General features: G+C 39.6%; 1 protein-coding gene across 1 annotated transcript; it reads left to right on the top strand.

The window, feature by feature from the left end:
- Window positions 1–23,706: 23,706 nt before the first annotated feature.
- On the top strand, window positions 23,707–58,163 carry LOC149024161 (BTB/POZ domain-containing protein FBL11-like). The gene is made up of 7 exons (XM_089144484.1): window positions 23,707–23,974; window positions 24,063–24,113; window positions 24,740–24,860; window positions 28,830–28,971; window positions 29,127–29,176; window positions 56,612–56,700; window positions 56,773–58,163. Exons 1-7 carry the CDS (start codon window positions 23,802–23,804, stop codon window positions 56,912–56,914), a joined length of 768 nt encoding a protein of 255 aa, XP_089000610.1. The 5' UTR covers window positions 23,707–23,801; the 3' UTR covers window positions 56,915–58,163.
- Window positions 58,164–72,089: the final 13,926 nt, after the last annotated feature.

Raw genomic sequence — 72,089 nt, 5'->3', positions numbered from 1 at the left:
TTGGTTACCGGTCTTGAGCGCCCGTGAGCCCAAGTCTAGCCATTTGCAACCCTACCAATAAATGGCCCCTTTCGGGTATCCGTAGCATGGTTTATGTTCCCTACCGGATTGGTTACCAGCCTAGAGCGCCCATCCAACCATACACTACCACGGGTTGTTCAGTCTCAATGCCCTTCCGATTCGGGTCTGACACGACAAGGATAAACCTAGCCAGCCAACTAGACAGTCCTATGTATGTCATCCAATAACCCGGGAAAGTGTCTATAGGCACCATCGAAGAACATCCCATACTGTTCCCTCCGATGCCTAAGGACAGAAGTGTCAATAGAACACTCCCCAATCCCAAGTCATACGTAAGCAATCACATATTCAGGTTCATCATCTTTCATGCATCCAATGCATCTTATCATAAAATTTAAATCATGATATTGAAATGAATCATCATAGACATAAGTAAACAAGAACAGTAAGGTAACATGACAAATGTATGAAGATGTCAATACTACTGTTCTAACACATATATAACAGTCTTATAAAGATTTAAAAGTAATCAAAAGGTTTTATTCATAAATAAGAACATAAATCATAAGTTGGTGATCTATATGTTTATGGAGATAACCATCCTTACCTTGGGTTGAACTGATGATGAATTGAGAGTACCAAGAAATAGTCCAAAATAATTGTTAAGGCCCTAAACAAACATCAATAATAAGTTAGGGAAGAAATTAGGAAGATTGGATATTAATTAGATCAAAACTGGCCAAGGTTGCTATCAGCAACAACTTTGGTCGGTGGTTTTGGTTGATGGTATCTACCAAAAGGATCGACCAAAATTTCTTCAAGACAGAATGATGGATTTTGGGGGTTTTCATCCAAAATTGGTTTTCCGGTGTTCGGATCAATCTTAAACTTGGAGGAACACTTAACAACAGTAGTAGAACACTATGAGTCAAGAAATTTACCCAATCCAATGGTCCAAACAAAAAGCCCCAAATTGAGCTAACAAGTTCAAGTGACAAACATCATGGCATGAGTTGGGATTGATTGCACTGTCATGGAAATGGCATGTAATAGCTAGGGGAACTAATAGAATTTCGATTGGAATCATATAGAAGTGATAAACATGAACATAGCATGCCCTACAACTCAGTTTGGTACAAAATGACATGATGTTAATAGAAAAATAGAGAAATACATATGCTAGGCATGAGGTGGAGGCATAGCATCAATGGATGGCTAAGAAACTCATAGGTTAATCATGTGTAGACACTTGGAGTGGTGGTTGCAAGGTTGCAACACCATTTCCAATGTCTCACCAGCAAGAAAGGAATAGAAAAGAATAGAAAATGGTAGGATAGAGAGTGGAATGGTGATTCATACCTTGGTGTGGAAGATGTAGACAAGAATCAATAGTAAACAATGAGTTTTTGATGAGGTGCCCTTCACATTAGCCAAGGAGATGCCTTGGGAAGCTCTCCCCACGATTTCAGGTGAGAAAATGATTGCACAAGGGCTCAAGGCTCGAGGTCATAATAAATAGAATAGGAATATTCCATGGAATCTTTAACTTGGCAGACTGGGAAACTTTGGTCGATGGTTTTGGTCGATGGCATCGACCAAAAGGATTGACCAAAATGTTTCTCAGCAGAAAAACCAGTTTAGTTCAGCAACTTCAAGTAGGGATTTGAAAGGCTATACAAGGTCAATTTGAGTGAGGTTTTCTTCCACAATTCAATCAAGAAGTCTAGTTTCAGGGAATACCTTCGGATTGTGCATAGGAGATCATTAGGTACATCAACTAGATTAATCTTCTCCGATGCGCAGACTTTCCTTAAACACTGATAATGCATTTAAGCAAGGGGTATCATCATCAAGTCCATAGGCTCAGTCTCCGAATCATGATCATCAATCAGAATGGTCCATAGGTCTCTTCTACCACCGCTTTGAGTCTTCGGACCTGAATACAACAGTGGATCCGGGTTAGGGTCAAGGTTAGAATAGGGCTGGAAATTACACTAAGTAGACACTGGACTAGCATGTTCAAGTCTATTCATAATGTCACATCCCCCCAGCTGTTACCCTAACTGGCATACCCGGAGTGTGATCCACAGCCCCGAAGATCAAGTATCGAGGAAATCATCCTCCCACATATACAATAACATAATCATAAACAAGAAATAATCAAGGTTTAAACCTTATAAACAAAATATTTAACTCAAGAAAGAATACACGATATAATCAGAGAGCGGAAAAGATACCAGATATCCGAAGATATCAAGATAAGTAAAGTGAGGCGGAAACTCACTTCACAAACATAGCGGAACGTAGAATGAAAGCTTAGAATGAAATACAACTGAAACCAATGTACTAATAAATAAACTAAGAATATGAGTCTTCAAGTTTATAGATGACGTCTTCATAAGTGTGGACTTCATCAATCCAACGGATCTATTCTAACTCTATGCTGCCTTCAAAAGTAGTACGCAGCTTGATCTGTCGGGGGATCATCAGAGTAAGCTTGATCATCGCCAGCACCTTGCGTGAAATACGCTTCATCGGCTTGCGCTTCACTATACTGCTCGTCATAATACTCTGTACCTACAGGATAATCTAACAAGAAAATGTACAAAAAGGAATGAGTTTCGAAGAATCTCAATAAGGCAAGTTAATCCATAACATCATAGATAACATGTGGCAAAACATAACATGATGCAATGCAATATGGAACAGATAAAGTATGAATGCATCTAAACTCTATGTATGCTGGTCTCTATGGTAGACATGCTTTAAGTCATAGCACCGTACTACTCTGGGTAGGTCAGTCACTCGGCTCCAGTAGGCAGTGGGTCCGGGCATCCCTCAGGGCAAACCATGGTAAGGGGTTAAGTCAACACACTCTCTCACAAGAATTTGGCATAAGTACCAGCGCATGTCAGGGAAAAGCCTAGCCCAATGCAAGTCATCTAGTCAGTTATATCATGTCAGATCCGAATACTTTCCCTATGGCACCGACCAACTCGGTTCCGTATCCTTCACACTAGAGTCAGCGTATCCTATGGCACCAACCAACTCGGACTACGAACTCATCAACCCTATTGGTTATCCACATATGGTAAACGGGAAGCTCTCATGTCCTCTCACGGGTTGGTTACCGGTCTTGAGCGCCCATGAGCCCAAGTCTAGCCATATGCAACCCTCCAATAAATGGTCCCCACAATAAGATTCCCGTCCTCTCACGGGTTGGTTACCGGTCTTGAGCGCCCGTGAATCACATTCACTACCACGGGTCGTTCGGTCTCAATACCCTTCCGATTCGGGTCTGATATAACAGGGGTAAATCCTAGCCAAACACTACTAGACATCCCTAGGTATGACAACCAATGATTCGGGAAAGCGTCGATGGGCATCTTCGGAGCACATCCCATACTATTCCCTCCGATGTCCAAGGACAGAAGCGTCAAAAGGACACTCCCCAATCCCAAACCATACCTAGGCAAACACATTCTCAGATCAGTCATGACATACACAACCAACAGTTCATCATATACAAGAGAATGTAAAAGCAAAATCAGATTAAGCAGTAATAATTAACTCATATAACATGAATAATAAAAAGGATAACATAAACAAGTGCTACTGTTCTCAGTAGGAGATCAGAATTAAAATACAATAACAGTATGTAAAATCATAGTTTCGCAAAGTAGAAACCAGAGAACAAGCAACCTATGTAGTTAAGGAATCAACTGTTCTTACCTGATTATTGAAGAATATGATCCAAAAATCAAAGAGAGCAACTCCAAACTTAGCAAATAGACTCCTAACACAACATTAGGAAAGATGCCTAAAAGATCAGAGAGCAAACGAATCAAATCGGGCGAAAAACGAAGCTACTGACTCCTTTGGTTGAGTGCTTGGTTGAGCGCCCCACTCGACCAAGGAGTCGACCAAGCAAGTCAGTACGGAATTGTACAGACTGCTTTGGCCATAACTTCCTCGTTTGAAGTTGGATTGATCCGAAATTCGAAGGGGAACTTCCTAAGGTATATTAGGATCATATAGTAAGATAAAAACATCAACTCAAGGGGAAAATTTGGGTTCTTGATTACCCAGAAACCTTCCCTTGATCAGATCAGCCCTTCTCACGAAAGCAGGGTTTCGTTTTCGGATCTGATCTAACCAAGATCATCAAAAGAATAGACAATGCAATGGAAGGATCAAGAACAACCAAATATTAATACTAATTTACTTTAATCATAGCAAGTGGTGAAACATAAGTGAACAGGGAATCACTTACCTCCACCAGATCAACTATGGAAGTCAAGAGAACCTTCTGGGACTCCAACAGCACTTCAGATCTGCTTTCAACACTTCTCCGCAGCCGTCTAACCTCCAAAAACGGTAACCATGAATAAAATATTCGTAAATTAGGCGAGGGTTACTATTTATAGAGGTCAGGGGGCAAAATAGGGCAAAACCCTGCAACTAGAACCAGGCAGTCACTTGGTTCAATTGACCGCCACTAGCAACCGCCCCCATGTATTTTGCTATACAAGGGTGCTTTTGCCAGGGGGTTGATGTCCAAGTACAACCTAGCCCTAAAGAAGAGATGGGGGATATCTTACCTTCATTCTGGACATCTCCAGACATCACTTGCCTTCCAGAAGTCCAACTACCGTGAGTTCAGGGTATGGATCATGGACTTCTATCCGGACACTCCACAAATTTACTCGACTAGACCTTCGGGTTCTCAGACCTACAATACGGATCCCAGGTTAGAAATGCGGGGGTTGTTACATCCCTCCCTCCTAAAAAGAAATTTCGTCCCCGAAATTACAACATACCTGAAGGTCCAAAAAAGTGAGGATACTTAGGCTGCATCTCATCTTCTTTCTCCCAAGATGCTTCCTCAAAAGAATTATTCTTCCATCTAATCTTCACCAAAGGTATAGTCCGGTTTCTCAACTGATTATCCTTCTGATCCAATATCTCAGCCAGTTCTTCATCATATGTCAAATCCGCACTCAAACCTTCCGGTTCATGCTGGAGCAACTGCTCTGCGCATGCCAAGCATTGCCTTAGCATAGACACATGGAAAACATCATACACACCAGCAAGAGACGGGGCGAGCCAACCGATAAGCTACTGGTCCAACTTTTTCAATGATGTCAAAGGGACCAATATACCTAGGGCTGAGCTTTCCTTTGATATTAAAACACATGACTCCTTTCATCGGCGAAACTTTCAAAAACGCACGCTCACCAACTTGAAACTCAAGGTCTGTTCTTCTTTTATCCGCATAAGACTTCTGTCGAGACTGGGCAGTTTTGATCCTTTCTCTAATCATATCCACCATGGTACTGGTGGTTTCAATTAGATCAGGGCCAAGAACACGCCTTTCCCCAATTTCATCCCAATACAGAGGAGTTCTACAAGTCTTTCCATACAAAGCTTTAAACGGGGCCATTCCAATAGTAGACTGATAACTGTTATTATAAGCAAACTCCACCAAGGCTAGGTGGTCATCCCAGTTACCACTCATATCTATGTCGCACGCTCTAAGCATAACTTCCAAAATTTGTATGGTCCTTTCCGATTGGCCATCGGTCTGAGGATGATGAGCAGTACTCAAATTCAGCTGAGTACCCAGAGCTTTCTGCAGACTATTCTAGAAACGCAAGGTAAACCTCGGGTCTCTATCTGACACAATGCTATTAGGAACACCATGCAGTCTCACCACATTATCAACATAAAGTCGGGCCAACTTATCAATAGTATAGGTGATCTTCATCGAAATGAAGTGTGCTGATTTGGTTAATCGATCCACTACCACCACACTGAGTTGTTCCCTTTGCTAGTTCGGGGTAGACCTGTGACAAAGTCCATAGCAATGTCTTCCCACTTCCAACTAGGTACTGGAAGAGGTTGCGAAGGCCGGATTTAAGGCCGCCGGACAGCTTTCACACGTTGACAAGTTCCACACTTAGCAATGAAGTCTTCTACATCATTCTTCATGCCAGACCACCAAAAATACCCTTTCATATAATGGTACATCTTTACACTTCCAGGATGAATAGTAAAGATGGACTGATGACCATCAGTCAAGATTTCATTTTTGATCTTCAACAGGATAAACACAAACTCCTTCTCTAAGAACAAGAACACCATCAAAGGCTAGGGAGAAATCTTCCACGTCCTTAGTCTTTGAAGCGATCAGGTCAATCTTCTTCTTCAACTCTGGATCAGTCGACTGCAGAGCAACAATTCGGTCCCTAAAACTCAGTCAAACTGACACAGCTGCCAAAATAGCACCGGAACATTCTGACAAAATCTCAAGTCCAAATCTAATAATGGAGAACAATAAGGGCTTACTGAGATGTCAGATCTACACTTTCTCGATTACTCTTTCTACTCAAAGCATCAACAACCACATTAGCTTTTCCTGGATGATACTGAATATCACAATCATAGTCCTTCACCAGTTCTAGCCATCTTCTCTGTCTCATATTCAACTCCTTTTGAGTAAAGAAATACTTGAGACTCTTGTGGTCAGTGAAAATTGATATCTTTTCACCATAAAGATAATGATGCCAGATCTTCAGAGCAAAAACCATAGCTGCCAATTCCAAATCATGAGTAGGATAGTTATGCTTGTAGTTCTTCAACTGCCTAGAAGCATAAGCTACAACCTTCCCATGCTGCATCAAAATGCAACCCAAACCAACTTTAAAGGCATCAGTATACACTGTCAAACCTCCAGAGTCATCTGGTATAGTCAACATCGGAGCATTAGTCAACCTTTTCTTGAGTTCTTGGAAACTCTTTTCACAGGCTTCATTCCACTCAAACTTGATTCCTTTTCTGGTAAGCTTTGTCATAGGAGCTAAGAGTCTAGAGAAATTCTCAATGAAGCGCCTATAATATCCCGCCATACCAAGAAAACTTCGAATCTCAGTGACTGACTTAGGTCGGTCCCAATCGGCAACAGCTTGAACCTTTCCAGGGTCAACCTTAATACCGTCAGGAGAAACAATGTGACCTAAGAACATAACTTTAGGTAACCAAAAGTCACATTTACTGAACTTGGCAAACAACTTCTTCTCTCTCAAACGCTGCAGAGCAAAACTCAAGTGCACAACATGCTATTATTCGCTCTTCGAATAAATCAGAATGTCGTCTATAAACACAATGATAAACTTATCCAAAACATCCTGAAATACTCGGTTCATCAGGTCCATGAATGCTGCCGGTGCATTAGTAAGACCAAAAGGCATGACTCGGAATTCGTAATGCCCATATCTAGTCCTAATTGCAGTCCTGCAGACATCACTGGACTTCACTCTTAACTGATGATACCCAAATCTCAAATCGATCTTCTAGAACACAGCGGCACCCTTCAACTGATCAAACAAGTCGTTGATCCTAGGAAGAGGATATTTATTTTTAATCGTCAACTTGTTCAATTCCCGATAGTCTATGCACATCCGCATACTACCGTCCTTCTTCACGAACAACACCGGGGCTCCCCAAGGCGAAACACTGGGTTAGATAAACCCTTTGGTTCATTTAAATGAGTCTGAAGTTCTTTCAACTCAGTTGGAGCCATCCGGTACAGAGCTTTCGAAATAGGTGCTGCTCCAGGAATTAGATCAATTGAAAACTCTAACTCCCTCTCTGGAGGCAAACCAGACAAATCATCAGGGAAAACATCAGGAAAGTCCCTGACAACTTCAATATCAAGCAATTGTTTCACACCTTCCAAGACATCCACAAAAGAGGAAAGAAGTCCAACATCTTTGGGCCACTGCCTGACTTTCACAGTCGCAGCCACTATCTTCTTGCTCAACTTCCCTTGACTACCTTAATACTCAAATGGACTATCATCCTTAGGATGAAATAGTACCTTCCTTTCAGAACAAAGGATAACTGCGTCGTACTTAGATAACCAATCCATTCCAAGTATCACATCGAAATCAGACATATCCAACTTGATCAAACGGGCTTCTATGGTTCTACCAGCAATATCAACTGGACATGACTCGATCACTTCATCTAATCTAACAACAGATTTTGTAGGAGTACTAATAACTAGTCCTCTTTCTAACTTCGCAAGTGTAACAGGAATACGACTCACAAATGAAGATGCTATGAATGAATGAGATGCACCAGTATCAAATAGTACGAAAGCAGAGGTAGATGATACTGAAATAATACCTATCACAACATCATGATCTGTCTCAGATTCTGAACCAATCATACTGAACACTTTCCCAGAGGGGACATTCAAAGCAGGCTTCATAGCTGACACCTGAGGATTCGACTTCTGAGTGCAGTTACGAGAGTAATGACCTGGCTTTCCATAATTAAAGCAAGTCAAATCCCTACTACCCATAGGAGCTGCTGAAGAAGGATATGCAGGTCTCTGGTTATTAACCACTGGACAGGGGTTAGCATAGATCGGCCCAGTACCCTGACTACCTGCAACAGGATGCACCGATGCACTTCTAGAATCATAACTCGAGGTAGAGCTAAAACTGGGACTAGCTCCCTTAGGCTGAAATGAAGGGGCTGAATAATGAGCAGGCCTATAGAATCTCCGGTTACAGCCAACCAAATGATTCCTGTTCGTAACAGAACGTTGGAGCAGATAATTCTCTCTCTCATTATCCTCTACCTTCTTCACATTCTGAACCATCTTAGCATAGTCCACAATCAGATGAATCGCCAGATAAGTCTTCAGTGACAGCCTCAAACCTTCGAAGAATTTCTTTGCCTTTTCACAATCACCCTTGAATGTTGTAGGGGCAAAGTAAAACAATTCTTCAAACTTCTTCTAGTACTCCAAAATAGAACTAGGTCCTTGTGTGAGTGCCATAAACTCAGCTTCTTTAGCATCTCTCACAAACTCAGGAAAATAATTCTTGCAAAATGCATCCTTGAAAATTTCCCTAGTAAGAACCGGATGCGAAGCTTCCAAGATAGGTCTGGTAGCATTCCACCACTCATCAGCTTCATGCTGCAGTCTCTGTTTCGCACACAGAATCTTCTAAGCTTTATTGCAACGGAGGTTGCGAAAAGCTTTTTCCATCTCTCGGATCCACTTGTTAGGAAACAATGTATCTGACGAAATACCAGTAAAAGTAGGGATCTAAAGCTTCAAGAAATGCTCCATCAACCTTGCATGAGGTCCAGGGGCAAAACCGTCCACAAAAGTACCAGCAGCAGAAGTACCAACTCCATTAGGATTAAGAGCTGCTTGGGCATTCTACTGCGTAGTCACGAAACCTTGCATCATAGTGGTAAATTGATTCTGCTGTTGATGCAACATGTTTCCCAGAATGTTCATCACATCCTGAATAGAGACTACTTGCGGCGCTTGTGGAGGATTTCCGCTAGGAAGAGGAATTTCAACTCTCAGGGGCTCAATTCCAGTGTTTCCGACAGGTATCTCAACACAGTTTTGATCTTCTTCACCTTCTTGACCATTAAGTATAACACGATTCCTTAATTGAACCATTCTGCGAAAAGAACTCCAAAAATTAGCAACACTATATGACCAAGTCCAGAAAAAGATTCTTCAAATCAAAACAAACTCCACAACATGGTCAACATTCATAAACAGAGGCAACAACAAGCACAAAGTCCAAAAAGAATCAAAACAGAGCCAAAATCCAAAAATCTGGGCAACAACAACTGGGCCGGTCGCTTAAGCCGGTCCCTTAAGTCAATCGACCTCCAGTAGCGACCGCCCCAAAATTCGTGCAACAGAAACGCTACAAATTCGGTTTTGGGTCTCATTTCACTTCTACACTTCTCAAAACAGACTTTGGGCTCTAGGGATTTCGTGCTTAGGCCTAGGAAAGTATTTTGGAGACTTCGTTGGCTTCGGATCTACTTCCCACACAACTTCTACACGCTACACAGGTAATCTTCTCACAAAACCCTTCATTTCCATGGTTTGCATGTAAGAAACTACAATGTGCAACTATTTCTAGGTTTTCTTTGATGCAAAATGTTTCTTTTACTTCCCAAAACATGTCTAGGCATAGATCTACTGTTCACTATGCATTTTTACATTAACAGGTAATTACTGGACATGTCCTAACTCTCATTTTGCATCCTTTTTACCCAAAAACAGATTTTTCACACTAGATGGCTGCTCGCGGAGGAAGGAGAGTACCCATTCGCAGCTGAGGTCGTGGTCCAGGTAGAGGTGATGCACATGACCCCGTCCATCCAGACTACTTCAGGTCACCAGAGGCACAGGAGTTGTACTTTGGCCACTTTAGTCAGCGTCCGATCAAGTATGGTCGACCAATAGTGACTTCAGAGGTAGAGCAGTTCCAGATCGAGGACAGGTTTGCGGCAGTGGGCTGGAGAGGTACCTTGTTCTTGAATAAGGATGCCTATCCAAAGCTAGTTAGGTTATTCTACAGCAACCTGACCTTCCACAGAGAGAGAGTGGGAGAGCATGACACCAGGCTGGTGATAGAGAGCCGGGTGAAGACTACAGACATACGCTTCACCACTGAGGAGTGGGCTCACATCCTTGACGTGCCATACATCCACAGTGACAGGAGATGGTTCGAGCCGAGGGCCGAGTCCGATGATGTCATCCACTGGGAGGAGAGGGCTCTCATCTACTCAGGCATTTGCATGCGGGAGTGCAGCTGGGTAGAGTCAATGGCCGAGCTGCTTCCCTCATGCCGGCTCATCTCATGGATCACAGCACAGAACCTGTTGCCTAAGGCAGGTCATCAGAGTGAGATTTCACTCATGTAGGCTATGATGACTTTCTCCGTGTACACCCGCTACCAGATAGACTTGGCATACATCATCCAGAAAGCCATGATCTATCGAGTGGCATATCCGAGGGGAGCGAACCTTGGATACGGGCGAGTTCTAACACGGATCTTCGAGCACTTCGGAGTCGACTTCGAGGGAGAGGAGGCTATTCCGGTGGGTCATGGCGGCACGATAGGTCACAGATTGGTTGCTTAGATGCACTTACTGGGCGGACCAAACTCACCAGAGATGCCAGCCCAGCCGGAGGACATGGATGTAGAGGCTGATGATGCTAATCATGCAGACTCACCACCACCTTCTCAGTTCGAGACAGGGGGCACATTCGGGGCTCAGGACACTTCGGAGGTCACACCACCTTGGGCTAGAGGTCTGTTCACTCGGATGGACCAGTTTGAGCAGGGGCAGGCAGAGATGAGGGGCCAGATAGCAGAGTGACTTGATATACTCCGCCAGATGAGACTAGCACCTCCACCACCACCACCACCACCACAGCAGTAGTAGACTTAGGCTTTTATCCTTTTTGATTCAGTACAGACTAACTTTAGGATTTAGATATGTTTATTGTAGTTTTATTCAGCACATGTTCATTCCCTATCATTTTGTAAAGCGTAGAGTACGCTCCAAATAATGTAAAGCATTATCTTTTTAATGAAGTACAGTTAAGCTTGTTGCATTTATATTATTGTCTCTTATGCACTTTCTTGGTAATTATAATGTGAGGATGTGTTTCACTTGACTTATAGTAAGTTATGTAAAAGAAAGATTCACTTACTTTCTTAGTTTGTTTCTAATGAAAGATTTTCTATTATTCATTCTAGTTCTTTTGAGTCACTTCTGGATCTATGACTCAGATTGCTCATCTAACACTTGTATTAAGTATTAATGACTTCGTAAACCCTTGGCGCTCGAATACCACTCTGTCACACCCCACCCGCCGGTCTCGGTTACCCACCCGACAACCCGTGGGAGTGATCCGTCACAGGATCCACGATTTTAGTCTATCAACAATAATAAATACAAATAAAGACAATCAAGAGCAAAAATAGTTCAATTAATGAATTAAAGGATTACAGGAATCCAAATACTCCAATAAAATAATCAATGAAAGAATAACAAATCAAAATGAATACGAGTTCAACGGAAAAAATTCAAAAAGAGTTAAATTATTTCTTTCCAGTTTCTTTTTCTGAAGCTAAGTAATGTTTTTCATGAATTTCTAAAAAGGGGGTCCTCCAATTCTTCTCCATTCGTTGAGCGAACTGCTTGGCAACTTGTCTCCTTTGCCCATAAATGGGTGCGATAAGCGCATTCCATGCACTCGCAAGAGCTCCCGCACAGGCTATCTCCATTTCCCATTGTCGGTGCCACATCTTCTTCATACGGGAATGTTCCTTCATGGGAAACCAGTCCATCTTCCAACACATTTCCTCCATCTGCGCAGACTAATAAAACATATACAAATAAAGGAGTGAGTTCTGGAGAACTTAGTAAGAACAATAACAATTCCCATCCATATGACCAACAAATCAGAAATGCATATATGATATGTATGAGTGCAAAGTATGAATGCTACTAGATCTAATTATGCAAGTCTCTAATAGCTGACATGCTTTAAGATATAACACCATCCCTCCTCTGGGTAGGTCTAGTCACTCTGATCCGACAAGGACTGGTTTCCTATGAAGGAACCTTCCTGTATGAAGAAGATGTGGCACCAACAATGGGAAATGGAGATAGCCTACGGGGGAGCTCCTGCGAGTGCATGGAATGCGCTTATTGCACCCATTGATGGGCAGAGGAGACAAGTTGCCAGGCAGTTCGCTCAACGAATGGAGAAGAACTGGAGGACCCCCTTTTTAGAAATTCATGAAAAACATTACTTAGCTTTAGAAAAAGAAACTGGAAAGAAAATAATTTAACTCTTTTTGAATTGCTTCCGCTGAACTCGTATTCATTTTGATTTGTTATTCTTTCATTGATTATTTTATTGGAGTATTTGGACTTCTGTAATCCTTTAATTCATTAATTGAACTATTTTTGCTCTTGATTGTCTTTATTTGTATTTATTATTGTTGATAGACTAAAACCGTGGATCCTATGAAGGATCCCTCCCACGGGTTGTCAGGCGGGTAACCGAGACCGACTGGTGGGGTGTGACACATACATTACCCAAGGTACTGGCTATGGTGACTATCACGGTGATGACTACCAGTACGAAGATGGAGCTTATCAGGATTAGTCCGACCTTAGTACTTGTGTGTTAGCGATGGGACATCATCTCTTTTTCTTATAGACATATTGTTTATAGATTTGAGGAAACATTTGTTTAGATTAGTTTACTTATTTCTTTCCATTTTGGGAATCGGTTGTATTCTTTCTTTTAGCTTCGATCTACATTTCCGCTGTTATTGTAAGGTGATTTTCCACTACACTCTACATTTGATTATACTATTGGTATCATTCTTTTCCGCACTCTGATTATGTTATTTATTCTTTTGAATCTTATCTTGATCTTTAACTTAATGTAGTTTAACATTGATTTAGTCTTCTTCTTGATTATATTATTATAAATGTGGGAGGTTGATTTCCTCGATACTAATCTTTGGGGCTGTGGATCACACACTCGGGTATGCTAGATAGGGTACCGGCTAGGTGGATGTGACCCATATACTTCCATATTTCTCTCGATCTGGTCTTTAAAGATTTTGTTTACGGCTCTCTGGTAGGTTGCCCTGGCATTTTTCAACCCGAATGACATTACCCAGTAGAAGTAGCTCTCCTGATCTGTCATGAATGAAGTGTGCTTCTCATCATCCCGGTCCATTAGTATTTGGTTGTATCTAGAATATGTGTCCATGAAGTTGAGAACTTCATGGCCAGCAGTTGTGTCGATGAGCAAGTCTATTCGAGGTAACGTGTAGCAGTCTTTCAGGCAAGCATTACTGAGGCCTATGTAATCGACGCACATCCTCCACTTCCCGTTTGCCTTCTTGACCATTGCCACATTCGCTAGCCAGGTCGGGCACTCAATCGGCTCATTGAAACCCGATCGCTCTAGTTTCTCCACTTCTACTCTGATTGCCTCATGTTTTACCAATGAAAAATTCTTTCTTTTTTGGATGATCAGGATTGCATCCTTCTGAATCCATAACTTGTTTTCAGCTACCCTCCTGTTGATCCTGGGCATGTGTTCTACCAACCAAGCAAAAATGTTTGAATTGTCCCGTAAGAATTTGGTCAACTCTTTCTAGAAGGGTTCAAGTTGTTCCAACCCGATCATCGTCCCGTGCTCCCGACAATCCGGGTGTAGCTGGATTCTCTCTAGTTTCTCCACCGCCTCAGCCCTTTTCATGTTGTCCTCGTCCCGATCGTCTTTGATATCGACGGTGAGTACGATTACCAATCTCTCGGACCTTCATTTCTGCTTCAAGTAATTGACATAACACTGTTGAGACGTGGACTGGTTAGATTTACACTCCCCTACTCTAGCCTCGGTCAGGAATTTGAGCTTCATGTGCTTGGGTGACACCATTGCTTCCAACGTGTTGAGTGTTGGTCACTCGAGTATCATGTTATCGGCCGATAAGTCCCAGACTACCATGAAGTTAACTTGAACAAGCGCATCCTGAGGGGAGGTCCCAATCCTGAGGTCGAGCTGTATCGTTCCTTCTACAATGGCTAAAAACCCTGCGAACTCATAAAGGGGGGTTGCGCAAGTGTTCATCATTTCGTCCTCTGGCTTCAATCTTTTGAAGGCTTTGTATGATAGCAGATCAACCAAAGAGCCAGTGTCGACTAGGACTCGATGAACCTCCTGATTGGCTAGATTTACCTTTATGATGACTGCATCTTCGTGAGGAGTGGCTATCCTGTCTAAGTCTTTCTTGGTGAATGTAATGGGCTCGAGACAGGATTGGCTCTTCCTCTTCCTCGACAGGTGTACAACCCCCACGAATTGGGCCTTTTGCTTTGCTTTCTTGACCAACTCGACAGTCGGTCGTCCTTATATGACATATATAAGAGTCTCCTCTTGTTCTTTCCCTTTATCCATCTTCTTCGCAGCTTCTCCCGAGCTAGATGATCGGGGTCTTTTTTTGTTGTTGGTGATTTGTCCTGCGAACGTCCCGACCCCCTCACAAACTGACCAAGTTTGCCCTCTTGTATTAATTTTTCAATTTTTGACTAGAGGCTACGACAGTAGTCCGTGTTGTGGCCGTAGTCCTTGTGGAAAAGACAATACGTATTCATGTCCCAGGCCACTTTAGGGACTTTTTGTCCTGAATCTACATGAGGATTTCTGAAGGCTTGGTGTTGAGTGGGGTGTCCTTGCCGGCCTTGATCTCTTCCACTTTCTTTTGGTTCCTTTCTTCTGGGTGTTGGAGTGCCTGTCTCTCTACCCGTCCAGCTTGCGTTCCTTATCAGCCTTTACTCGGGCATCTATTACTTAGTACACATTAGCTTGCTTCTGGCACTTACATAGTAGGGCTCCGTAATTCTTTGGTTTGTCTAATTGCAGGACCTCCAAGAGTCTCTTGTGGGTGATGCCACTCCACAAAGTGTTGTATGCCACCTGATTGTCTAGCTCTTCGATCTCGATGGCCACTTCATCAAAATGCTTCAAGTAATCCTGAATGGACTCATTCATGCCTTACCTAATGGAGAATAGGCTATCAGAGGTCTTCTTGCTCCCGATTGCACTCTTGAACCTAGCTATGAACTTCCTAGCCAGTTCTCTAAAGTTTTTGGTGGAGCCCGGTTTCAGGCTGCTAAACCATTTTATTGTTGGTCCCTTTAGGGATGCCGGGAAAGTACGACAGAGCAGCTCGTCCTCTCGACCCAAGACAATCATTACAGATTTGAAGTAACTTTTGTGTACCTTCGGGTTGGTCTTCCCTTCGAATGGGGTGAAGGTCGGCATGATGAAGTTGAGAAGGAGGGGCATGTTCATTATTTCATCTGAGAAGGGTTCCCAGTCCATGACATCGAAGTCCTCATCTTGGTCCTAATCCTCTAGTTTTCGCTCCACTTCTGCTACCCTCCTTCATAGCTAGTTCTGTCCTGATTAATTTCTCCCAAACGACATGGAGCTTGCCCGGACTAATTGTGACCGGGAGGTTGATATTCTTGATCGGGATCCTTGAGGGTGACTTTCTCCCTCTTGGTCATTTTCTCCTGGTTGACTTCTTTGGGGGAGATCTTGGGTTTGTCTAGGTCCTGAAAGCCGATGGAAGGTGTAAAAACCAGCCCTAACCTTGACCCGGAAACCTTGTTATTTGTAGGTCCGATGACCCGAAGTAAAGTAAGAAGTCAGCTTTGGGCCATCCCAGTGGAGGACTTGGTGTCTGGCTTTGAATCCATGAAAGTTGATGATGAAGTTCTACTTATGGAAACTGAATCTTGATGTAGATCGGATTAGTTGATGGACTTGGAGTGCTCTCTATCTTGGTTTGAAGGCATTTCTACCTATTAGGTAAGTCACATGACATGTGTGCAAAACCCCTTTAGGATTGGATTTGATCTGGGTCTTCAATTCCCTGTTTTGGAATTGCTGTCAGCATTGGTCGACTGATTGGTCGACTGGACCAGTCGACCAATCCACTCGACCAATGGGTGCTGTCTTTGGCAATTAGGTTTTTCTTGCTCTATTTAAGTCCAATCTCGAGTCTACTTCGTATTTTCTGCCTCCAAACTCTTTGGAACGAACCAAAGACCTCTGCAAGTCATCTCCCTTGCATCCTTGGTGATTTTCTTGACGGATCTTCGTCAAAACTCTTCCTTTTCATCAAAAAGGTATGTCTACACTCTCTTCTTCTCCTCTATCTCTTATTTTCTTTCCTTTTTGAGTTGAGACAGTGGAGGAGATGCTGCATTCTCTGTTGCAAACATCTCTGGACTTGTCTCTCATGATCATCCTAAGGATTAAAGGCTAGAACAATGATCTTAACCATGATCATTGCAAGCTTTTAAAGGAATCATGATCAAACCATGATCTAATCTTTGTTTAACTTCTTATTTGAATTCTGATCTCCTTGGATCTTCCATATTGATCATGTTAGTAGTTAATTGGTGTGTTTTCTTTTCATGATCCATGATCTATCAATCTCTAGTTGTTCTCTTCTACCATACTATGTGTTCTTCATGAATCATGATAGTTACATATATGGTAGGTTTTGTTTCCTTATTTAGATTTATGCTTTTAAGCCTATTTCCTTGAAGATCTAAGTATGCTTTTCATGATATCTTTACCTGAAGCAATGATCCATCCTCCTATTGTTCTTGTCTTTGATTTCTACCTTGAATTCTTCAAGATCCATGGTTGATCTAATTATGGTAACTTTTTGTTTCCTAATTTGGATGTTGATGGCTTGATTTGATTAGTGTTTTGAGGTCCCCTATATGTTAGAATACTACTGATGTAGTTTACCCCTTGATTAGTACCCTTTTGAACCACCAAATTCGGATTTCATATCTTAAAACTCTGTTTTTTTTAGGCTCTTATCTTGCATTGGTCGATGATTGGTCGTTGGACCATCGACCAATCCACTCGACCAATGAGTACAACAACTCGGAATTGGTCCGTGTTGGATGTTTTGGTATCTTTTCTGTTAGGGATCTTTCCTAATATGTTGTATACACTTGTTTAGAACCTTCTTCTCAAGTTTGCCAAGATCTTACTTGATTTCTTAGGATTCCTTTGCGAGTTATAAAAGGTAAGGATGGTTATTTCCTTAATTGCATAGATAGCATGAATCTAGTTTCTATATTTGAATATCATTGATATCTTTCCTTAATTAGATTCTTACAATGATATACTACTGTTGCATAACTTTGATTACAGTAGCATTACTTATTCATATTGAATTGACTCATGTATGATTTACTTACCAATTATATACAAAGTGATTGCAATTATTGGTTTCTTTCCATATATGAAGTTACCATATATGTGATGATATGATTTGATGCATGTGTATGCTTAAGTATGGTTTGGAAAGGAGAGGTGTCCTTTTGACACTTCTGTCCTTGGACTACTACGGGAATATTATGGGATGTTTCCGGAGATGCCCTATGGACACCTTCCTAAACTGTTGGATGACATATCTAGGATTGTCTAGTAGTGTTTGGCTAGGATGTCCTGTTATGTCGGACCCTAATCGGAGGGGTATTGAGACCGAACGACCCGTGGTAGCAATGGGGATTCATGGGCGCTCAAGACCGGTAACCAACCCGTGAGAGGATAGGAATCACATTGTGGGGGCCATTTATTGGTAGGGTTGCATATGGTTAGACTTGGGCTCACGGGCGCTTAAGACCGGTAACCAACCCGTGAGAGGACGTGAGAGCTTCCCGTTTACCATATGTGGATGATCAATAGGGTTGATGAGTCCGTAGTCAGGGACTATGAGGACTCTAGTGTGAAGGATACCGGAAAGGATCGTCGGGGACGAGGAATGGACGTATCCGGATCTGACTTGATGTAACTAAGTAGAAGACTTGCATTTGGCTAGGTTTTACCCACGACATGCGCCGGTACTTAGACCAATGGTGATGTGAGAGAGTGGTGACTTAACCCCCAGTCATGGAATGTCCCGAGGGATGCCGGACCCATTACCAACTGATGATGAGTGATTGAGACCTTCCTAAAGAAGTACGGTGCAATGACTTAAAGCATGTCTGCCAATAGAGACCAGCATACATAGAGTTAGATTCATTCATTCATTGCTTGTCTCATATCATATTGCATTTATCTTTGTTCTGAAATCCTGCCATTTATGTTATTATGGATTTTAATCGCCTTCTTTGAGTTTCTTTGAAACTCATTCCTTTATTGTACAATGTTTGTTAGACTATTCTGCAGGTACTGAATATTATGACGGTCCTTATGAAGAAGCGCAAGGCGAAGAGGCATATCTCAAGGAAGGTGATTGCAGTTACCACAATTACACTGAAGATCCCACGAGTGGTTATGCTCCGTACGATGCTTAGTCCGACCATTGAGTGGAAGCGTCCTTGTGCCATTTATGAGATTTACACTTATAAGGATGTTGTCTATAAAGTGGAGAACAATTTAGTTACACATTGTACTTGCTACTGGGATTAGATTTTGTCTAGTTTATTCTCTTTTGGAGCTACTTTTCCGCTGGTTCTAGAGTGGGATTTTACCTCACTTTACTTATCTGTTTTGACACTCTGATTATATCCAGTATTCTGATTTATTTATGATTCATTCTTTCCTTATTGGATCTATGGTTTATCTTCCGCACTTTTATTATGATTGTTCATGATTATGTTATTGTTTATGTGGGAGGTTGATTACTCGATACCTGATCTTCGGGCTGTGGATCACACTCTCGGGTATGCCAGATAGGGTACTGGCTGGGAGGATGTGACAGAAGGCGTTGATCCTTGTTCCGTCCCTGGGTCTTTTGTCTTCCTGGGTCTTGTGCCGCGCCTCCAGCCAATCGTCTGCCCAGTTATTATCCCGGTTGGCACTCAATGGCTGGGTACCCCTTGCTACTCGGGCAGCCTGTTGCAATCTCCCTGCCTGAGTGTTGGGTGGAGGTCCCTATTGGATTCCTACCTGGTGTACCAACCCACGCAACACTCCTTGCAGCTCGAGCATTCCTCTCCAGATCTCGTCTAGATCTTCTGCGGTAGTAGGTCCTTGGAGTCCTGTCTATATACCTTCCCCAAGAGGATTTTGGGCAACTCAAGTTTCATCCTGACTGGAATGTTAGCCTCTATCCTTCCGGAGGTTTTGATCATCTAGGTTTGGGTCCCCAGTTGCAGTATTTTGTTGGGTAGTTTGCCTAGTTTTATTTGTTCATCTTGTCATGATTTATCGTTTCCCACAGACGGCGCCAAAAACTGTTGTCTCTCAGATTTGACCCTGGTCCCGACTTAAGTGAATTGACTCTCGATTGAGGTCCCGACAATGAAAAAGATAAGACCTGCAAAAGAAGTTAGACACAGGCTGACTTGGATGCTAGGCAACCACCTCCGATGGCTAAGTTAGTAAGGGATCAAATTAAGGTCCTGAGCGAGTGTTGCTCAGGGATTAACCAGAGAATGTTCATGTCCTTACCTAAGGATTGAGACGTTGTTAAATAGTGTGCAGGTTGCCTTTCTTAGAACCAACAGGGTCCCTAGCACTTGCTCGCCCAACTGTTTCTGGGGTAGACCTTTTGTTTATGTTGGTGTTTCCTTCTCTGTTTTAGTGTGAGTGGTGCATTCCATATTAGTCCTACTTGACCGAGATAAATCCTGACCATATAACCGGGTGATTACCCGAGTAATTGTGAAACCCAGCCCTAACCTTGACCCGGAAACCCTGTTGTTTGTAGGTCCGACAACCCAAAGTAGCAAGAAATCAACTATGGACCATCTCAGTGCAAGACTTGGTGTTTGGCTTAGAATCCATTAGTGTTGATGACAGTGTTCCATTTATGGAAAGTTGTTCAGGACTGAAAAGGAACTTGCACCCTGATGAAGATGGAATTAGTTGATGAACTTAGAGTACTCTCAGACTTGGTTCGAAGGCATTTCTACATACAAGGTATGCCACTTGGTGTGTGTGCAAAACCCCTTCATGTTCGGATTTAATCTGAGCCTTCAAATCCTTGTTTTGGACTTGCTGTCTTGATTGGTCGACTGCTTGGTCGACTGGACCAGTCGACCAATCGATCGACCAATGGGGTCTATTTTGTTGAATTAGGTCTTGGCTTCTCTATTTAAGCCCAACTTCAAGTCTAATTTGTCTTTTGTGTCTCCAAACTTCCTAGAACGAACCAAAGCTCTCCTCAAGTCATCTCCTCTGCATCTCTTGGTGATTTTCTTGTCGGATCTTCATCAAATCTCTTGCATTCGCATCACAAGGTATGTGATCATCCTCCTTTCTTCTTTATCTTTGGTTTTCTATAGTTTTCTTTCCTTTTCTGTTTGAGAACAGTGGAGTTGATGTTGCATCTCTGTTGCAACCATCACTTTACTCATCTTCTCTCTTTTCCTAAGGATTTAAAGCTTGATGGATGATCTTGATGTGGATGATCTTCATCAAGATCATCACTCGCTTTTGAAGGAATCTATGTCTTCATCTTCTTTCCCTTTTTAGATTCAAGTTCTTCAACCTTAGATCTATTTTTCTAGAAGATGTATACATGTTTTTCATTAAGTCTTTATCAGATTAGTAATCCATCACTCTATAGTTTCTCATCCATGAATTTGCCATGATTTCTCCAAGAACCATGATTGATCTAATTATGGTAAGTTTTTATTTCCTAATTTGTGACTTGAAGACTTGATGTTATTAGAATTTAGAAGTCCTCTATAGACCAATACACTATCATTGCATATTCCCTCTTGTTTTGTGTCATTTAGAATCACAAAATTCGGATTTTGAATCAGAAATCTCTGATTTTGTTTGTCACTGACTCTGTTGGTCGAGTGAGTCAGTAGACCAATCAATCGACCAATGAGGACAGTATCCTCATGTTTGGTTTGTTTTGGATGATTTGATCCTTACCTTCTAGGTTTCTTTCCTAATATGATATATATACTTGTTTAGGACTTTTTTTTCCAAGTTTAGACAAGATCTTCCTTGATCCCCAAGATTACTTGCAAGTTACTTAAAGTAAGGATAATTATTTCCTTAATTACATAGATTGCATGATTTAGTTTTCATATTTGAATCTCTCTGATTTATTTCCATAAATAGATTCTTATATTGATTTATTACTGATGCAACTATTCTAATTACAGTAGCATTACTTGTTTACATTACTTAGTTTTTGTATGACTTTAATTGCCAATTATATATATGAGTTGAATCATGTGTTTGATTTCTTTCCATATGGGGAGTTACTATAATTGTGATATGATTGAATTATGGTTGTGAATGATTAGGTATGGTTTGGAAAGGGGAGGTGTCTTTTTGACACTTCTGTCCTTGGACATTAACGGGAATATTATAGGATGTTTCCGGAGATGCCCTTTGACACCTTCCTAAACTATTGGTTGACATACCTAGGACTGTCTAGTAGTGCTTGGCTAGGATGTCTCGTTATATCAGACCCTAGTCGGAAGGGTATTGAGACCGAACGACCCGTGGTAGCAATGGAGATTCATGGGCGCTCAAGACCGGTAACCAACTCATGAGAGGACATGAATCACATTGTGGGGGCAATTTATTGGTAGGGTTGCATATGAATAGACTTGGGCTCACGGGCACTCAAGACCGGTAACCAACCCGTGAGGGGACGTGAGATCTTCCCGTTTACCATATGTGGATAATTAATAGGGTTGAGGAGTTCGTAGTTAGGGACTATGAGGACTCTAGTGTGAAGGATACTGGAAAGGATCGCCAGGGGCGAGGAATGGACTTATCTGGAGTTGAGTTGATGTAACTAAGTAGAAGACTTGTATTTGGCTAGGCTTTACCTTGACATGCGCCAGTACTTAGATACCCCCAGCCATGGAATGTCCCGAGGGATGCCGGACCCACTACCAAATGGCGTTGTGTGATGAGACCTTCCTAAAGAAGTATGGTGCTATGACTTAAAGCATGTCTGCCAATAGAGACCAGCATACATAGAGTTAGAATCATAATGCATCATATGTTACATATCATATTGCATCTTACTTTGCTTTGAAATCTTGCTATTTATGTTATTATGGATTAACTGTCTTACTGGGTTTTTTTTTAAACTCATTCCTTTTGTGCTATGTATTGTTAGATTTATCTACAGGTTCTGAGTATTATGACTGCTCGTATGAAGAAGTGTAGGGAGAGGAGGCATATCTCTAAGAAGGTGATTGCGGTTACGACAATTACGTTAGAGATTCCGAGAGTGGTCATATTGTGTACAATGCTTAGTCCGTCAATAGAGTGGAAGCACCCTTGTGCCATTTTTGAGATTTATACTTATAGAGATGTTCTCTATAAGATTGAAAAAAATTTAGTTACTCATTGTACTTGCTATTGGGATTAGTTTTGATCTCTTTTCCTTTTCTTTTCTGAACTACTATTCCGCCTCATTTTACTTTATGATTTTGACATTATTGTTACCTTTCGTACTCTGATGATATATGATTTATTCCTTCCTTATTTGGATCTCTCATTTATACTTTGCACATTGATTAGTTATGTTCTTGATTATGTTATTGCTTATGTGGGAGGATGGTTTCCTCGATACTTGATCTTCGGGGCTGTGGATCACACAATCGGGTATGCCAGGTAGGATACCGGCTGGGTGGATGTGACAGTAATAATCCGATCCAATAATGCGTGTTTGCACGTGTGTATCATATTTGTAATACAACCCAAAAAATAGATGGATTTCATAGAAGGGGAAAAAAATCTACATTTTCATAGTATAATAACCCAATTTTAAGACAATCAATTATAGCACAAGATGAAATTTAAAAAGGTTTTTGATTTGAGGATCTATTTATGGAGGACCATCCGGTAGAGCCCAAAGAATGAACTTGCAGTGTCTATACTATCTAGGTTTTTTGATTTTTATAGGGTTGATGGGTTTCTAGTTTCTACAATGTGTAATGACTTTTAATTTTTTATTAGAAATTGACCAATAACAATTTTGCTTTGCACAGAATTTTAGCTTTTGTTGTAGGATGTTCAAATATTTATTTTGTTCTTTTTCTTGCATACCATAAATTGTTAATCAACCTGTGTTTAAACTGTTAATCAGTCCGAATCCAAATCGCACAAAACAAAAACCGTCTTGAAACCGTTATTTTTCCAATAGGGCTGTGTGTGGACTTCGAATTTTGTAGCCCGAAACCGTTAAAGTTCGAAACCGGCCCAAACCGGACCATGACACCCTGCCTGCAGAAAATAATGAAAATGGAAAAAGAAGATCCTGCATGCACCAGCCACGAGCCAATGCTCTCCGCTTTAGTTCGTATACATATCGATTGTCTCAAGGCTCATTTCGAAGAAGGGGTTGTTTGAAGCTGGCTGTCACCTATAGAGTTTTTCCATGGCTTCTACCTCAATCGACGATTTGGTGGTTATCGAATTGAGGAATCTTCCGTCGACCCAACCGGAGGTTCGGCAGGAAGAGATTTTCATTTCAACCGCAGATGTCCATTTTTGGAACCTCCCGTTGATTCTGAGCAGTCAAATCGTTAAAGTTCAAGCAAATCGAAACAGGTAGATACTAAGTCAATTCGTTCTTTTGAGATTTTGTATCGACTTGTAGCATTAATCTGTAATTCGTTTCCTCACATCACGAATGCAGGCTTATTCAGGAATCGTCGTACTTCCAAGGCTTACTCGGTGGAAGCTTTAGGTTGGTTACTGAGCTTCTCTAACCGTAGACCTATCACCTAGCTACTAACCTTCTTCTTTCTTGTTCCTCTCTACATATGAATGCTCATGAACTTTCACTTTCTATTGAGACAAACTAGGCTCGCCTTACTCCGGCAACTAAGTCAATAAGCTGAAGAGTATCTTGGTCGAAGCAGTTGACCCTTCTCTTGTTCAAAGAATTAGAAGTAAATGTACAAATTTATTGACACAGTTTAGTTTTCCCCCTTCCGAATTTTGCCTGGAGATCTATCTAGTGATTTGAATACTTGAATGAAGAGACATCTTCATGGCATTAAATTGAATTAAGCTAAATTGCTGTTTGGGTGGAAAAGTAATTACCCTGTCTGAGGACTAAAACCATCAATCAGATGCCAATAGCAAAGCAGAATTAGACCCTGTGCAACTTCCTAAAGATTTTGTATTGACGATCATCACTTGGGCAGGAGCTTAGTGTGACTAGAGCTCCCTTATGCTACAATGACAGCAAAATTTTGATACTTTAGTTTGTTCATTTTCAACTAATGCCTTGAGTTTGTATTTATTCTATTTACTTGTGCTGTCTATACTCACACTAAAAAGCGTACTTCATGTTTTCTGTTCCTTTAGGGAATCATGTCTGGACTGTATTTCAGTTGATTGGAACCCGGAAACTGTACTCAATGTTCTGAAGTTTATTTTTGGCTGTCAGCTTGATATCACACCCAAGAATTTTGTTCAACTATTGGAAGTAAGTTTTTGATCTTCTTGTGCTCCATTGAGTCCATTCATTACCCCATTCCTAGCTGTCATGTGCCTGGGAGCTCTCTTGATAAACAACAGACTATGACACCTGATGGTTTTCCAAGAGGATGAACTGTCTCAGGTACTAAAAAGATATAACATCCAAAAAAACACAAAAAGATGCATCCAAGATAGATTGAGCAAGGACTAACAAGATTGGTGTTAAATAGTAAGGCCAACTGTGACCTGATGGACTCGGCAATAGTTCACATAACATCCTAGAATTAGACCTAACAACAATCGAAGAAACACCCGTTTCAGCTGCTTTACTCTGTCCCTGCACAACCCCCCTCCAAAGTGGCTTCCAGCTTTTTATCCTAAGACAAAGTCCCATCAGCTGTAACACATCATCTTTCATGGACCAAAAAGAACCCCCCATGAGCAACCTGCTAACTGAGTGGTGAGCACACCTGCAACCATTAAGATAGAACCATCAAAACTACACCAAGTTGGGAGAGAGAGCACAATAGAACTAAGACTTAGTGGAGCCTCGATGCTAGAATAGAATACTAAATCCCGACACTGTATATCAGTGCAACTATTCACAAGAGGATAAATGTTTGACTACTTGAGCCAAAACTGAATGGATTCTGACACCTGCAAAGGATTAGGAGAGATGCCCCTAATGACAGCTAAATGACAAGCCCCCTAGATATAATAAAATGAGATAGCCAAAATTGAAAAGACCCTATTAAGAGAGGAAATCTCCTAGTTTAGGCAAAAACACCGACTCCCGCAGACATTCAAAATAGAAGCCATGGTAATAAACTCGGGTCTAATACCCAAAGGTCCAGCTGCTAAAATTATTTTAGAAAAATTACACTCAAAACAAATATGCCAAACTGATTCATGAAACACACCACACGTAACACAAGAGGTAGAAGAAAACGACCACTTGCAACCAAATTCCTAACAGGCAATCCATTATGCAAAACTCTCTACAAGAAAACTTAATCCCTTGGATGAAGATGAAACTTTTTCCTAAAATACTAACTCCATTGAATATATCTATCTAAAGATAAATGAATAGCAGCCATTTGAGTGTAGAATTTCCCAGATTGAGACAAAGAACATTGCCAATTATCAATTCAGAAGTGCTCCTGGAATGAAGAATCTTAGAATCCAAGTTGGCCTTGCTTCTATTCCTTCCTTTTTGATGGGTTGCTGTGAATTTCCTGAATCTATATTTAACACTCTTGATTCGTTAGCCCATCGATTTGAAATAATGATGTGGGTAAGCCTTCTAATCTCACGTGTAAAAAGAGTATGCTTTTTACCTATTGAGCTTGGTGGACTTGGTTTTAGCTCTGCTTGGATTTATTAATCAGGCTTTACTTCATAAATAGGGTTGGTGATTGATTAATGGGCCATCCTATGTTTGACTAAGAATGCTCACTGGAAAATATTTTCCCAGTACCTCCCTGTTAGATCCTAAGGTTTGGAAAAAGAAAAGGTCCAGGGTGTGGAATAGTTTTACTGTTGTGTCGCTGAGTCTTAAGAACTCTTTAAGTAAGCATGTTGGGAATGGTGAGAATAATCATCTCTGGTATGATCCATGGGTTCCTTCAATACCCTCAGTCCTTAAGGTCAATTCCCTTTGAGCTTGTTCAGCCTAGTTTTATTAAGTGAGTCTCTCAAGCTTGCATCAATGTGACTTGGAATGTTTCTCTTTTGTTGTTTATGCTTGAAAGATGCTCCATTTATTTCAAGGAAATGGCATTTTTGTCATTACCACTTTTGATGCCACTGATGGTGTGGTCATTGGCCTTCTTTTGTGATGTGAACAAAGGCCCTCCCCTTGGCCGACACTTTGGTTTGGGCCTTGGGGCCCAACCAAACTGGCACAGTTAGGGTTGGCCGAACCCCTACAAGGCAATTTGGTCATTTTCCCTTTTGATTTAGTTGCTTATTTTATTTTTTTTCTGAGTCCAATTCTATGTTGAAGTCCTAGTTTGACTCCTAGTGACATCGGGAATCTATCTTTTAAGTAGGACTCTTTAGGGATAATTAAGTCTTCTATTCAAGTTGGGTTCTTTTGTTTATGTGGCTGTTATTTAATTGTTAGGGGTATCCTAACTTATAAAGGAAACCCTAGTTGAGTTAGTTTCTAATTCCTAGTTGAGTCTAAGTCAAGTACCTAGTTAGAGTCAAATTCTTTCTTTCTCGATTTAAGGCTATAAATAAGCCATTTTCTTCATTTTAAAATTAGTCTGCATTGACAAGTTGTGATTATCTTTGGAGGGCCTCAGTAGGATTCTTAGCTTCTTGCCTTCAAGTGCAGCAACCTACTTCAAGAACCAGCAGCCATCTGTTTCAGTGGCAGCTCCACCAAGTATGTCCAGCAGATCAGCACCCTCAGCCCCTTCCCCAACCTCCTACCACGATCGTCACCCTCCCCCTCCCCTTTCCTCTCTTGCACAGCCTATGAAACCCTCCCCTACCATCGCAGCCCCCTAATTCCCCTTCCCCACCCCCTATGACTTTTCTAAACCCATCCCCCAACACCACCTACCCGTATGCCACTGACTCTCCTCCCTTCTTTCCCTCTCGGCTCTCTCTTTCTCTCTCTCTCCCTCTCCTCCACTCTTTCTGACTTGTGGAACCCAGAAAACAGAAAAAAGAAAAGAGAAGAAAAAAAAGAAAGAACAAAAAAGAAAAGAAGAAAAGAAAAGAAAGGATTGAGAAAGACTGCCCAAGATCTTCAAAACCCTACTCAAGATCCATTCCCAAAACCCTAATTTTTTTTCTATCTTTTGTTTCATCTAGGTGGATGCTTTGACAACCGTGCTTCCCATATGAATCCCATTAATCCTAGGATAATTTTTAGTCTTCCAAATCTTCCCATGGGAATATGGGAAAACCCTAACTTTTCCCTACCCATCTATTTGGATCTCAATTTTATCTCCTTGTCCTTCCCAGCAAACCATAACTATCCCACCATATTATCCATCCATCCTTTATAACTTTGGTGATTATTTGCTGGAATATTCTGGGCTAACCCTAAACTTCGGAATTATTTCAATAAGCCCTGATCGTGGAGTTGGGTTTACATCATTCTGTTTTTCTGAAGGAAACCTTGGGGGATTCCAAGGATCTTACAGTGAAAACTAGAACTGGGAGCCTGGTAGATTGTCATATCCCCCATCGTCACTGTTATCGATGGGACATTCAAGGAATAGTTGTAGGTACAAATTTGCAACTGGGACTTTGCAGACAAAAAAATTGTAACAATTAAATAAGAAAAATGAAAAAGGAAAAAGACGGGGGCATACCTTAGTTAGAACTAATCAGCTAAAGCTAAGAAAGGCTTTTTTCCCTCAATAAATAACGGGCTTTTCCATCTGCATCTTGCCTAACCATCATGTCAGTTTCCCCAACTTTGAGGCATGATCATCTCCACTAAATTTTATTTAGATCACCATTGAAGTGTCACTTGGAAAGCTTTATTTTTGGACTACCTCTTGGATGACCATGACAACAAATTTGGCTTATTCGTAGTTGACTATATAATGCATGATTAATACTTAAATCGCATTGAACGAATAAGTTGGTGACTAAACATCCAAAATTTCACCCTAAAAGATTGAATGAGATCCTTGGTAGTGACTACACATCCTAATTTCTGTAATCTTTTTGACTATATTCTTGTAGTCAGTAGTTTGGTAGTGACCAAACAGCAGAATTTGACTTTGTATTTTGGGTTGAATGGCTTGCCCAGCATTTAAGCCAGGAAACCATTTAACAGCCAACATTATTCAGTCAGTTGGCTCGGGATTTACTGTTGCAACAGTGTTAGTGATTCGTCGACGATGATGGATGAATTTCCTCTTGTCAAACTCCTTTTTCTTTTCTCTCTTCCAATTTTTGAGAAATTGTGCATGAGTTATGTGCCTAAGATATGTTTGAATTTTTCCAGGGTGCATTATATTTCGGGTTGGAGTCACTATTACTGGAGTGCAATACATGGTTCTCCAAGATGACCTCTACCAGGGGTCTTCAATTGCCACAAATAACATTAGATGCCATTGTTGAAGTTTGGAACTTTGGATTAGAGAATGGTATGTTTTCTAATCCTTCTTTATTTGATAAACGGTTGAGATCTTCTTGAATTGTAGGAATTACACTGTCAGAACAATCTTGCCACTTCTAGTTTATGATATATGGTCAAATATGAGGCCTTCACTCTGATAGCAGGTAGTGAAATGTGTTGCAGCTGTTAATTTTACTGCAGAAATGTGCACGGACTATTTGGCGAGAAACTTTGTGGGTACCTTACTTTTATTTAAGCAAGCCATCACACTTCAATCTTATATATGTGACTTTGAATTCCTTATTTTTCTTTTTATAAGAAAACAAATTATTCAAAGACCAAATTGATGTATACTCCATTCTCAGTATTTCTAGTTTGTTTATTCTAAAATTCTAGATTCATTGTATGATGTGTGTTGTGATATAACCGGAATGTGGAAGGTTATATTGTGTTGCATTATGTTAGATTCTTACCGTTCCTTTCTAATTTAGGGAAAAAAATGCAGAAAGGCATATGTTGACATGAAAGCAAAGTCGACAACCAAAAAACATAGCACTTCTGCGAGATAGATAAGGTTGGTAGGAACCCTCCTATCTGAAGTAATTCACTAGGATATGAATTGCAGCAAACTGAAAGATAACATTGGTTTTGATGGTGTCAGTCACCTCCTACAGCATTCACACAATGCTGCCTTCAGCCAATGGCTGCCCAAACCTTACATAGAATAACGGATACCCATCCTCACATATTTCCCCCTCTTTATAAACCCCCCTTTGTTAGTTATGATAACTCTCCCCCATTCTCTTTCTTACCCTAGGGCCCTATCATAACTGGCCCCTCGAAATTCACCTTGTCCTCAAGGTGAAGGTAAGTCAAGAGGTTAGTCTTCACATGGTTGCCATACAACAATGCTAATTCGGTGCCAAGAATCCTTTCAACATTGTTCCCATTTGATGTAGCATGCTGACCATTAGTTAATTGATGAATTTGAGCATGCTGACCATCAATCTTGTACTTGCGTGTACAAACTCTCCCTTGAAACATCTTTGGTGCTGGAGGAACTCCAACAGTAGTCCTGGCAGTTCCCACAATAATTTTCTCGGTTGAAAATTCATGTGATAGGAATTATTGGTTTGAATTTCGGTTGCAATTACCCTTTTAAAATCAACCATTCCAGAGTCCCCTAACCCAGTTTTCTTCTCAAATGTCCTGGTAGCAGCTCTGATTTCAGAAATGTAAAACGATGGGCGGCCCCTGTGGCTTTCCCAATGTATTTCTGCCGGAACTAATTGCCAGAGTGAAGCTTCGACAACCATTCCAGATGGATCGCAAACCAGTTGGAGCATTAACCCCTGTCCAGAAGACGTCGACCTGGTAAGTATTGCTCCTGACTACAATCAAACCCAATGCTGGTTCGGGCAACACACAGAAGGGTGGCCTAGACTCAATCCCAGACCAAGGCGCACGAGCCTCCGTCTTCTCTGGCATCGACATCTGCAGGAAATCGTCAGAGTAGCATCTTGCGGTGGATTTTTCCAGCCATTTTTTCCTTTCACTCGTTGTGGCTGCAAATAGTGCCTCTGCCGAGGTGTGTGTGGATCGGCCTGTTAGAGGCCTGAAATCTGTCGGAACTTTGTCAAAGAACCTGGAACTCTTCTGCCAACGTCGACAGAAGTGTGTGCTCAGCCTCTGCTTGCTGCCCTATTTGGTGCGCTGAACTGGTTGCAAGAAGGAAGGCAAGGGATGAATGAATAGTTACTTCCCAAAAGTGCCCTTGGGTATATTGGAATCTGAATGGGCTGTATGGATCCTGGGCTGCTGCTTGTGCACATTCTAACACTCCAGGTGGTCTGCTTGCCTTGGGTATATTGGAACATGCAAACCTCTATTCAATGGATGAAGTCCAACATTTTTAAGGGTGGGTTTTTAATTGGGTTCTTTAAAGGCCATCTCTTGGTTTTAATTTGTTTGCTCAAACAGGCCCAACCAGGTCAGCAAGTTAAACCCTACCTTTCCCTTTTCTTCTCCTGCTAGCTTCACCGCTGCAGTATATTTCCCAACTGCTGCTGCTGAAATTGAAGCAACCGCCTCTTCGTGGGAGTTGGGCAAATGAATGTCGATGGAAGGACGCCTAAGCTCACGCAACAACTGCCCGCACCTGCTTTGTGGTTCTTCCACTCTAGGCACCAACTACCACTTGCCTGTGTTGTCTTCGCCACCTGCAACCAAGGAGGTTTCACTGGAATTCGCACCCCCATACGATCTTCTTTTCAATTCGATGGGTTCTTTGCATTTTCCCACTCCCGACATCCTCTTCTTCCTCCTCTATAAAGAGATTTTCTCCTTCATTTATTTCTTGACTGTCGTGCATAAAATCAGCCTTCGACTTCTTGTCTCGCACGATGATATTGTGGCTGTTCACATTGAGTATTACTGCTGAGTTCATGAGAACACTAGCTGTGCCTTCTTCGGTTATGGGATCAATCCCTAGTACCTCTGCTTTGATCTCATCGGCCAGATCTAGGTGGAAGCTTTTTGTAACTTCTCACCATTGCGAGGTCCCCAGCACTAGTCAAATCCTCAGATTTTGCCCCAAATCCTACTGCCAACTCTTCTTTCTCTATGACCTCTTTTGGTTTCTGCAGTTCAGCCTTCCCCTCACCGATGTCTTCTCTTCTGGCCTCCTTGAAGCTTATCCAATTGACACTTTGGCCATTTCCTTTGATAGACCCAACACAATGCATCCCCATCTTGGTGTTGGGAGCCGCACTCAACCGATATTCATACCCCGACTCCTCTTTCAAACAAAAGAATAAAACTTCTGCTAGCCATGCATTACACTCCTTTCAGTAGAAAACATGGACAATCCGGTCTCCATTGTCCTTCCCCTGGATCGAAATTTTCTCTGATGCCAATTTGATAGGAACCCTCCTATCTGAACTAAAATTGAATTACTAGGATATGGATTACAGCAAAACTGAAAGATAACACCGGTTTTGATGGTGTCAGTCACCCCCTACATCATTCACACGATGCTGCCTCAGCCAATGGCTGCCCAAACCTTACATAGAATAACGGATACCCATCCTCACATATTTCCCCCTATATATACCCCCTTATTGTTTAGTCATGATAACTCTCCCCCCATTATCTTTCTTACCCTAGGGCCCTATCAAAGGTTAATACTCATTTGCCACCCCCACACACCCATCCAAAAAAAATAAAAAAAATAAAAATAGAAGAAGTAGCAAAGAATTTAATTCCATACATTGTAATGGAAACCCAATTTTATGGTTACATCCTAGGATGGTTTCCCTAAAATTAGGGGTTGCCATAATCTTCTAGTAAATGAATAACAAAATATTATGGGATGTCTCTGGGTATGTAAGAAAGTTGTGGGGAGCTCTTAGGAAAGATATGGGATGCTTTGATCTAGATGGGAATTGGAGGGAAAGACTAGGAAACAAAATTGGGATCCTGTGGAATGATAGGGAAATGTTAGGGTACTAAAAAAGTGAAGATTTCCCATATGGACTGATTGTGGAAAAGATTTACCTACGAAGATGTTTTCAAAAAAGTTCTACTCAAATGGTAAATCCCAAATATTGTGATAATTTTGCCCGCCCAATCAATATTCTAATGAACTACCCAAATTACCCTAAAAGTGTTATGTGTGGGTATATATATAGAGTTTTTATAGAATTTTTTTCCTAGTTCAATTGCTAAAAAATTGTTAGACAATCTCATGTTTGAATTATTAGTTCCTAAAGAGAACAATGCAAAGTGGTGTGCTTTGAGAGCAACAAAAAATAGATAATGAATCATAACTAACATGGATGATGACCTAAGGAATGCTGTTTGAATAACAAGTACATCAAATAATTTCTTCTTCTTCTTTCTTTCTTTTTATTTTATTTTATTTATTTTATGTTTTATTTTTTTTTTATTTTTATTAAATCAACATCATATTATATTGGTTATTGAGTCCCCACCCCATAATATAAAGCTCCCTATTAGGGAAAAAAGAAGAAGAAGAAGAAGACAACGACGAAGAAAGAGGAGTTAGTGAGAAATTATTATAGATGAATTTTTAAGAGTGCATTATTAAAAATTTTTGCTTTTGAATGCTAGTAACTAACTCTTAGGAGTTACTAGAAAATCTCAAACGTGAAATTGTCTAACTATCTTTTAGGAATTGAACCAGGAAAAATGAATTCTGTAAAAAGGTAAAAAATGCTAACTATATATATAAAGACTTTACTTTGAGGGTAATTTAGGTAATTAATGGTAGAATATTGGTTGGGTGGGAAAAATTGTCACAAAATTTGGGATTGAGCAATTCTTTTTTCAACATAGAATCCATTTGAGTAAAACATTTTAAAAAAAAATTTATTAGGTACATCTTTTTTAAAATCAGTCCATTTGGGATGTTATCCCTTAAAAAAAAAAAATTCTACTTGAGGTGGGATGGGGAAATGATAAGGGTTTGCAAAACCTAAATGGAAAGGATGAACTTGAGTAATGGATCTTGATTAGGGTTTTGAAGATCTTGGGCAATCCATTTTCTTTCTTTTCCTTTTTTTTTCTCTTCTTTTTTTTCTTTTCTTCTTTTCTTTCTTTTTCTTGTTCAAATCTGCCACAAGTCAGACACATGGGTGGGGAGGGGTGCGATGAAGAAAATACAGGGAAAGAAAGAGCTGCAGGGTAGGGGAGAGATGGGGGAAGGGCTGGGAAGAATCGCAGGGTGTAGGGGAAGGGTTTTAGGGGCTCTTGGGGCTGGGAAGTGTGCTGCCAGGGGTGTGGCAGTAAGGGGGGGAGGGATTCCGGTTTTGCGCAGGCAGGGGAAGGGGGTGGGGTTGGCATGATGCGTTTAGGAGGTTGTGGGAGGGGATGGTGGCTTGCTTTTTACGTGGAAGCTGCTGTAATGCCTTGTAATTGCTGGAGACTGGAAGAAGAGTGCTAGAAGCTTGAAGAAGGTGCTGATTTTGAAGAACTTTCCATTTTTACTCAACCGTGGCCTCCTCAAAAAGGCCGTGATCCTTAACCCAAACTTTATTCAGTGATCAGACTTAAAACTTACAATGAAAAGAATAGGATATTCATAGCCTACTAAAGACTCAAATCTAATTGGGAATTCTTTATAATTTAGGATTTCTCTTACAATTAATCTCAGCCACACAATTAAATTTTTTAATTTAAACAAAACAACTAATGGGATCTTCTTGAAAATAGATTCCCGTAAGACACTTGGACTCCACATAAGGAAAGGAACTGTTCTTGTAATAAAATACTTACAAGAGTCCTTTAAAGAAAGACTCCTAAGGATTCAAGATTCAAGAACTCAACTCCAAACTAAACAAGACTTCTAGACTTAATACTTAAGTTGGGTAGAATTACAATAAAGAACCACTTGAAATAATAATAAAACTGAGTGCTAAGCTGTAAACAGGTTTAGTAATCATGTTTAAGGCTGATATGGGCTCATCACCCCATAAACCTATGGGACTAAGGCCAAACGCTTATACCTACGTAGGTTAAAATGTTTAGTTGGGTGCTGTTCCTGCATCTAGACCTATGGTGAAGATGTCAGCCAGTTGATCGCCTGCCTCACAAAACAAGTACATACTCACTTGGAGTCAATCTTCTCATTGATGAAATGCCCATCAACCTCAATGCTTTTTGTCGGATCAATTTGCATAGGATTTTGAGCAATACTTATAGCAGCCTTGTAGTCACAATAGAGCTGCATTGGTTTTATAGGGTCAGATCCCAACTCTCAGATCAAGCTTTCAACCAGATAAGTTCACATACCCTATGAGCCATAGCTTGAGATCTGCCTCAGCACTAGACTTGGCTATAAGTTGCTTCTCAGCTTCCCAACAAAATTTTGTTAATTTCCTGCATTAAAAGAGGTGAATCATAATGTCTTTAAGCTTGTGGTTTTGGTCTAGTTGGGAGTTTGTTGGTTTTATAGCAACATCCCTACTTCCTTCAACATCACAAACTCCATTGGATGGATATTTGTCACTCGTTCGATCTTGACATCTCAATCCTGAGAAAGTATTTCGAGAGTCCAAGATCTTTAGTGTCAATTATTGGGTTAGATATGACTTCAACCTACAAATCCCCTGTCATTCCTAGTGGCCACAATGTCAGTCGACAATGAAAGCTGTAATAGTGTTGTTTCATTTCCAAATAAACAAGGGTACTGTCAGCTTGACTCTAGGAATATCCATTCCTTAGAATCACCTATCTAAATCTCTCAAACAAAGTAGTAGGAGACCATTTTCCATGAAATGCATTTTTAAGAGATATACTTTCCCTTTAGATGGAGACAAACCTTGGGATGGTTGCAATTGCATGTATACTTCCTTGTCTAAGTCACCATGAAGAAAAACATTCTTGATATCTAGTTGGTACAAGGGCTAGGTTGCTAGGTTGCCATAGACAATAGGACTGTGATTGATTGCTTGGCTACCAATGCGAATGTCTCCTGATAATCAATCCCATAGACTTGACTATATATTTTACCAAATCTTTCCATAGCACCATCAAATTGAATTATTATTATTTTAATATTTTTTAGAAAATCTATGGAAAAAATAGAAAATCCTAATCTTTGAATGCTTGTGGGCCCTGTACATACATTAATATTTTTTCTTTTTCAATTACATAAATAAAATAAAAATCCTAACTAAACTCAGCCGTAGATTACTTGGCTTCTTTATTTTTAAGATATTCTTAGATTTGGCCCATAATGACATCTCTAGCCCATCATGCTCCAAAGTCCAAATTGGGCCCTTTTCACACTTGAGAATTTGAATGGACCTCTAATGTGTAAAATTTCATGTTTGATCCCCAAATCTCCAAATATTTGCTAAAATCCTAAAATCGAAAATCTGCAAAAACAACATAAAACCAAAGGTAGCTCTGCTCTAAGTGTGTAAAATGCATGCTATGCTCTAACATTTCACACATGAATGTGCTCATTAGAATTCCCCCACACTTGGATTAAGCTTGTCCTTAAGCAAGAATAAAGAAAAAGACAAATGCAAGAAAGAAACTAATGCAACAAAATAAAATCCTCACTCACTTTCGTAGGAATCATGGTTACACTTAGCATGTGCAACAAGCCTTACCACTAGGTTACCCTAGAGGATGAGTTTAGTTTTGTGGGTGTTGCAACCATGGTGGGAGATCTCGCTCTCGAGCGAGATCTCGCCACTCAGAAATACCGAGATCTCGACCGAGATGGCGAGATCTCGGTCGAGATATGCCAGAAAATTGGCGGTAGTCTCGGTAGCCCATCTCGGTGAGTTTTAGGGCTCTGGTTGGGCTGAAACTTGGTATTTAGCCTATTTAAGGCCTTTTGAACACATTTGTGGCCTTAGATTTGTGAGAAAATAACCCTAACTATGTCTTCTATGTCGACCCTATGTGTAAAACCGAAATTCTGTGAAATGCAAAGTTAGAGTCTTAGAGAATAGAGATTATAGATATAGAGTTAGAGTCTTAGAGAGTTAGAGACAACATGTAATGTAATTATGTAAAGATATCAAGTAATTCAAGACTTCAAGTTAATGAGTTATCATTTATCAACCATCAAGTATCAAATACAAATATACAATAACATTACACATCAAGTATTCAAGAATCAAGTCAACAAGTGATCAAAGTTCAAACTTCAAACTATCAAAGATTCAAAGTAATAAATTGTTAAACACTTAAATGTCTTCAAAATTGTACAACCATAACTCCATAAGAATTAAGAAGATTACAACTTACAACTTACAAGTTACAACTTACAAGTTACAAGACTAAGAGTATCACTCAACATTTCGCATCAATTGATTTTGAACGGTGGCCACATATGACTCCCAAGTCAATTGATCACTGAAGTATGTCACATATCGGTTTATATGATCATTATATGTTTGCATGTCGAATCTTTGGAGGAATAGCGATGCGGGATAACCGTCAATCGTGGGTGGGTGAAAGAGCCATTGTTGTTGTTGTTGTTCATATAGTTGTTGAGTATTTGGGTACGGGTTTCTAAACCACTCATTTAACAACCCACCTTCACTCCCATATGCATACTCTCCAGGTGAAGGGTCTTGAGAAATAGTATGACCTCCATAAGAAGAATACCCCATGTAATCGACCCGGTCTTTGTGATCCCCGTATTGGTACCCCGATGACGGGCTCTGCTGTTGTGAATCACTCTGATCTAGGCTCATGCTTCCCATGCTCAATTCAAGATCATGCATGCTCGCATCATCATTCAGTTGCCCCTGCCCTTGCTTTGATCTGCTCTTCCGACTCTTACTATAAGTCCGAGAGATAGGGGAACCGTGGCTCACATGTGTCGGATGACTCGGACTGGTGGAGGTGAGTCGGGTGACTCCCTTTGTTGACGCCGACTTCCACAGAAACACGACCAGCCCGACCGCCTCCATGACTCGAACTCGATGTCCGATTTGGGCCACTTGGTCGTGCAGTATGAGTGGTATCATCGGCATCATCATCCGAATCTCCACTACTAGTTGTCACCTCGGTTGTTTGAAGTCGACCAGGTGGCTCCACAAATGGTACAGCTGATCCTTCGATGCCGCTACGCAAAGCGACGACCCTCATCGGAAGATAGGTGCTCAGCCACAGCATCTGGGCCCACAGCAGCAGCAATGGTAGGATCAGGCTGCCCTTCTGGCCCATCCAGCATTGGGCCACCTCGATCCCTAACCCACTGATATATGACATCATCTTCCTCATCTTCTGCGGGGGGCTCGTGGAATATATCAGTCAACTCAATCGGTTCACGATTGTCGTCATCTATATTATCTTGTATGTGCCCTACTCTCAATCTCATGTTGTAATGCACATACACCAAGTTCTCGAGCCTCTTACTCCCCAATCTGTTCCGTACCTTACTATGGATGAGCGAGAAGGTGCTCTAGTTCCTCTTGCAACCAGAGGATGAGCAAGTCTGTGAGAGTACTTTAATTGCTATGTCCCTGAGATTTGGTGCACTAATTCCATATAGAAACCACCAGTCAGCTGCATAACCAAAAATAAGAATGCATTAGGCAAGCAAATCTTTATATTTATATAACTTATCAGTTATCATTTATAAAGTTATTGACTTATAGACTTAATGACTTATAGAGTAGTGAACTATTTACCAGGATCAGTTTTTTTCCTAGTTGCAAGCTGAGAAGGCTTTCCAAAACTCCCGAGAGGCATCCACTGAACTCCCGATCTCGTACACCAATTCTTCAATTATTGTATTATACTATTATGTATATGCTTAATGGCTAATGCACTAATGCAAGAAGTTGAAGAAACAATTGAATAAGTTCTCACCTCTCCATTAATTGTCCCTTGCATGATGGGATTTGACACAAGCTTCTCCACCACCTCTTGCACCGTGATCATCAACTTTACATCAAGCCCCGGATCATTCTTGTAATGGTACTTTGGGTTGAGGTAGTAAGCTTGCATTGTGGAAATAAAAAATTTGGTTAATGACTTAGTGATTTGGTTGTTTACTAACTTACTTGTTTATAAATTATAAGTTATAAGTTATAACAAATAAAGAATTTAAATTAAAGTATACAACAAAAACTTAAAGACTTAAAAGTGACTCACCAGCCAAGTGCAAAGGATGCATCAAGTGCATCTCCCATCTATTATCGATGATCCTCTCGTAGGATTTGAAGGTGCTAGGGGCAGCAGCTCTAACCAACTCTTTCATTTGCTGGAGGGCAGCATATATGTGGGGCATTGTGGGCTTCTTCTCCGAATCCACCATCCTTAAAACAAACACAATAGGCTCTATAATGCCCAGTGTCCTATTCAGCTGCCTCCAAAAGGAATCATCAGCAATGGTTTGTTGGGCTAGTCTTTGCATCAGGATGGCTAGATCCACGCCAACCAAACCACTCCTCACTTGCAAACATGTGCGGAAGACCCACCACTTTCTTCTGGAAGCTTTTCAGAGCTACATAGTTGGTGGCGAATCTAGTCAATCCAGGTCTGACTAGATCACCCTTACAATGGTTCCTCATCATCTTCAGCACATAACAAGTCCTTCAACATAAGATCAATCGAATGAGCAGCACATGGTGTCCAAAAGAGGTGGATCCTGCTGCTCTTCTTCCTCATCAACATTTCACATGCTTTTTTGAAGTTTGCACCATTATCTATGACAATTTGGACAACATTCTTTGGCCTACCTCGAGTACCACCTCCCTAAGAAGCTTGTAAAGGTAGTTAGCATCTCTGATCTTATCTGAGGCATCCACTGACTTGAGGGAGGATGTCTTTCCATTGCAGCTCACCATGAAATTAATGATGGACTGTCTAGTAGGACCAGTCCATCCATCAGCCATCACAGTAACACCATATGTACTCCATTGTTCTTTTAATGATTCAATGTATTCATCCACCTCCTGCTTTACCTTGGGTAAATATTTATTCATTACTTCCCAAGCTGTTGGGCCTTTAACCCCTACACCTGCCCTAGCAACTGCATTGATCATCTCCTGATAGTATGGTGTTTTGGCTACATTGGGTGCAATGTTGTTATAGAGCATGAATTTGCTGATTGATAACCTAGCTTCCTCCTCCCTACCGCCTTCTCTACCTCCAGCAAACATATCGGGAATGCTTCTTTGATAGATGTCTTGTTGGTTGAAGAGGGAGGGTCTTGGTCAAATGTGGAATCATAATGTGTAGTCTTCCTCCTCCTCCTTTCGGTCCTCTCGGTCTCGGTTCACGAAAACTATGTCTAGGTGGCATGGATGCCCACGACCCCGAACCACCTGCTCCCCTTGTTTGTTCATATTGCCTCACACTATCAGCATGTAAGGACTGTCTGCTAGCTTCCATTGCAGCCTTCATCTGTCTCCATTCGGCTCGTGACTCAACACCCATAACCCTCCTCCTCTCTTCATCATCGCTTGATTCCTCATCAACATCAAGAGTAGGTCTAGATAGCACTATATCCTCAAATTCCCTTTGCTTTTGTGCCATCTCTTCCTTTTTTTGTTTCCCTCCCCTTAAAGTTGCTGCAATTATTTTTTGGACTTCATAAGGAACCCTGGGACACTTGGCAACATCTTTATAACCACCAGCCAAATGTTGCTTTAATCTGGTTGAACCACCAGAATTCAAAGTCTTGAGGCAATGCTTGCATCGGGATTTCTTCTTGTCAGCAGTCAGTGGATCCCCATGTTGCCAAGCAATGTCCTGAGTCCCACTACCAGTGCCGCCACTCCCACTAGTTGCCATTTAAGATTCAAATGTACAGCACTGAAAGTCTGAAATACATACGTGAATCATGAATATTCCCAAATAATCATTAGAATAATTTTTAGATACATAAAAACATGTAAAAACAATTTATAAAACAACAAAACACACACTTTGTTCTAAGATAACATATATACACTGCTCAAACAAACATGTTAGTATTTTTAAAATAAACTACATAATATGAGCATCATTTAAAAAAAAAAACAGATAAATTTTTAATAACATATTATTTTTTATAATTATTTTATGAAAAAATAATTTATAAAACAACAAAACACACACTTTGTTCTAAGATAACATATATACAATGCTCAATAAGACATGTTTGTATTTTTAAAATAAACTACATAATATAAGCATCATTAAAAAAAAAAAACAGATAATTTTTTAATAAAATATTATTTTTCATAATTATTTTATTTAATTATTTAAATAAAAAAAATACAGCAAGCATGATAATCAAAATATTAATACATGAGATTGTAGCCCTCTAAATGTAGTTTAACATAAATAATAATCACATTCATATCATAAGTATTTATTTATAATCTTTAATTTTAATTTTTTAGATAATATATTTTTTAAATATGAAAATTAAAAAAAAAAATTAATAACAGAAAATTAAATTTTTTTCCATGAAAGTGTAGATCTAAGCTTGAACATCAACATATATTTATATCACACTCATACAATCATTGTAGAACCTTGTATTTGAAAAAAATCAAATTTGGTGGAAAATCTTACATTTCTTGAAGATCCCTTGAAATATGCTTGAATCACTACAAATATGCTTCAATTTGTTGTTGTAGATGAGTTGATGATGTTGCTATGTTGAATCCCCAACAAATTCCTGCCAAATTCCGGCCAAAAATGTAGTTTTCCGGCCAAATATGGGCTTCCAGCGAGATAGAGGAGAGAGAGAGGCTCGAGAGAGGCGAGAGATGCCTCTCTCGAGCGAGACAGGGGGCTTTAAAAAGCCCCTAAAGCAGCCAAAATCCTACCGTTAGCGAGATCTCGCCGAGATATTGGCGAGATCTCGCGAGATGGGCGAGATCTCGAGCGAGATCTGCAATCTCGCAGATCTCGCCAGAGATCTCGTCTCGCCTTTCTAAAAAGGCGAGATATCTCGCGAGATCTCCCACCATGGTTGCAACGAATATAAACTCAAAATTGCAGTTCAGCTCAAGATAAAACATTACAAATTCCAACCTCTGACAATAGGTAAGTAGTCATACATGATCAATAGGTATGACAATTCTCCTCACGTTGATTTAAGATCCCCCCCCCAAACACTTGAACTTTATTACCCTATATTGACCATTGAGACTAAGCATATATCAATTAAAGACTCGCCTTTTATCTTTCAAATATACTTCTTCTTTAGGCAAAACCACTCATAAAGTAAGGGGACCAAGGACTAAGGTTTTGAAGTATTTTAGACCAAACATTTCTACCAAGGGATTGGTGACACTTGCATTTATTTATTTCTTTTCTCTTTTGTTTTGAACTTTTTGAGTACCGAACTCCACTCTACTCCCCTACGGTTGGCTTGAATAACATGGTGGAGCAAACACCAAAAACCCAAGTTACTTTCTAGCTCCGCTTTTGCGCATATGCAAACATAGACAATGATGCTAGAGTTCTTTTTGATAATCACCTTCTTGAGAGTTTCGATCAAGTCACCTCGATTCTTGAGTCGGAGTGCCCTGTCCTAGTTCCAAAGAATTCAACTTTGAGTGTCATGCCATACAAAAATGTTGTCGAAACTCCTAACCAAATGAACAACATCCCACAAAATCCATAGTTGTTCCAATGCCTTAAATTAAGGGCCTTTAATTTTTCTATCCCGTCTCAACATACATACAAGTTATCGTCCTCTCAATAGGGATCTTTTGTGTTCATGAGGGGTACCAAAAACTTTCATTTCACACATCATAGCAATTAAAAGTGTATGTATACTAACCAAAAACCAAAATTAAAATCTACAAAGAAACTTGAATTCCCCCCACACTTAAGTAACACAATGTCCTCAATACATGCATGAAAAGAAAAAAAAAACAAGGACAATGCAAAGGAGGGGTATACCTTTCAGTCACCACTATAAATAGGCTCATGGAGATCCATGATCTCTACATTATCAACACTTGGCATCAAGGAATTGCTTCAATCTATGCCCAGTTTACCTTAAAAGTTACTCTAGTTGTAGGATTCATAAGTTCTACAGCAGCATGGGGGTATTCAACCTACACAATATAAGGACCCTCCTAGCAGGATGAAGCTTCCTTGGAAACAAGTACAATCTAAAATTTTGAAGCAAAACTTTTCACCAGGTGTGATAGATTTTCTAAGAATATGCTTATCATGAAAAGCCTGAGTTTTGTCTTTAGAAATTTTAGCATTGTCATAAGCATCATTCCTTAATTCTTCCAACTCAAATAGTTGGAGTCCTCTATGAGTTTGAGCCTTAGACAAATCAAAGTTGAGGCTTTTTATGGCAAAAAAAGCACGATGTTCCATCTCAACTGGAAGATGACGGCCTTTACCATAAACCAAACGATAATGAGATTGACCAAGTACGGTCTTATATGCAGTCCAGTAAGCCCATAATGCATCTAACAAACGATTAGACCAATCTTTCCGATTAGGATTCACAGGTTTTTCTAGAATTTGTTTGATTTGCTTATTGGAAACTTCTACTTGTTCATTAGTTTGGGGTGGTAAGGGGTAGCCAAGTTATGGGAAGTGCCATACTTTTTACCTAAGGCCTCAAAGGGTTGATTGCAATGGTGTTTGCCCCTATCATTAATGATAGCCCTAGGCATACCAAATCGAGAGAAGATATTTTCTCTTCCAAATTGGAGGACCACCTTATTGTCATTGGTCTTACAAGCATGGGCTTCAATCCATTTAGACACATGATCCACCGCTAATAGAATGTACTCATTTCCAAAAGACTTGGGGAAGGGCCCCATAAAACCTATTCCCCCAATCATCAAAAACCTTAACAACTAGAATTTGATTAAGAGACATCATATTTCTTTTTTCAATTTCCCAGGAAATTGAAAAGATGGGCATGCCTTGCAGTAAGTAAAAGCATCTTTGAACAAGCTAGGCCAATAAAATCCACATTGTAAAACTTTAGTTTGAACGATGGAGGCCCTTCCATTTACCAAAATCAAGGACAACCTAGCACCTAAAGGCCCAACTTTGCACCTACTTTTCTTGGGCCTACTTTAGGTTCTTAAACCAACTTCGCTAGGCCACCTCTCCAAGCACCTCACCAACAACCCCTTGGTTTTATAAATACTGGAGAAGCAGTTAGAATTAGTGAGCTAGAAAAGAGTATGGCCATTCTCATGACAAGTCATAATAATGTAGAAAGATAACTCACCCAACTCTTTACAATCATGCATGAAAAGGAAAAAGAAAAATTACCTAGTCAACCAATGTCTAATCCAAGACATCAAATGTTTGCTCGACAAGGACTTCCTACCCCTCAACTTAATATTGTGCAAAGTCAGCAACCACAAATTGATTCTCTTGAAAAAGCGAAGACCACTGATAGAGTTTATATTCCACCTGCCCCTTATCCCAACCGTCTGGTTAATAAGAAGAAGACTGCTTCTATGGAGGAAATTTTAGATGTCTTCAAAAAGGTAAAAGTGAACAACCCTCTTTTGGTTGCCATATACCAAATTCCTACCTGTACAAAATTTTTGAAAGATTTTATGCGCTCATAAGAGAATCACTAGTGTTCCCAAAAAGGCGTTCTTAGCAGGTAACATCAGTTCCATAATCACTCAACTTGTAGCAACCAAGTATAAGGATCCAGGGAGCCCCACCATAGCTTGTGTTATAGGCAACACTTACATTGAGCATGCTTTACTTGTTCTTGGTGTAAGCGTGAATCTTTTGCCTTACTATGTCTATAAGTAACTAGGATTGAGAGAATTGAACGCAACTGAAACTACTCTTCAGTTGGCTGATAGATCAGTTAAGATTCCTAAAGGGATGATTGATGATGTTTTACTTAAGGTGGGAGAATTTATCTTTCCAGTTGATTTCATTGTGTTAGATGCTAAGCCTTTCTTAATCAAGGATGAGATCCTAAGAGTTCTAGGAAGACCATTTTTGGCTACTAGTAATGTATTAATCAATTGTCAGAATGGCCTTTTACGGTTGTCTTTTGGAAATCAAACTGTGGAGTTTAATATGTTCAGGATAGGGAAGCAACCATATCTGGAAGAAGAGATCAATATACTTAAGGATCTTTTGGATTTTCCTGATGATTTGATTACTAACTTTGATATTGATTTTGATTTTGAAATTAAAAAATGTATGGATATGTTGGATGATGATAGTGAAACCTTCTTTTCTAAAGTCTAAAGTCTTCACATACCTTTAGAGTCTATTAGACCCCTATCCATCTTTATTCCAAAACCTTCAATCATCATTAACCCCTTAAGCTAGAATTGAAAGAGTTGCTTTCTAATTTGAAGTATGCTTTCTTGGGACAAGATAATATTCTTCTTGTTATTATTGCCTCTGATTTAATTTTTGACAAGAGGAAGAGTTGATCACACTGTTGAAAGATAATAAAGAAGCATTGAGTTGGTCTATGGTTGATATCAAAGGCATAAGTTCTTCCATTGTACAACATCATATTCATCTTATGGAGGATGCCAAGCCATCTAGGGAACCTCAGCGTAGGGCTAATCCTGTGATGCAAGAAGCAATTAAGAAAGAGATTATTAAGTGTTTGGATTATGGTATCATTTATCCTATTTCTGATAGTCAATGGGTAAGTCCTGTTCAAGTAGTTCTAAAGAAGTCTGATCTTACTGTAGTCCAAAATTCTGATAATGAGTTGGTTCCTACCCTTGTTCAAATTGAATTGCGAGTATGTATTGATTATAGGAAATTGAATGCCGCAACTTGGAAGGACCATTTCCCTTTACCTTTTATTGACCAAATGCTTGAGAGGTTAGCTGACCATGAATACTATTATTTTCTTGATGGTTATTCTAGTTATAATCTAATCCCCATTGCATTAGAGGACCAACACAAAACAACCTTCACATGTCTCTATGGGACTTTTGCTTATCGTCGCATGCCCTTTGGTCTATGTAATGCACCTACAACATTTTAAAGGTGCACGATGAGTATTTTCTCAGTTATGGTAGAATTTTTTCTTGAGGTCTTTATGGATGATTTTTTTATTCATGGTCTTCTTATTCTGAATGCTTTCACCATCTTAGATTGGTATTGGAGAGATCTAGAGCAAAGAATCTAGTTCTTAATTGTATTGTGGTCACGATTATATCCACTGGGGTCTTCTCCTTAGCAGAGATGTCACACCGCTGCCATTGTTTGCATTACCGCAACCATCCACTCTACCGCACTCAACTCCTGCAGCCTTTGGATCGCAGCACCACTCATGGCAGTGAAGGAAGAAGAAGACGGAATAGGGGGTTTGTTTTTGTTGGCGAGATGCTGAACCACAGCCATTGTGATATCCGACCTTATTCTACACTACAATCGGCATTTGGTGCCTCCAGTAAACCAAACAGGTAGTGCTCGTCGTTGCTGCACCTACTTGTTAGTTGAAGGTTGAAGACAACGGTCTGTCAGACCGCTGGTTTGGTTGATCTGCTTCTGGGTCAATAGCGGGTTTTGTTGATTTGTTGGTTTATCCATTTGACTCATTTGGGCCCAAAAGAACAATGGGGTGGCCTGGGCTTTGGGTTAATGAAATGAACTAGGCCCATGGTGGATCTTTAGGCTTGGTTATATTCTCCTTGTGGGCCTTCAAAATGACCCACTTGTGGTGGTTTTTTAAAACTTTACTGCGCCTGGGTAGGTTTAAGACAGCCTGATTTGGTCCAACCCACGAATTGAATTAGTGCTGCATCCAGAACTCGAGCCCCTCCTTTGCTTTCTTCTCCAGCTGTGGTGAGAAGTGACCCTAGCGGCCGGCGGTAATCATCTGAAATCAACCCCCAAGCCTGCTCGATTCTACTCCATCGTCGCTATTCAAGTTGCTGAAATTACCACTCGTCTTCACTCCAGTACGTTAAGTGTTCAATCGAGCCTCTCTTCCTTCTCCCAGTTCAGCAAGGTTTGGCTCCCATAGCCAGCAGTCCTCCGCCCTCTGTTCCATGCTTGTGTCTAGCCTTTTAACAACCTGTTTGTTGATTCATTTGTATTAATAGGATCCTCAGATCCCATATGGTCACCATCTACATCCAAACTTGATTTCACATGTCTCCCATCGTCGAACTCACTTTTGAGGGCTTCCTTGAAGCACACTGCACGCCCGTGTGAACTCCGACCAATGCCTCTTGTAGACCCAATCTAATTTGTTTTCATCCAAGTACTGGGGAGCCACTCATAACTTTTGCTTGTCCTTGATTTGGTTTTCTGAGCAAAATAGGAGGATTCAGACGATGATGAGGTGACCAGCAGAAGTATGAGGGTAGAGTCAAAGGCAGAGTAGAGAAAGATAAAAGTTGCTTTTGCTGTTAGTAGACAATTCTTGCAATATGGGAATGTGAAGCAATATAAACAGGCTAGATGAGCAGTGCATCTAGCTCAGCTACTAAATCTACATGGGAAGGAACCAACATACAGGAGAGTACCATCCCTAAATCTACTACTTTCCCTTAGTTCAGGCTTGTAGGTGGAATGGTGGCGAACATGGAACTACTATGTGCTTTATTGGCCACCTACATAAGTAGAAGCATATTTCCTCTCTTTTTTCCTTCTTGTTTTTATGAACATTATTGTAATCAATGCTGGATAGTATTGGTCATATTTAGGTGTTGTAAGTCAAAGAAGGGTAGTTTTCTTTTGTTAGGAGTTTTATTATTTTTAATCCCACATCGGGTATTCTTGTACTCTTCACTTCATTCTATTATTATAAATAAAGGTCTGTAGTGTCATAACGACATAAGTGAGGATTCACTCTCCTCTTTCAACATGGTATTAGAGCTTGGTCTAATTCATCTCTGAAACAAGAAAAAGAATAGGGGGAACCATCATAGGAATAGAGCCTGCAATTTTGATCGAGAGGAAAGAAAACTCCTGCAGGAGGAAAGAAAACACCTTTGCATCACGCCATCACTCTTTTGCCACCATCTCCTGGCATTTCTAGGCTATTGAAGCTGTTTGTTCTCCTTTCTTCCCATTGTAACCAAAAACCATCCACCTTGCATCGCTTGAAACCTGTAGCACCACCAAGCCCATCGCAACCACTTGCGACTCAACCCCAAACACCATCACTTGCAACTTGTTCTGAAACACCATTGCAAGCATTCTTCTATTGCCATCTTCTTTCATTGTCTACCACATGTAATTGCCTTATGTTTTCTCTGTTGAAGGAAGATAAAAACCATCGAACCAGAATAGTGTTGTTCTTAACCATAACCTACAACCTGAACCGATTGTTCCTCTTACCTGCGATAGTTGCTAGAAGGGTTTCTATGGTTCAAAAGTCCCTCTAGAACCTATTGCCTGACCTAATCAAACCTTGTGAATGTTCTTAGAACCATCGATGTCTCTTAAGGGTGTTTTTAGGACCGTTGTAGACTTCCTTTTGCGATTAAAATTTTCTCCTTCTCTCAAAAACCCTATTTTTCACCAATTTGAGGTGGATCGTGGTTCTGTGAATTCACAGGGGGCTGTTTTTTAAATTCTAATAGTTCTAGGGGCTATTTTTGCAAATGCAAATAGTTTCAGGAAGTAAATTTGAGTGATTTCTTCTTAAAATGGTTGATCCCATGTCTCCCTTGTCTGGTGCATCTGAAGAGTCTCCTATGTCTTCCATTCATAGGGATTGTGAGTTTTTTCCGCTTAAGATGACCACTGTGAAACTCAATGGGACAAATTATCTTAGGTGGTCTCGTTCAATTTCCTTTGGTGTTGGTTCTCGTGGTTTTACTGGCCATTTGATGGGACTTCTACCAAACCTTCCACACCTAGTCCTCAACTTTCCAAGTGTTACATAGATGAATGCTTGGTCATGGGTTTTCTCATCAACTCCATTAAATCAAGCATGGCAGAGAGTTATCTCCTCCTTCCTAATGCGGCAACTATTTAGAAAGTTGCTAAGGATCCTCCAGAGCAGGCAATGATGTACAATACTTTGAAATTAAACGAAAGATCAATTAGATGCAATAGAAGGACCTTACCCTTTCTCAGTACTAAAGCACTCTTCGGGGATATTACCAGACATTAGATTTCTATGGGAAGTTTACATTAAAGAATGTTGAAGATGCTATTGCCTATCAACAATGGGAAGACAAATAAAGAGTTTATGATTTTTTGGCAGGATTGACTATAGAATTTGATCAAATTCATGCACAGATCCTTTTAAAGAGCCTTTCCCTTCTCTGCCTCAAGCCTATGCCATGGTAGATACGGAGGATAGTCCACGGATAACTATAGTACATACAGAGACTCCTGATTGATCTACGTTACCTGTTGGTTCTAGTAATCCTAAGCCTAGTTTTGGTGACTCTCAACCTCCTATGAAGTGTGAGTATTATGGGAAGGAACACCATACAAAGGATAAATGTTAAAAATTACATGGACGTCTAACTAGTTCCTGTGGAGGAGGAAAGAGTGGCAATAGGGGCATCAATCAAGTATCTGATAATTTAGACACCCAAAGTATATCAGTGTCTCTTTCTGCAGATGAGATCCAAACTCCATTCTGTCAGTTTATGATCAGGCTTGACAGATCCTCTTCTGGACCGACTCCCAATGCAAGTGTAGCCGTTGCTGTCCTTTCTACATCAAATACCCAGCAGCCCCCAGGTATTTTCAGCTATCAGAGTGTCAACTTCGTTTATCCCTTCTGGATAATTAACTCTGGGGCAACCGACCACATGATAGGATCATCCTCGTTATTTCATACTTATTCATCTATTCCATTGGGTCAAGATGTTAGAATAACTGATGGATCTCTTTCCTTTATCTTTGGAAAGGGTTCCATTATTTATTCCCCTACACTTACTCTTTCTTTTGTCTTACATGTTCCAAAATTTTTCACTAACCTTTTGTCTATTAGTACCCTTACCCATGGTATAAACTATAAAATAACATTCTTACCTACTCATTGTGTTTTTCAGCACATGGAAACGAGGCGTATGATTGGAAGTGGTAGACAGAAGGGGGGACGCTACTTGTTGGGAGGATCACCATCAGTTTTTTTTGCAAGCTCTACATCGTCCTTTTTTGCTCGTCTTTGTTATAGTGGCATCATAGGCTTGGCCACCTCCTTTATCTGTTTTAATGACCTTTTTCAAACTTAGTTAAGAGTTGTAACTTGAATGACTTTCGTTGTGATGCTTGCATTTTAGCCAAGCAAACTACACATGTTTACCCTATTTTTGATAATCGTAGTAAAGTGCATTTTTCTATCATTCATTTTGATGTGTGGAGTCCTAGTTAGACTGTGTCTGTTTCTTGTCAATATTGATTGTTGCACTAGGACTACTTGGGTGTATCTTTTTTCATTAGAAAAGTGATTTTTTTCTTCATATTTTCAAAATTTCCATAATATGGTTAAGACCTAGTTTGGTGCTGTTGTGAAAATTCTCAGGACTGATAATGGGATTGGATTTTCAGGTGGGCCTTTTCCCTCCTATTTTGCTGCTTATGGGATTATCCATTAAACCAGTTGTGTGGATACTCCTCCCCAAAATGGGTTGGCTGAGCACAAAAATATACATCTCCTATAGGTAGCAAGATCCCTTATGGTTACCATGAATGTACCTTCTCGTTTTTGGGGTGATGCCATTCAGATTGCGACCTATCTAATTAACAGAATGCCCTCTCGTGTCCTAGACCAACGTTGTCCTCTTGAGGTTCTTTTGCCAACTTTCAGTCCCGGCTCAGGTCTTTGGATGCGTTGCTTTGTTTATAACCAACATAGATAAGGTAAGTTTGACCCTGTGGGTTACAAGTGTCTTCTTAGGTTATCCACCTACACAGAAGGGCTATAAATGTTATCACTCTGAATTTCGTAAGGTTTTTGTCTTTATGGATGTGGTTTTCAAGAGTAGGTCTCTTTCTATTCCCTTCCTCTTCTTCAGGGGAAGAGTTTTAGTGAAGAAGCACTGGTATTTCTTGAGATTCCTCCTGAAGTTCCTACTATTGAGTCCCCTTTGATAGATTTTTTTTTGGAAGATGGAGTGATTGGGCAAGAATAGCTGGTGGATGATGTGCAGGGGGAGCATAGACCTCTAAAGACCTACCAAAGGAAGAAGAAATCCCCTTTTGAACTGGTCCCATTTGGAAGCACCGACTCCTAATCCTGAAGAAGTAGTTCCACCTGGTGAGTCTGTCTTTGACTTAGATCTACCTATTGCTTTGAGAAAACAACCACACACATGCTTTAAACATCCTATCTCATTATGTTTCATATCAGTCCATATTCCTAGAATTTCAAAGCTTTGTTTCCTCTTTGTCCTCCACCCATACTCCTAAATCCTGGTAGGAGGCATTGTCTCACTTAAACTTTAAGAAAGCTATGGATGAGGAAATGCAAGCACTGGAAAGAAAAAAAAGTGGGAGTTGGTGTCTTTGCCTATAGGAAAGAAGACTGTTGGGTGCAAGTGGGTGTTTGTGATAAAGCATAAAATTGATGGAAGCATTGAGAGGTATAAGGCGAGACTGGTATCCAAAGGCTTCACTCAGACTTAATGGTATTGACTACTAAGAGACATTTGCTCCAGTTGCCAAGATGATTATAGTTTGGACCATTCTCTCTTGTGCTGTGAACCAATGGTGGAGTCTTTAGCAGTTGGATGTTAAGAATACTTTCCTTCATGGAGAGCTTCTAGAAAAAGTATATATGGATGTGCCACCTGGATATTTTGGTCTTGAAACACATGGCAAAGTGTGAAAATTGAGGAAAGCATTGTATGGACAAAAGCAATGCCCTAGGGCTTGGTTTGAGAGGTTTCATAAGGTTATTGTCTCCTATGGCTACAAGTAGAGCAATGTAAATCATACCCTATTTGTTAAATGGGATGGTTCTCTTATTATAGTTCTTTTAGTATTTGTGGATGACATAGTCATCGTAGGAAGTAGCGAGGAAGAAATTTCAGCCTTGAAGACATTCTTGGGGACAGAGTTTGAGATAAAAGACATGGGCAAGCTTAGGTACTTGGACCGGAACGGCATATTCTTCGATGGTGTTTCTCTGTCTCAAAGAAAGTGCACATTGGACCTACTAGAAGAGGCGAGATGCTAGGATGTAGACCTACTAAGACCCTAGTAGAACCAATCATCATTTGAAGTTACAGGAAAACCTGTTGATAAGACCAACTATCAAAAACTGGTTGGGAAGCTGATTTATTTGTCACATACCAGACTTGATATCACCTTCGCAGTTAGCATTGTTAGGTAATACATGCATGATCCTTACTCTTCGCATCTAGGTGCAGTGTACCATATCTTGAGGTACTTAAAGGCCTCTCCTAGCAAGGGCATTTTAGAGTGGAAGCATATACAAATGTAGATTGGGCAGGATGTCTTGATGATAGAAGAGCTGCGTCTTTTTACTGTGCTTATGTAGGGGGTAACCTTGTGTCATGTAGGAGTAAGAAACAAACTGTACTTGCTTGATCCAATGCTAAAACTGAGTTTAGATCTTTAGCTCAAGGCATTTGTGAAGCATTATTGTTGAAGGGCCTTCTTCAGGAACTTGGGCTAGATCTAAACGGACCTATGAGACTATTTTCTAATAGAAAATTAGCTATAAGTATAGCACATAACCCAATTCAGCATGACATGCCTTAACATGTAGAGATTGACAGGCATTTTATCATGGAGAAGGTTGAGTATGGGCTGATTCAGATTTCATTTGTCACATTTGATAATCAACGAGCTGACATCTTCACGAAGAGCTTGAGTTTCAAGTTGTTTAGTAGCATTTTTAGCAAATTGGGCTTGATAGACATCTATGCACCAACTTGAGGGGGAGTTTTGCAAGTCAAAGAGAGGTAGTTTTCTTTTGGTAGGAGTTTTATCATTTTTAGTCCCACATTGGGTATTCTTGCTAAAGTAGTACTATATTTGACTGATCAAAATAGTAGCCAAATAGGACCTTTCATAGGGAATCAATTTCAGATTTGATAGACTTAAGATAAAACAGAATTCAGATGTAAAAGAGGGCTGGAACTAGAGTGGTATAATAAGGATAATAGCATAACAATACTGGCTGACTAGATCTTCAAAACAGGGGTAGAACTATGATAAAGAAATTGAAGGGACAATATGAGGGAATTGAAAATAACAATGTAACACCCGGGCTTCACACCGCAAGGTGGAGTGATTGGATCGAACACCAACCTACCTTGATCAAACACAAGGAGTCTCCATAGAGAAGGAATGCTAACAAACCAATTTGATTTCAATTGATGAGTTGTCTCTTTACCTCTTACATAAGTCTTTTTATATAGCATTCTAAAGAAACATAAACATTAATGGTAACATCCAACCACTAGCTAATACCACCTATCTATTAATAACTCAACTACTACCTAACTCTTGACAAGGAAAACTCCTTTGACAAAGAGTTCTTTTATTTTCAAAGCACAACCCTTTTTATTGACTTTTCAAGAACTAAACTTGGGCTTAGGTCTAGAGCATGGAGATCAAAATATGTGGGCTAACTTTAACCCACTAAAATAGTCCTAGCCCATGAAAGCCATAGGCTGATTTAAGTGATAGCTTTAGGCCTTTGATGGGCCTGAACTAATGGGCTTTTTCTTTCTTAATTATGTTTTAATTCAGCATCACTTGTACTCTTCACTTCATTCAATTATTATAAATAAAGGCTTGCAGTGTCACAATGACACAAGTCAGGATTCACTCACCTCTTTCAACACTAGGTCTTGCAGATTGCCTGCCAAGGCTGTTGATTCACAATCCCCTATTCATGAGTCTAACTGAAGTGTGGTGTTGTTTTTAAATGAGAAATTACATCATATCATTTGTTAACACATTTTGTTGTCGAAATACCATGCTTTGTATCCGTCACATCCCCCGGTCGGTACCCTAATTGGCATACCCGGGTGTGTGATCCACAGCCCCGAAGATCAAGTATCGAGGAAATCATCCTCCCACATATGCAATAACATAATAATGAACAGAAAAATAATCAATGTTTTAATACTATAAACAAAGATCTAAATCAGGAAATGAATATCAGTATAATCAGAGTGCGGAAAATGATACCAGATGTAAGCACATCAAAAAGAAGTAGAGTGAGACGGAAACTCACTCCACAGTTACAGCGGAATGTAGCACGTAAGTCTAAAAAGAATTACAACTGTTTCTAAAGAAAAGTAAGGAAAGAAAATCAAACTGAACTACGAGTTTTCTATTCTATAGATAACATCTTCAAAATAGTGGACTTCATCAATCCAACACAAATGTTCCAATTCTACGTTATGTCTAAACGTAGTACGCAACTTGATCGCTCGAGGGATCATTAGTGTGATCTTCATTGTTGCCAGTACCTTGCGTGTAGTACGCTTCATCGGTTTGCGCTTCATCGTATTGTCCTTCATAGTAGTCAATACCTGTACAATAATCTAACAAAAAGATTGCACAAAAAGGAGTGAGTTTGAATGAACTCAGCAAGGCAAGTTAACTCATAATAACATAAATAACATGCAACAGAACATAACAAGATGCAATGCAATATGAAACAGATCATGTATGTATGCATCTAAACTCTATGTATGCTGGTCTCTATTGGCAGACATGCTTTAAGTTATAGCACCATACTCCTTTAGGAAGGTCTCAGTCACTCAGCTCCGGTTGGTAATGGGTCCGTCATCCCTTAGGATATTCCATGGCTGGGGGTTAAGTCACCGCTCTCTCACATCACCATTGGTCTAAGTACTGACGCATGTCAGGGTTAAGCCTAGCCCAATGCAAGTCATCTACTCAGTTATATCAACTCAGATTCAGATACGTCCATTCCTCCCCTCTCGGGATCCTTTCCGGTATCCTTCACACTAGAGTCAGCGTATTCCCTCTCGGACTACGGACTCATCAACCCTATAGGTCATCCACATATAGTAAACGGGAAGCTCTCATGTCCTCTCACGGGTTGGTTACCGGTCTTGAGCGCCCATGATCCCAAGTCTACCCATATGCAACCCTACCCATAAATGGCCCCCACAATGTGATTCCCGTCCTCTCACGGGTTGGTTACCAGTCTTGAGCGCCCGTGAATCCCTATTGCTACCACGGGTCGTTCTGTCTCAATACCCTTCCGAATTGGGTCTAATATAACGGGGACATCCTAGCCAAACACTGCTAGATAGCCCTAGGTATGACAACCAATGGTTCAAGAAGGTGTCAATGGGCAACCCTGAAAATATCCCATACTATTTCCGTTGATATCCAAGGATAGAAGTGTCAAAAAGACACCTCTCAATCCCAAACCATACTTAATCAAACACATTCTCAGATCAGTCATGACGTACAAAATCAACAACTCATCATACAAAGAGAATGTAAAAACATAATCCAATCATTAAACAATGTGCAGTAATAAGCATTTCATATAATCTTGAATAATGAAAAAGAAAACATAAGTGAAGTGCTACTGTACTTACAGTAGTACATCAGAAGTATAAAATACAAGAACAGTAAATAAACTCAGAGTTTCTTAAAGTAGAAACCAAAGGGTACGCGGTCTATGTTATTATGAAATAACTGTCCTTACCTTAATTATCGCCGAAGATAATCCAAAGATCAAAGAGAGAGGTTCCAAACTTAGCAAATAAACCCCTAACAATCATAGATACAATATTAGGAAAGATGCCTAAAAGATCAGAGAGAAAACGAATCAAACAGAGCGAAAAACAGAGCTTCTGACTTCATTGGTCGATTGATTGGTCCTACTGACCCAGTCGACCAATCAGTCGACCAACAAAGTCAGTACGAAGCAAATACGGGAATTCTGATCTAAAACTCAATCTACAAGGTTCGAAACTTCATGAAACTTGGAGGAAAACTTTAGGATAGTATTCTAACACTAAGGGAGTAAAGATCGGGCACTAATAATGATTAAAAACATTATCTTCAATTTAAAATCATGGTTTCCCCAATTGGGAGAAAACCCTAGAATTTGATGAAAAATATACTATGGAAATTACAGCAAAGACAAGGGATGATTCAGATCTCATCCAAGGGAAAGGTAATCAAAATAAAATACAAGTACGTCAAGAAAATTAGATTTGGTCGGCTAAGAAATCAGATCCATAAGAAGAACTAGGGTTTCAAAAGGATCTTACAAGAATTAGGGTTGAGATCTCTATGCTGATCATAAACCCTAAAGAAAGAATGAGATCATGGAAGAGATGATTGCAAGGATGCAGCATCTTCTTCCCAATCTCAACAAGAACAAGATCGAAGAATGATAAATCACGAAACCGAAGAGCTTACTAACCTTGTATTAGCAGATCAGAGATGAGAGATTTCAGATCTTGCAGAGAATTCTTCGAAATCACCGAAGAGAGTTTCAAACGAGTCTTCCCACGTTCTCAGAGTGTTTTGGACGCAGAGGACACTAAGAAACACGAAGTGTGTTTAAATAAAGAATGAAAAACCCTAAAATTGGATTTTCTCGGATTTAACACAACATTGGTCGAATGCTTGGTCGACTGGCCCAGTCGACCAATCAGTTGACCAATCAGGTCAGCAAAGTTCAAATAGGGAATTGGAGGATCAAATGAACACCAAACCTAAAGAGCTTTTGCACACACATCAGGTGACATACCTAGTGTGTAGAAATGCCTTCAAACCAAGTCAGATAATACTCCAAGTCCTTCAACTTATCTCATCTTCAGTCAGGTGCAGCTTTATTTCCAGATCGGCATAGACTTCCAAGATTGGAACACCAACATCAACATCCATGGGTTTTAGGTCAAACACCATGTCTTCTACTGAGATGGCCCACAGTTGGCTTCTTCCTTTACTCCGGGTCTTCAGACCTATAAACAACTGGGTTTCCAGGTCAAGGTTAGGGCTAGGTTAGGGCTGGATTTCACAGTGTCAATGACGAATATCGTTTTAAGCCACAACTACCCATGTCAAGGCAGAATTTAGCTTTAAGATTTGACTTTATGTTTGTATGAATTTAGTAACCTGTGGATGTCTAATTATCATGTCATGTCATTTAAATTTATATTTATTATTATAATAGTATGTATCTCTGCTTTTTTGAGATCTATGCAGGATCAATGTCCTTAAATATTCTCAATTGCTTCCGTCTGTTTTCTACCCTGTCAATTATATAAAGCTCATAAGGGTTGTCTTTCCTCCAGATGTGGGTAATGTCATGTAGCTCCTTTTGTAATGTTCCGTATGACTTGTTAAGTTCGTGTCTGGAACATCCGCATCTGACAGTTGACAGGTAGTTTATATCACTGACAGTACACTGATTCATTTATCTGTGTGAAATTCTAATTTGTTTAGAGTCTTGCAGTGAGCGGCATTTGTGTGAAGCACTTCTGGTTTGGCTAGCTAGTAATGCAGAACCATGTAAGCATCCTGACGACACTGAAAAGGACTATGTTAGCATCCTGAGAAAGGTATACAAGAAGCAGTTTACATTGATCAGAACATGAAAGAGTTTCTTGATTGCAACATTGAAGTTTGCTTAACCACTCAATTCATCTCTTAGGAGTAAATCAGTAAATTATATCAAGGAAAGAAACAGACAGAAGGAAAATAGAGGAACCTCGATAAGTATTCCTCAGAGAATGTAATCATTGGGAGGGTGTGCTAGTGGGTTCCATATTCAGCTACGGCTACACCCTATTCAGAGGGTTGCCTCATACAGTCATACTTTTATATTTATATTCAGACAGGGAAAGGTGACCAGCAATCCTAGGGACTAGGGAGCAGGTTTGGCATCTTGTTCCCTATCTTACAGTGAACACTGAAAGGTCAATTATGCCAACTAACTGAGCTGAAACCTTAATGCTAAAACCATAGTTAGACACAGGATTGGAAGGTGATCTCTTTGGTTCATCCAATTGATTTTTTATTAATATGCAAGTTGTCCCATATTTGTGTACAAGAATGCCCTTTTATGATTTTCTTGTTGAATAAAATACACCACAAAAATATAAAAATATGCAACAAAAAGACTAGATTATTTAAAAATTACCTATGGTTCCAATCATGACTATGGATTCTTGTTTATCTGTTAGTTGTGTATTATTTTTGAGTTGCAACTGGTATAGCCTTCATTTTCAACAGCATCAAAGTCAGAAAAATATGGTGATATCTGTCAGAGTTATGGTTGTGTCATCTGCTTCGGTAGACTCAGCTCTTGATACATAACTTCTATCTCCAAGAGCTCATCTCCTATACATAAATGCACTAGCTCTCTCCACTGTGGAAGACAATACTTCTTGAATTTCAAACAGAATTGATTTGCTTGACATAAATATACCAATAATTAAGGCAACTCCACCAAATTTATCACTCAACCAGTATAGGCTTGCTTTATTTAATGTGTTTGTGGTTCTGTTACCTTTCCTAAGCTCACTTAGTATTAGCTCCACAATAGGTTGACCCAAAGTTTGTATAGTCCATTTTGCAGTCTCTGTCACCTTGGGAATTGGCCATTTGTGTTTAAAATAGAATTAAAAGTTTATTTTTAGACCTGATCTATGAGCATCAATCAGTCCCACTACATCATAGACATATATTGTTTTTACGTTAAGCCACATCAAGTCATAAAAAATCAACATTTAGTGATATCAAGTCATCATCAACAACCACCATCAACTTATTGTAGCTAGATGGGATCATCTATAAGGATTCGAATAGAAAGAAAGGAAGTTATCACAACACATTTAAAAAGAAAAAAAAATAAGAAAGGGAGGAGGGGATGTTTGGGGGTTAGGGATGGAGAAGGAGGAATACAGAGGAGTAAACTTAGCTGCATCCTAAGAAAACATCCCTCTATGTAAGGTTGATTACATGGGTACTTGTCCTCTAAACAATTATATTTGCAGTTATGCTAGGCTTGACCCTGGCATATGCATATCTTTCCTAAGTACTTCTCCAGTGATCATTATAGGTCTGCCTCTATCTCATTTCACTGCGTCAAACTGAATCCAGTCACTCTTCCTTACGGGTGCCTCTTAGGGTCTCCTTCAAGGCTTCAAACATATACCACCTCAAACGGCACATAGAACTTAACTTGGGTCAGTGCAATAACAGCTCTGATCATTTCCTACTCTACCTCTCCTAGTCTTGCAGTCTTGCTGCATGTCCTCTTTAACATCCTCATCTTCTCTGAACTTATCTGTATTATTCTTTTTCACCGCCCATTATTCTGCTTCATATGCCATGGCTGTCGAATTATGGTCTTCTAGAATTTTCCCTCAGCTTGACTAGCATGTGTTTGTCACATTACATTGTCAAATCACTGATGTAACCAGGGATGGGCCTCCTAAAATTGGGCACAAAACAAGACCCGAAAGGTGCACCTAAGGATGGCCAAATACCCTAGGGGTATTCTGGTCATTTCCAAGCCACTCTTTTGGGATCCAATATAGGTATTATTTTGCTCCCCACGATCCCAGGGTCAGGAATATAATTTTTATTTTTTTATTCTGATGAGCCAGTTAAGAGTTATAAAGCTTTTAAGGTGGGGATAAGTTTCCCTATTTAGAAAGGGGATCTAACCTTTTTGAGTTTAGCTCATATTTGGAAGTCAGAATTTGAGTCTTAGAGTTCTAAATAGGAAAGAATTATTTCCTTTTTACAACTCCTATTTTTTATTAGGAAAGAGTTATCTCCTTTTGGAGTATAAGCATGAGTTGTTGGGTCCTAATTTTTCAAGTTTTGTTTACTTTGGGAGCAAGTTACTTATTTGAGTTTAGTTGGGTTTACAAGGCTATAACTAGCCTTAGTCTTTCTTGTAATAGCAGTCTTGATTATTGAATGAAATCAGAGTTTGACAAATTGACTTGAGGAGTCATGGGATCCCTGGGAAGGTGACTTGTAGCTAGTATTGTGTATTGTGTCTTCAACCTCAAGGTTTTCTTCATTATTTCAAGCATTTGAACATGAAGATTTCTGCAGTTCTTCAACTACAAGTAAGTGAAATACCCCGCCCAAACCGTAATCCTTTCCTCTCTGTGTCTGCAACCCTAACAGTCCCTTCGCTCTCTTGTTTGGCTTGGTTATACTCCCCCAACCCATCGCAAATCGCCTTAGAATATCCCCCTTTAGCCCCTAGACCAAATGACCTTCCCCCTTGCAACCGTAGATCATCCCTGCTACTCCTGTTTCTGCGCAAGCAGCAGCACCTCTCCTTGAATTGAACCCACCACCTCGGCCTCTCTTGAGCCCTTTCCCCTTTCCTAGAATCACAACCAACCCTAGAACATAAACAAAACTTTCTGACCCTAATCTGAAATTTTCTGCAAGTCTTCTTCAACAAAATTTTAGAAGCTCCATAAAACCCTAAACCAGACCTTCCAGACCCCATTAACTTTTCCAAAACCCTCAGTTCTAAATCTGAAACATAAAGCAGCAAAGTCAGAGCCCAAAAGCCCACTGGCCAAAACTTCTGAAAACCCTAAACACATCCTCAAGCCTTAGTTCCTGCAACCATATTTGAGGGTTCTGGAAGTTAACCTTAAACCTGGGGTTACAAGAAGCACCCCCTCCATCCCCCACCAAAAAAAATAGAAAATTGGCAACATCATTCTCTATGTTGCTTTCTTTGTTAATGGTTGATCCCAAGTATGTAAAGCATTCTTCCTGTTGTAATTCTTGGTCCTCAAGCTTCTCCATTTTATCTCCTCACTCAATTGGCTGAAGTTTTTTTTTTTTTGGATGAATAAATAATTATATTAAACAAAGAGAAAACAAGAGAACAAGGTCTTAAGCAGAAGACTGAAAAGAAGAAATAAAGCCCCAGGAGACAACAATAAGCCTATTCCTTGGGGTATCATCAACTGGAAGATCGGGGATAGCTAACAGTCCAGAAGATATATAAAATAGATGGCATTCTAAATCTTGTCTATAGAGCAGGATTTGGAGGTCCATCTTTGAAGATTGCGCTCCCACCATAGATGATGGATAGAGGCATAGTACTCTAGCTTACCAATTCAATCACAAATGGAATTACCTGAAAAGTTCCTCAAAATCTAAGACCAATCACTAGTGTGAGAATGGGGAGGGGAATTGGGTTCCAGGATCCATTTGAGATGAAATCGGACAAGGGGTTGGTTTTGGGGGATACGGGAATCATAGACAGTTCGGGGACCAAAGTTGTTAAAGAGAATGCCCATCGAATTACACTTAATGACTTAAGTAAAGCATGTGGAATGCTTGAAGCTTGCTAGAATGAAGAAGAAGAAGCTCTAATCAATGGTGGATTTGTTAATCTTGAACAAAATCCTTGCTCAACCATGGTCCCCTCAACTTAGGAAACCATGATCCTCAAACTCAATTAATTTTATGAATCATCAAAATTGAAAATTACAAAAACTGCTAAGCTATTTTAGCGTTCAAAAGACGTTGGGACCTAGTTGGATTCCTTAACAGACAAGGATCCCAACACTTAACGTGGACTCTGATCCTTAGCATGGACTCTTGATTTGGAATTTAATGACTAAAGATATATGCTTAAATAAGACTTTAACTTGAATAAGCACATGCCTGAATTCTTTTCTAATTAAAACTCTAAAGCACATATACCACTTTAAGATTACCAAGGACTGAACAAAACAAACTTTAATCAAATACAACTCCTAAAACCGATTCAAACACTACTCAACCTAAGAAATTAAACTCAAATAAAACTCTAGAATTAAATCTGGAATTAATTCTAGCATTGAAAAGAGGGCTAAAATGCTAAATACCCATACTAGGCAGTTCGGCCAGATCAAGGAGGCTTCTTGGGGCCATCCAAGGGGCCCTACTTAGGGTTTCGGTGGGGGGTCTTTGTGTTCACATCAGATGGTAGTTTGATGTGTAAACTTGATTGGAAAAAGAGGATGATATATAGGCTGTGGAATGGATTTCAAATCTATTTTAATGGTTAATTTTGAATAGATGTAGGTTATAATGGCCAAGGTTTGGAGAATTTAGAGGATTAGAAGAGAATCTTGGGGAAGGGGTGACATGACGTACTGCTGATTTGAAGAAATAAAGGTGTAATGCTTGAAAAAAACCTTGATCTTGTAGGGACTTTTGCAATAACATGGAGAAGAAATCACATGAGAGACATGATCATACAACCATACAATGCCATTTTACCTCTCTAGTAGTAATAAACAAAACTGAAAATCAATTTGAGTTCATGGCTCAACTGAGCAATTACATCTATACTTAGAGCAACGTTGACTATCATAAGTTTTAAACTCAAATTTAGACCCAAATTATTTAGTGACACGGACACCAAAATTATACTCCTATACAGAAAAGGAAATGCCTTACGGGATCCTCATTTTAAATAATCTAAATAATCTAAACCGACTAGGAACTTGAGATTATAATGGAAGTAGACTCATAACAGGACTCTTAACAATTCTGATGAAATAATTCCTCTTTTTTCCTACTTTCTACCCATATTTTAGGCCATTGAAGCAAATTACAAAACAAACCGATGGACTTAAGGCCAAATACATGTATGATCCAAACCTCTGGGGAAAGAAGCAAATTTGGTGGTGGATCTGCATCAGCAACTCATTGGGCTGCCCCACCAATTTTGAGTGCAATTGAGTTTACTTTTTCTGGCTTGGTTCAATTAGAAGTTCTAGTTTGGGGCTAGTAGCGGATACGAAAAATCTAAATGGGATTGATAATTATTTCGTTAATTAAAGGATAAATATCACTTTCCTCCCCTCTTAGCTGTACAAATAGCACTTACACCCCCTCTTAGTTGGATAATATCACTTACCTCCCCTCTTACCTAGCAAATATATCAAACACCTCCCCTCTGTTAACCTTTTCGGTTAAATTTAACTTTTACCGTTAAATATTTTTCTAAAACCCCAAATTACCCTTGGCTAAAAATATTTTTTTATTTTAAATCCTAAATTGCCATAATCACCCTAACAGTTAAAATACTAAATTACCCTCAATTAAAATAATTATTAAAAACCAAAACTAAAATCCAAATTATCTTTAGTTATTAAAAGCCCAATGTACCCTTTTTTTTTAAAAAAAAAATTATCAAACAATTAAAAAATCCCAAAATAGTAGTACGTGTTTAATTTTATAAACATACCCTTTCTTTTTTAACTGCATTTTTAATTTTGATAGTAGTACGTGTTTTTTTAATTGTTTGATAAAAATAAAATTAAAAAAAGGCATGTTGGGCTTTTAATAATTAAAGATAATTTGGGTCTTAGTTTTGGTTTTTAATAATTATTTTAATTGAGGATAATTTAGTATTTTAACTGGGGTGATTACGGCAATTTATGGTTTAAAATAAAAAAATATTTTTAACCAAGGGTAGTTTGTTGGGTTTTAGAAAAATATTTAGCAATAAAAGTTAAATTTAACCAAAAAAGTTAACAGAGGGGAGGTGTTTGATACATTTGCTAAGTAAGAGGGGAGGTAAGTGATATTATCCAACTAAGAGGGGGTGTAAGTGCTATTTGTCCAGCTAAGAGGGGAGGTAAGTGATATTTACCCTTAATTAAATAAACAAAATTAACTAATTGCTTAGCTATACACGTATATTCCAAATAAATTCTGTTTAATTATGTATTTGCAAGTAAACCCTTACTACTTTGCATAATTATGTACAAGACCCTTGTTCTTCTAAATTCTAATATTAGTTGAAAGAAGGGAAATTACTGCCAACCCTTAGATCCATTTTAGGCACATCTAGGAAGCCCAAGTGTGGAAAATCAAAATTTGAAATATCCAGCTTAACAAAATATTTTAAAGTCTTAATGTTAAATCATTTTTCAAACCAGTGACACTAATTTTACAAGTTGGTTAAGTATTTTCCCATCTTAAATATTTGTTGCACTGGGTAATGGTTACTGTTTAAGGTGACACTATCATTTGTAGTCTATATTCATATTTCCCGAATATTTGCCCTAGGTTCATTTGAACAATGGTCATTCATAATCTGAAGTGTAGTATAGTCACAAGTGCCCATCAGTAAAAGATCAAGGTCACACATGTCAATTCCTCCATCACAACTGGGAGTACTACACAAGGTTGGATATCTACCACTCGAGGGCAATCTTGCCCTTCAAAAAAAATGAGATCTCGCTCGAGTTGGCGTGATTTCATTAAGATATTGTAAATTTTGGGAGCTTATCTAGAGTGAACTTGAGGGCCTATCTTGGGAGGTTTTAAAGGTCTGGTTGGGTTGAAACTTGATATTTAGCCTGTTTTATGCCTTCTTAACACACTAATGGCCTTGATTTGTGAGAAAACAACCCTATGCATGGGTTCCAACTCGACACTAAGTTTAAAACAAAAAATGCTGCATGAATGAACATGCAATGTTATAAAACATGAAATTTAGAACCATTAATTGATATAAATGAAAACCAAATGAGGTGAACCAGGTTGACAACCCCCCTCCTCCCCCTGAAAAAAAAAATTGGACCCAAACCCCAGTCCCAAAAAAGCTAATCCAAAGCAGGCCAAATTCTCCCAAGGGCATTTTTGTCATTTTCCCAGCCCTTTTACGGCTCAAGATGGGTCTGCATGTGCTTGGAACCCCTTGATTGAAGGATTGCGGATGTCTTCCCTTTTTTCCTTAATTTGAGTTAGTATTTTTTGAGTTACGAAAGAGTCCAAGTCCATTGTAAGTTAGTAGTTTGAATTGTGGTGGAATTCGTTAGTGTGGATAAGATAAGACTCTTTATCAAAGAGCGTTCTTATCTTCTAGGAGTTTGCTTTTCATTGAGATTTGTCTTTTATTGGTTAAGAGTTCAAGTTAAAGAGTCTAGGACAAGTATTAGGATCCTTGTATATTAGGGATTCCCACATTGGGTCAATGTCTTTTAGATGCTGTAAATGGCCTGTTATTTTCATTGTAAATGGCAGTTTGGATTGAATAAATTTTGAGTTTGTGGAATACAGGGTCGTGGTCCCCTTTGGGAGGGCCACGACGGCTTTGAGGGAGTTTTTTTCCAATCACAAACAGCAGCTATTCTAGATTCACAGCAGCCATTAACCAACTTCAGAGCTTCCAACAAGTAGGTACATATCCCAGCCCCATTCCCCTCTTCCTCCCTCTCATGCAAAACTTTCCCACCCTCCCCTGCCTTGCGTGGCCCCATAAGGACTTCCCCACCACAATTGTGACCTCTCTCTTTCCCTTCCCCTTCTGTTCCAGCAAGCCCCCAGCCCTCTCCCTTGCAGCTGTAGGCATCCCCCACCCCTTCTCTCCCCTGCAGTAGCAGCAACCCTACCCCCTCTGCCAATCCCACTCACCCAGCTCCTTTAGCTCCCTTTTGCCTCACCCTAGAATCGCACCTATCTCTAGACAGTAGTCCTATTGTTGATTCCATGATTAAACCCTATTTCCCTAACTGTTAGCAAATTCTGGACACCATCTTCTTCCTTAGGAGAATTTCTGATATCTGATTCTTTCTTAGGTTCTGTTCATATTCTAAAGTCCAGATCAATCAAATTCAATTCTGAAGTGGCAGAACCGCAATAAACCAGTTCTGAAACTTCAGAACAGTAAGCCAATTTCCTTCTACTACCCTAACAGAAATTCCCTCCAAAACCCTAGTTTTCTATTTTAGTAAAATTCAGGTAGACTTTCTATTGCAGCAGGGGTTTTCGGAGTTTCAGAATACCCTGAACACCCTGAATCATCCCTCCCTTTTGCTGGAATTCCTAGGCAGCCCTTAGATCTAGGGAAAATTACCATAATACCCTTACTCCTACACCTGGGTTTACATCACCAAGTGATAAGATATATCAGATAACTTAAATTGTTCCATCCATGCGAGTTGAATACAACATCATATTTATTGTAATTATTTTAATTAATTTGTTAAATCTTAAAAAAAAATACGACAACCATTAATTTTTTTTGACTCCATGAGGTTGTAGCCCTTCCAATGGAGTCTAACTATATTAGATTGACTTTCACAATGTAAGAATTTTTCAATGTCTTTTAATTTTAATTTCTTAGAAAACATATTTTAAATCCAAATTTTCAAAAAATAAATTAAGAAAATTTTCTCCATGAAAGTGTAGATCAGACAAAGATGTTAAACATATGTTTAATCCACACTTAAAGTCCTACTTTAGCTCTTAGTATTTGGAAAAAAATCAAATTTGTGGAAAAATTTCACCTTGTTTCAAAAATACCTTCAAATTGCTTGATTGATGTTGTTTTGTTGATGTGGGTGTGTTAAAGAGTCCATAGTGTGTTGCAGGTGAAGATTTGACGAGATTTAAGTGAAAATCCAGCTAAATTCACCCTTCAAGTGTGCTATCAAGGATTTGACATAGGAGGCTAGAGGAGTGACTGAGAGTCGAGACAAGACTGGAATCTTGTCTTTAATCGAGCAAGAGGGAGTAAAAAAGCCTCGGATTTGACTGAGATCTCAAGAAGACTGAGATCTCAGTTGTAGAAACCAGGTCTTGACCATGTTTTCTTGTTGGGCTGGAAAAGCGAGGTTTCGAGCAAGATCCCTACTATGGTAATACATGTAGGAACGAAAATTGTTGTTCTTCTCAGGGTTGGCAAGGCGACCAAAGTGATTGGGGTTCCTCGAGTCGATTAGGTGACAAAGCGGCATTTAGGCAGCAATAAGGCGACCAAAGCGGTTGGGTTAAAAATGTTCAATACAATTACTTTTAAACTACTTTTTAATACAACTACTTTCTATAAGAAGCTAAGCAAACATTCAATAGTTACATTCATCTAAAAAAGAAAGCATTCAAGAATCATAATTATGAAAAATTATCCAAAAAAAGAACACAAACATAAGCTCATCTCATCAAGCATCATAACAATGACTATGTACTAACAAGGCCAACACGATAAATTAATAGATCTCATTATTCTGATTTCCAAGTCATTGTCCATTTAATGATTCATTGATTCTCGATGTTGAGTATGGCTTATGCTTCACATTCTATTGCCAATGGGCACGCGGATCCCGCTTTGGGCCTCGGAGTTCCTTTGCAATTTGGGCCTTAATTTCGAAATGAATAAGCTATTAAATTTATATACGGCTTTGTAGAATAAATTTAATTAAAAAAAAAAAAAAGAAGTTAAGAAAAAAATAGTATGTACAAAATGTTAAAAAAGCGGTTGCTTTTGCGTCTAGGCGGCAAGAAGGTGCACAAAGCGGCAAAAAAAATGGCGTGTCAATTAAGCGGTTCAAAACAAGGGGTTTGAAAAACTGCCTTGCCGCCTGGGCATGCCGAGGTGGAGGCTTTGACAACAGTGATTCTTCCACCAATGTGTACTCACATTTGTACGTTCCCCTTGCTGTGACTAGGTGTACCAAATATATGAGCGTATGATGATGGCTATCCAACCCAAACCGTAGTCGTGACCAATGTACTAAATTTCGTGAAATTTTGATAATCTCGAGACTACCAAGACAAAACATTTATCAAAACAAAATTTACTCAGTTCACTGAATTTTGACAAAAAATTTGGTATTTGGTGAATTTAGAAATTCTTGATGAAATTTATGAATTCTAAGGGGTTGTATTTGTAAATAGTAATTTGTAAATTTTTTAAATTATAACTGAGATATGACTACTTCTCAATATCTATTCTTGCATTCTAATGGAAGTGTCAATATTCTCTTGTATATCCGTGTTTACATTTGTGAACTACATGATCCAATTTCTTCTGCATACACCATACAAATACATGTGCAAATTCAGAACACCACTTTGTGTTAAATTTTAGTAAAAAAAAACATCGCCATTGTGTTTATTGGCCTCAACACCAAAAATTAGACCCAAAAGCCACCAAATAACCACCAAAACATCGAATTGCCATGGTGTACCATGTTTCTCTGAAATTTTGTTAGAAATCTTGATATATTGGGTCGAGACACCAAGACGAGTCAAGATTTTGAACTTTGGTCATGACTACCAATTTATTATAACCCATGGACACATGTTGGTCACAATAATATAATGATAGATGTGAATGTATTAAATTAAATTACATAAATGTTTAATTACAGAATGAACCTTGCCAAAGAATGCCCTAATTGATTACATAGACATGTACATCCATCATAGCCATAGCGATGTATGGAGCATGCACCGATGGGATGAGATAAGTTATAGAGGTTGAAAGTGTAGTTGGGGCATGTATCTTCAATTTTGAGAGGAGTTGTTTTCTTCCTCAGGTTTTGTTTGGTTTAAATGAGGCTTTTTGCATTTTTGTTTGGATTTTTTTGTTTTGTAATGCTTCTTTAGTTCTTCTAAGATGGCCTTTATTTTTTTCTTTTCTTTTCTTGGCTCATTCATTTAAAAACTGTTAAACAATGGAGTTAGAATAATATTTAACTGTTACTTGGTCAGCAAGATATTGCAGAATATTCATTGATCTTATGTTGGTCTATAGTGTTGTGGTTATTTTTGGAAAGATATATGTGAGACAGATCTGATTTTATTTGTCAGATTTAATTTTATTTGCTTCTATATTGCCAGGGAGAAAATCTAAATTGTTTGTAAACTGTCAAGGAAAGATTTCCTGAACAGAATGTTGAAATTAATCTGTATAATCTATGCGTGAGGGGGAGAGCTCTGATTCTGTGGATTGTTATCTCCTCCATTCTTCTCTCTCACCACCTCTTCTATTGATTTTTTGTTTTTGGTGGTTGTGTCACATGGTGTCAGAGCATTTCTGATTCCTAGGTTGCTATTATTCACTTACTGGTTTGAGAGTGGTTTCAACTTCCTCTTGCTTATGGTAAAACCCTAATTCAAATAAGAGGAAAAAAACTAGGGTTTTGATGAAGATGGTTACTTTGTATGGAGTCAAACTTAACTATTTCTTCCATCGATATTTGATGCATGGTGGGAGATCTCGAGAGATCTCGCCGAGATCTCGCGAGATATCTCGCCTTTTTAGAAAGGCGAGACGAGATCTCTGGCGAGATCTGCGAGATTGCAGATCTTGCTCGAGATCTCGCCCATCTCGCGAGATCTCGCCAATATCTCGGCGAGATCTCGTTAACTGTAGGATTTTGGCTGCTTTAGGGGCTTTTTAAAGCCCTGTCTCGCTCGAGAGAGGCGAGAGCCTCTCTCTCGCCTCTCTCTCTCCTCTATCTCGCTGGAAGCCCATATTTGGCCGGAAAACTTCATTTTTGGCCGGAATTTGGCCGGAATTTGTTGGGGATTCAACATAGCAACATCATCAACTCATCTACAACAACAAATTGAAGCATATTTGTAGTGATTCAAGCATATTTCAAGGGATCTTCAAGAAATGTAAGATTTTCCCCCAAATTTGATTTTTTTCAAATACAAGGTTCTACAATGATTGTATGAGTGTGATATAAATATATGTTGATGTTCAAGCTTAGATCTACACTTTCATGGAAAAAAATTTAATTTTCTGTTATTAATTTTTTTTGAATTTTCGTATTTAAAAAATATATTATCTAAAAAATTAAAATTAAAGATTATAAATAAATACTTATGATATGAATGTGATTATTATTTATGTTAAACTACATTTAGAGGGCTACAATCTCATGTATTAATATTTTGATTATCATGCTTGCTGTATTTTTTTTATATAAATAATTAAATAAAATAATTATGAAAAATAATATTTTATTAAAAAATTATCTTTTTTTTTTTTTTAAATGATGCTTATATTATGTAGTTTATTTTAAAAATACAAACATGTCTTATTGAGCATTGTATATATGTTATCTTAGAACAAAGTGTGTGTTTTGTTGTTTTATAAATTATTTTTACATAAAATAATTATAAAAAATAATATGTTATTAAAAATTTATCTGTTTTTTTTTTAAATGATGCTCATATTATGTAGTTTATTTTAAAAATACTAACATGTTTGTTTGAGCAGTGTATATATGTTATCTTAGAACAAAGTGTGTGTTTTGTTGTTTTATAAATTGTTTTTACATGTTTTTATTTATCTAAAAATTATTCTAATGATTATTTGGGAATATTCATGATTCACGTATGTATTTCAGACTTTCAGTGCTGTACATTTGAATCTTAAATGGCAACTAGTGGGAGTGGCGGCACTGGTAGTGGGACTCAGGACATTGCTTGGCAACATGGGGATCCACTGACTGCTGACAAGAAGAAATCCCGATGCAAGTATTGCCTCAAGACTTTGAATTCTGGTGGTTCAACCAGATTAAAGCAACATTTGGCTGGTGGTTATAAAGATGTTGCCAAGTGTCCCAGGGTTCCTTATGAAGTCCAAAAAACAATTGCAGCAACTTTAAGGGGAGGGAAACAAAAAAAGGAAGAGATGGCACAAAAGCAAAGGGAATTTGAGGATATAGTGCTATCTAGACCTACTCTTGATGTTGATGAGGAATCAAGCGATGATGAAGAGAGGAGGAGGGTTATGGGTGTTGAGTCACGAGCCGAATGGAGACAGATGAAGGCTGCAATGGAAGCTAGGAGACAGTCCTTACATGCGATAGTGTGAGGCAATATGAACAAACAAGGGGAGCAGGTGGTTCGGGGTCAGGGGCATCCATGCCACCTAGACATAGTTTTCAGGGAACTGAGACTGAGAGGACCGAAAGGAGGAGGAGGAAGACTACACATTATGATTCCACATTTGACCAAGACCCCTCCCTCTTCAACCAACAAGACATCTATCAAAGAAGCATTCCCGATATGTTTGCTGGAGGTAGAGAAGGCAGTAGGGAGGAGGAAGCTAGGTTATCAATCAGCAAATTCATGCTCTATAACAACATTGCACCCAATGTAGCCAAAACACCATACTATCGAGGGGATGATCAATGCGTTGCTAGGGCGGTGTAGGGGTTAAAGGCCCACCTGACTTGGGAAGTAATGAATAAATATTTACCCAAGGTAAAGCGGGAGGTGGATGAATACATTGAATCATTAAAAGAACAATGGAGTACATATGGTGTTACTATGATGGCTGATGGATGGACTGGTCCTACTAGACAGTCCATCATTAATTTCATGGTGAGCTGCAATGGAAAGACATCCTCCCTCAAGTCAGTGGATGCCTCAGATAAGATCAGAGATGCTAACTACCTTTACAAGCTTCTTAGGGAGGTGGTACTCGAGGTAGGCCAAAGAATGTTGTCCAAATTGTCACAGATAATGGTGCAAACTTCAAAAAAGCATGTGAAATGTTGATGAGTAAGAAGAGCAGCAGGATCCACCTCTTTTGGACACCATGTGCTGCTCATTCGATTGATCTTATGTTGAAGGACTTGTTATGTGCTGAAGATGATGAGGAACCATTGTAAGGGTGATCTAGTCGGACTGGATTGACTAGATTCGCCACCAACTATGTAGCTACGAAAAGCTTCCAGAAGAAAGTGGTGGGTCTTCCGCACATGTTTGCAAGTGAGGAGTGGTTTGGTTGGCGTGGATCTAGCCATCCTGATGCAGTACTAGCCCAACAAACCATTGCTGATGATTCCTTTTGGAGGCAGCTGAATAGGACACTGGGCATTATAGAGCCTATTGTGTTTGTTTTAAGGATGGTGGATTCGGAGAAGAAGCCCACAATGCCCCACATATATGCTGCCCTCCAGCAAATGAAAGAGTTGGTTAGAGCTGCTGCCCCTAGCACCTTCAAATCCTACGAGAGGATCATCGATAATAGATGGGAGATGCACTTGATGCATCCTTTGCACTTGGCTGGTGAGTCACTTTTAAGTCTTTAAGTTTTTGTTGTATACTTTAATTTAAATTCTTTATTTGTTATAACTTATAACTTATAATTTATAAACAAGTAAGTTAGTAAACAACCAAATCACTAAGTCATTAACCAAATTTTTTATTTCCACAATGCAAGCTTACTAACTCAACCCAAAGTACCATTACAAGAATGATCGGGGCTTGATGTAAAGTTGATGATCTGCGGTGCAAGAGGTGGTGGAGAAGCTTGTGTCAAATCCCATCATGCAAGGGACAATTAATGGAGAGGTGAGAACTTATTCAATTGTTTATTCAACTTCTTGCATTAGTGCATTAGCCATTAAGCATATACATAATAGTATAATACAATAATTGAAGAATTGGTGTACGGATCGGGGAGTTCAGGGATGCCCTCGGGAGTTTTGGAAAGCCTTCAGCAGTTGCAACTAGGAAAAAAACCGATCCTGGTAAATAGTTCACTACTCTATAAGTCATTAAGTCTATAAGTCTATAACTTTATAAATGATAACCGATAAGTTATATAAATATAAAGATTTGCTTGCCTAATGCATTCTTATTTTTGGTTATGCGGTGATTGGTGGTTTCTATATGGAATTAGTGCGCCAAATCTCGGGGGACATAGCAATTAAAGTACTCTCACGAGACTTGCTCATCCTGCGGTTGCGAGAGGAACCGGAGCACCTTCTCGCTCATCCATAGTAAGGTACGGAGCAGATGGGGAGTAAAAGGCTCGAGAACTTGGTGTATGTGCATTACAACATGAGATCGAGAGTAGGGCACATACAAGATAATATAGATGACGACAATCGTGAACCGATTGAGTTGATCGATATATTCCACGAGCCCCCGCAGAAGATGAGGAAGATGATGTCATATATCGGTGGGTTAGGGATCGAGGTGGCCCAATGCTTTGGATGGGCCGAAGGGCAGCCTGATCCTACC

This window comes from Hakea prostrata, chromosome 2 (assembly GCF_041222555.1).
Source record: "Hakea prostrata isolate BN-2017 chromosome 2, UWA_Hpros_2, whole genome shotgun sequence".
NCBI lineage: Eukaryota > Viridiplantae > Streptophyta > Magnoliopsida > Proteales > Proteaceae > Hakea > Hakea prostrata.
Note: the sequence above shows the minus strand (reverse complement) of the source record. Positions and strands in the feature narration are given on the sequence as shown.

Coding starts and splice junctions, on each gene's coding strand:
- LOC149024161 (XM_089144484.1), top strand. CDS start 23,802: ATGGCTTCTACCTCAATCGACGATTTGGTGGTTATCGAATTGAGGAAT. Junction 24,114..24,739: donor TTACTCGGTGGAAGCTTTAG/GTTGGTTACTGA, acceptor CTGTTCCTTTAG/GGAATCATGTCTGGACTGTA. Junction 29,177..56,611: donor ACTATTTGGCGAGAAACTTT/GTGGGTACCTTA, acceptor TCTTTCCTCCAG/ATGTGGGTAATGTCATGTAG.